The following is a 70,479-nucleotide window of genomic DNA, read 5'->3' on the forward strand; positions in this document are numbered from 1 at the left end:
GATTTACTGGAAGGAACACACAGCCACTTTCATCAACTGAAATTCAACTCCAGCGTCTGTATTTCTTGAACCAGCTGAGAAAGCAGCATTGACCAATGTTTGCTAAGGACAACGTTTGTCCTTAGCATGTTTTGCACGTAACCTGCCTACATTGTGCAACACAACCTACTCCCAGAATATCCTTCCTTTGCTTCACTAGCACTGAAATCACAAAACCCTTTAAGATAGATGTGGAAACACGGAAGAAAAGTTGCTTCTCTACTCAAAAGTTTTTTGTTCTTTATCAGATCTGTGTCCTTGAATCCTCCTGGGCTTCTGTGATATGTGGCTCAGAGCAAGATTAGAAAATAGTTTACAAGTTATGATAGTTGTATAAAATATTCTATTAGGAAATCATAAACAAGCATAGCAGAAATACAGGTATATTTAAGTATCTATTTTAGCTTGCTCCATGTTATTAATATGCTGATGAAAATCCAGAGAAGGAGAGTTTATAATTTATCAAAACTACGGCAGTTTTTCTCAGGAGTCTATCACAAGAAAAATTCTGTCTCCCTCCAGGTTTCCCAGGCCATGAGTCAGCATGGGAAACCCACTAATGCAGGCCAAACCTCATCCTCTTCTCACATTTACCTAATCTGTTGTTTCTTCCAGGTGCAGTTGAAATGCTAAGGTTGTTCTCACCACGGATGCAAAGGCCAAGGTTCTGCCAGTGACCTTGCTCATTTGGAACCCAGGTAATGGCTTGTCTCATGTTCTTTCTTTGGCTTTGGTGGGGTTTTTTCAAAAAAAAAACAATTAGAAAACCTCTGCCAGAAGGTTATTAAAAGCATTACATCGAGCACTCAAAAGCTAAGAAACTTGAAATTTAACAAGAAACTTTAAACAAAGGTTACGCATGCAAATTTAAAACAGCCCTCTTCTGTCGAGATACATACAACTGAGTACTGCTTATTTATTTTTCACAGGACTGGTGCCTTTTCTAGGGCACTCAATAAACAATGCTGCAGGAACTAGTCAGTCATCTGTGGGCACACCACCAAGGACAAAGGACTCTACATCTGTTGTTGAAGTAAGTATGAACGTGCAGGGCACAGAGCAGAGTGCCTGTGGAGGTGATCCAGTAGCATCTCAGACCAATATGGATACTGCTCACATTCCCCCTCTAGTCTCAAAGCACTTTATTCCTCAACTGTCTTGGCTGTTAGCCTTGCTGCAACATCAGGATGCTGGCCTGACACCACAAGGATGATGCGACCACATCTTACTTGTTTGAACTGGAGCACAGCCTCAAACAGCTTTCCTGAAAGTCCCCATTAAATAGAACCAACTCTCAGCTGGGAATAACTTTAAAATGCTTGGCAAGGCACCAGTGATGTTCCTCATCTTGAGGCCTCTGTACTCACAAGACTGCTGTAGAGCAGCTTTTTCCTTCACTGAAAGGTCATTGTTCTGTTGGAGAAAACTGTTATTTATGATCTATAAACTTCCCCTGGAGTATTCTGTAAGATATTTAAGTATGTGCTTCTGTAGCTGTCTCCTTTATGCCTTGGTCTGTAATGAGAATGATGATTCATGTTTCATTCCAGGTGAATTTGTTTTGGCTTATCTTCAGTGACATTTCCAATTTAACATTTACACAGCCATTCTGTGGAAACACCAGGTATTTCAAATATGTATTGAGAAATTGCTTTGTTCTGCTTTAGGTTTGGTGTTTTAAAACGTGTGAAAGTGTTTCTACAAATTAAAAAAGTACCTTCAAGTATTTTGCTCACATTTTAAGTATGTTTGCCTCTTGAAGAAAATCATATGCAAATTCATATCAGATGACATGTTCTTTGTATTTCCTGTAAGTAAGAAGATGAATCTCAAGTTACATGCCCTATAAATTAGACCATTTATTAAGCCTTTCTTAATTCGTATTGGAGCTGCTAGGTAAGTTGAACATCTTTTAATAAGTTTTTGCTTAAATTTTGTTGAATCTATTAAACTATTACAAAATTCTCCATTTCTGATTTGTGTCTCAACATTTTTATTATCACTTTCACCTATTTTTATAGACCATGTCACCTGCTGTGAAGATATATTAAAAATGGATGCTGCAACGGAAGAATGAGCTTTAAAAATTGTTTTGTTCTTAAACCAATTGATAAAGACAGCTTGACCCAGTTTGTCCTAAACCAACTTTCTCTTGCTAAAGCAACCATGTGTCTGTTGCTCTCCTGTAAAATTAAAATTGAAACTATAGCTTTTTCCATGGGGCAAAATGGCATATAATGATATCTGTTGTACAAAGAAGAGCTCTGAAAGGGATGTTTTGGGTTTTTGCTCTGTGGACTTTTGTAGAGTAGCAGACTGTCTTTTGGAAAAATATTTTAATGATTTGAAATAAGCTAATTTTGTAACTACATTAATGGCATTCATGTCACTGTAAGCAAAGCTTAACATACAGAAAACTTCACACCCAGACAGCAAAATTCTGAAACATTTCCCCCCCCCTTTTTTTTTTTTAATACAGGACTCTACACTGGAGAGACAACCAGTCTGTTTTACCTTTGGCTTTAAATGATGCTGTCTCCACAGCTGTTCCACAAAATCTTAGGAGTAACTTTTTTCCTGCTCCCATTATGTGCCCAAGGTACACCTGCAGGATTTCTTTCATATATTTTCAAGCATTTGACTGGAGGTGGAACAGATGAAGAACTAAGTACGTGAAGTTACCATCTCTATTTTTATCTGCTCTGTTCCATTTTTATGCTTGGTAAACTCAGTGCTATCTTGCATAATCTGATGTGGGTTCTACTTGAGAGAAAATAATCAGATCTTTATTAATTCTTTGTATGAAGTAAGATGTCTAAATCTCTCCTATTGAATGATGCAGTGGTTCAATCCACAAAGAAAAGGTTATAATTTTCCATAGCAGAAGGAACTTGCTGCAAAGTGCTTAGGCTGGAGCTGCAAGAAAGTGCTTGAACAGCTTAAAGAATTCTATGAAGGATTCAGTCCCTAGACACAGTTAAAAATCAGCTAAACCTACGGCACAAATGCCAGTGTTTTGAGTGGAGTGGCTCAATCACTTAGAGGGAAGACTAACTCAGTTTACCAATTCCAGTTTTCCATAAACAGGTAATTTCTAGGAATGTATCCCCTATCCTTACAAAGATCAATGTCCAAAGATATCCCCTATTTAAAACACAGCAGTAAACTAAACTATGTCAAACATTTTAAAAGTTCACATTCATTTTCCGTGATTAACCCGTGCTTTTATCTTGAAAGCCAAGACTCAAACTATAACACAAAGCATATAATAGCTGCTTTTGTTCATAGCTTCCAAACCGGTGGCTGATGGTGAAATGGGAGACATTAATCATCAATTGGAACGTCGGATTTCCAGACTGGAAGGAGGTATTTTATCTGCCTTTACTTTCTGCTGTAACTTGATTAGTGGGGATAGACAGGATGAGCAAAAATGGCTTCTTAGGAAAAAGGCAGTATTTTCTCCAGTTTTGTTGCATTCTATTTATATCCTGTTTATATCATGCATGATAACTCTCAAATGGGGGGGTGGGGGATTAGATTTTCATAGTTAGTGGGGGATGCCTGGGTACCAGTTCTGAAGTAGGAGTGCAAGCAAGTCAGAAATGAAACAGATTAAAACCCCTTGCCTATGCTGAACTGCTCCATGGGCACCTCATTCTCCCAATAGACAAATAAACCTGAAAACATACCAAAACAGTCACAATTAGATCACATCTAAGATCCTACTCACTCAAGCACATAACACCAAATGTCAAGGACATCTGTATACTGCAAACCATCTCAGTCTTAGAGAGAGTCTCAAAGTCATATACTTCTTCCAAATGTAGAATTCCTCACTTCCTTCCCTCCTTCTCCAACCTGTTTTGTGCTTCTCCTGTTTCACTGACTATGTATTTATGTGCTTCTTCCCTTTTTCCCTTCTCCTCATTTTCAGATTTCTTCTGGCTTTTGGGGGTTAAATTTTTTCCTTCCTTTTTTTTAGCTTTGATTTCAAGTTCACCTTTCCTTTATCTTTTCCTGAGTTTAATCTAAAGTTATGGAGGAAAATAGCAGGAGTTAAAATTGGCAGTGAAGTCACCACAAAACAATGCACAGCAGTTTAACAGCTTTCACCTCATCTTGCAGTCCTCCGCTTGGAAAAGATGATAACGGAGTCTGGAGGAAAAATATTTGCTATCAGTGGGGAAAGGGCTGATTTCAATACTACGCTGCAAAAATGCAAAGAAGCTGGAGGGTCTATTGCTGCTCCGAGGAACCCGGGCGAGAACGATGCCATTCGGTACTTTGTGAAAACTTTTAATACCTACGCCTACCTAGGGCTAAAGGAATCTCTTATTCCAGGCAAATTCCAGTTTTTGAATGGTACAAAGCTGAGCTATACTAACTGGCATTTAAATGAACCTTCTGGCAAAGGGGAGGAGGGATGTGTGGAGATGTACACTGATGGCACTTGGAATGACAAAAGGTGCAACCAGAATCGCCTTATTGTCTGCCAGTTCTAGTGCTTCCCTTGCTGCTCTCTGGCAGGCTTTCTGGAATATGCTTCTCTCTTGGTTGTCTCTTCATTTGTAGCTAGTGAACTCAGACAATGCAGCATGAAAAAATAAAATTCACTCTTTCCCAGCCTGATTTATCTTTTAAACAAATGCCAGCTATAAAGAGGAAATTGTTTATAACAAAACCAGTGACCGTTTTGCCTGTTTTGTTATTCATTGCCCACTGAGTCTCTTAATACTACTGCCTATGGGTTTCTGCTGCTGTTAGACTGATAATTTATTACAAGACCAAAAAGTAGATTTCTTGAGCACATACCTAAAGTGGCTTGCAGCCATAAGATCTTCCAGCACCCCTTGACCCATAAGCCTCAAAGTCATGTGTATTTTGATCCCTTTCTGTAAGTTTCCCTTACCAAAACTACCTGTACAGACACTCCTGCTACCACTATTGTTGCTCAGCCTGTTTCCTTGGCCACTCTCACCCACAACAGGTCCCTTGAAGGAAGACATGAGCACTGCTGAGAGGGTGACACAGAGCCATGAGCACACAGGGGACTCACCCACCTTACATTTCCCATGGGAAACTTTGGAGTCAGCAGGTCTTTAGCCTTCATATACCTCAAAAATGGTGGCCAGAAGCCACCAGTCCTGAGCCCCTTCAGCAACTCCTAATCCCTTTCTGACTCAAAGGAGTGAACCCAAGGTTCCATGCCACATGGGATGTGTGTGGAAGAAAACGCACAGGAGCTAACAGGAGTTACCATGTGGTTTAGGTCAGTAGAGCCATGACAAAGCCGATTTTTTTAAGCTAGATTATACCAAGATTCAGGGACAACTAATTTTGGGCACCACAGTGCTGTTTGTCAGGCCCTCACTGAGATGCCCACAGGGCTAAGCTTGGTGGATACCTACCCTGCTGAAGCAGCCAATACTCCACACTCCTTGCAGAAGCTGCTCAGAGCCTGCACTTTCCAGCTCAGGCTAAAGGCTCTGCATAAGCTCCATGACATGGCACAAAGGCTGGTTGAGTGTCTGGGCATGTCTCCATACACGTAAATCCAAGTGCCTGGCCATCAGTCACACTCACTCGCACTGTGTTAGTTCCAGCTTGGTCATGGACAGCTGAGCAAGGAAACATTGCCCTCTGTGTGACAGGGAGACAGAACAGTCAAAGTATGAAGGTAACTGGGGAGGGAAGGCATGCTCACAGCTGGTGTGAACCCAGGGGCCAGCAAAGGGGTTGCTTGAGCCTCGTAGCTCTGCACATCACTGTAATTCCAGAGCAGCAACTTGCCATGCACAACATTCCTGCACTGGCTTAAATTCAATTACTAAATTATTTTGAGCACAAGGTCTCTCCACCTGCTCTGTGACAAGGCATGGCTCTTCCTGGCCACAATTCAGCCCTGTGTTTGATGTCAGGGCCTGCAAATCATTCTTGCTGTTATTCTCTGCAAGCTAAGCAATTTATCTTACAGGTATTTACTTAGGATGATTAATGCAACAGGGCTAACTTCAAACCAAGACACCTTTCTGCTTGAACAGTTTGGTGCCTGCAGGTGGTCTACCTCCACAGGTTACTTAATTATTCACTCCAGCAGTATTCAAATCCTTCATCACAATGCATACTAAATAGGACCATGTTTCCAAGAGCTGTAAAGTTATCTCAACACATGCAAAGATAAAACTTACGTGAGCAAAGTCCTCAGTTTATCCATGCATGTGTTTAGTATGTAAGGAGATCTGCAAGATGTTAACTAATGCCTTGTTTCTGGACAACATAGCCAAAATATAAACTACTGAACCCCATATCATCTGAGGTGTAGGTATGCTGCTGTATTAATCCAGCTGAAAGGTACATAGAGGGGAAGCGAGGACTCAGGAGTCCACAGGCACTGTGGCACTTTCTAACTCTGTTCTCACTCACGAATGTTTTACAGCTCACCAGTACCTGCCTGCACCCACCAGCTCACCTGTCCACGTCCTCAGCCTTGCGTGACTCCTGTTGTGAAACCAGCTCTGCCATGAGCACAAGGAAACAGGATCGTGAGCATCGCCTCGTATAGTAGTTTTCCACTCATATTCCAGTGAAGCTTAGGAAGTTTACAATGATTAACATCATCCTGGGAATGAATTTGGACACACACCCCACCACCACCAAACATTTAAAGCCAAGGTAAGTTTTTTTTTATTTTATCCTTCTTATCTCCAGAGAGTTACAGAGTTATCTCAAAATTAGAGAGGTGTCTGAAAAAGTGGCTGCCTTCAGTGTTAGTCTAATGAATATGTGCCACAGAAGAAATGTTCCATCACCACGCCAGCTTTGGTCATTTCCCCCATGGGTTCCCAGGGAAGAGGGTAAAGGACTTTGTGTGTTACTGCACAGCTACAGATGCTGAGCCTGTTCAGACACCGTAGCTACTTGTGGTTCTAAGTGAGGACATAAAAAACCTCAAAGCAAATATTTGTCATCCTGCCTGACACTGTCACCTCCAGCAACCCTGCTGGCAGCAGGCAGGACTGGAAACAGCAGTCTTGGCCTGAAAAACAAATTGGTTCAAGATTTGGGCACTGAATTTATTTCCTAAATCTGAATGAGAGGGAAGTATAGCATCCTCTGATTTGTGAAAAGACCCAGACTGCAGTTTGTCCTTCACACCTTCCCTTGTCAACAGACAAGGGCCAGATGCAGTACTGTGCTCAGGCAGGAGGGCCAGTTCTCAGGGACTGTGTAATGCCACCTCCACAACAGCATGGACCAGAGCCAGAGCTGGCTTAGCAAAGCCTCTGAAAACGTTTCTACATGCTCTTTACTCTGTACAGTAGATACTGCAGCAGCCTGAGCATAGCTGTGATTTCTCAGATATGTAAATAAAGCTAAGCCTGTAAGTAGCAAAGTAGGTTGTAGAACATGCATAGTTGGAAGAGATGTGGGTGTATGAACCCCTTGAATTTGCAGTGACCTTCATCTCTGAAGCTGCATGTGCTATTCATAATAATAATAATAATAATCAGTCAGAATATGAATTAATCAGATTACTCACTTCTGAGTAAATAAAATGATTTACACGGAAAGCCCAAGTGGCCATCAGTTTACACTACAAGTGACTGTCTCCTAAAGCAGCTTGTGCATGTGGAAACAGCCAGCTATTGTTTTGCTGATTCCAAGCAAACTGCAGTCAAGGCAGGCCAGCTTTCATCAGTTGTTTGGAAAGGATTGTGCCACTTTAAGAACACCAAGTGGGAGGCAACACAAGTACCACTGAACAAACAAGTACCTGTGTACACTGCTGTGCTCACCTGAGCCTCACACAGGTGAGGGGACGCTGCCCTCACCCTCCCTCCTTCATTCTGCAGGTTGAACACCTCTAACACAGGCTCCTGCTGCCTGAGGGTGGAGGATGGACACCCAAACGAAGCAACACGATTTTTTGTGCAAGACACCTTGAGGACACTGAGAAGGTAAGAGCAGATAGAAAAGATCTGAATACCTACAGGGCCACACAAGTTTTAGAGAAAGCCAGAACTTATTTCAGGTAGTCAAGCTGAGAAAGGTGAAAAAATTCAACACAAATTCAACTGCTTCATGGCATTCCTGCAAAAATAAAGGGATAGTTAAATTATTTCTCATTTGGTTAAAAGGTTGTCAGCAGGGAAGATATGAAGAAGAAACTGTAGAGTTGCTATTCATATAATTTATTTTAAGTTCACTAATATCAAAATAGTTTGCTAAATAGTTAGAATTATGTCTGCAAGTAAATTGCATAGGGCAATGCTTTTTTCTCCTTTTAAACTTAGATCAGTTTGCATAAGTAATTCAAATGTGTTTAAAGTCTAAATATTTCAGAACAAGAAATGTCTGTTTGACTCAGATGTAGGTAACTCATCTCTGCTACACATTCAATAATCAGGAAAATAATAGACATATGTCAGAATGTGTTATCTGACATTAAACAAAATATAAAAGTCAAAATCTTTGTGTCCAGAAAGTGTGATTGATGATTCCTTTAAATAACATCTGAGAAAATTCTCTTGCATTTTAACTTTTATTGTAATCACATGCTTCCTTTGGAAGTGAGGTGAAACTAAAGGCATGATCAGCATAATGCCAATAGTGTGCTATACTATTTTTACCTTATTAAATATTCTCTGTCTTCATCATAACTTTCTTTTTCAAAATCTTCTCCCAGGTTTCACATATTTAATTTCTTCACCCAAATTTCATATTTTTTTTTAAGTATTTTAAGCTAGATTTTTGTCCTGCTGTGACTTTACTCACAGGAAGCTAAATATATGCACATTTTACTTAATCAGACTAAACTACAGCATGCTTTATAAATACTGAAATCCTGCATAAATGAATACTGAACTATTACAATTAGCACTGAATTCAAGTGTTATTTGTAGAGGGAGATATTTATAACAAACAAGTTCAATGAAATTTCTTTTAATATTTAATGATTCTGAGAATTTTCATACACTCTTGGTTTGAAAGGTTTAGCCCTCTAGAGATCAAAGCAGCATCATTAGATCTTTCTAAGGTTTTATATAGTTGAAATGCAGCCTTTTCTCTTAGGTACCAAACTCATTAATTTGATTTCTGGCTCCTATAGGAAGGAGTTTTAAGTGATGCTTTTAACTTGCAGTATAGTTATCTCTTGATCATCCCCCTCATTTCAAGTCCATGATTGTGCCAGACATCCACGTTTCAAAACTTTTCATGTTCTTACCATTTCCTACCTCTGCTTGTAACACAAGAAGTGGCAGAGAAATTCACCTTTCTGCAGGTGCACAAGATTACAAGGCACACTATGGGCATTGCAGCAGCAATGACCTCCCTCTTCAGAAAACAAATCATGTGTAATTATCTCTAACTATTAATAGGAAGTTGGCAGTTAAGTTAGAGAACAAGTACACAGTAGCACTTGCTTTCCCCCACTTGAAGGCTAAATATTTAAATCACTGACTGCATGGAAAATGAAGCAGAACAAGTCATCACTGTTGCTGGTTTATGCCTCTTGACTTGCTTTTCCATTAATATAATTATGTGCCTGGGAGAAGAATGTTCACACCTCTGCAAAACAAGAAGTGTTCTGCAGCTCCAGTTGTGCTAAAGCACCTGGGAGTTCATCTTTGTATCTCACTGAGCAGCTCTCATATGCAGACAATATGGGAGCTGTAAGCCCTGTTTGTAGAAGATACTGGAATTTCAATAGTAAATGTCTGGTTTTATTTAGCATACTTAATTAGCATAATTTAGTGGAATTGGTGACCTACTAAAATATCAAAGATTGTAGAATCAGTTGAAGGAAAGGAAAGGGAAAGGAAAAAGGAAAGGGAAAGGAAAAAGGAAAGGGAAAGGAAAAGGAAAAAAGGAAAAGGAAAAGGAAAAGGAAAAGGAAAAGGAAAAAGCCATCCCGGACCAGCAGCCAAGGAAAGGGAATCGTTCCCAAGGCCAGAAGGAAAACCCGCCGGGAGGGCAAGAGCCCAGGCTGGCTAAAGCAAACACATGTACACAGATCGTAAGTCCCATTTGAAAGAAAATAATGCAGTGTCCCTCTTTGCTTTACAGCCTCGGACTCTTGCAATGGAGGAAATAACGGTGGAAACAGTCCTGGCCCCGTGGCAAATCCTGCTGGTGATCCTCGCCGCAGTGCTGGCCATGAGTCTGCTCATGCTCCTGCCCCCCGCTGCCGTGGTGCTCTGGAGGATGAAGCGTGTGCCGCAGGTCTCCCTGCAGGGCTCGGTGTGAGCCAGCCCTGCAAACAGCCGCCACACCACCCTTCCCTGCAGAGCATGGTTCGGAACGATCGCATCTCTCAGGATCGCTCTTTCTGCCCAAGATCCACCCAAAAGCAGCGGGTTTACCAGTCTATTGCTGCTTAGTTCCTGTGAGTAGAGAATGGGTGTGATTTTGTCGTCGTGAACTACAGTTCTGAGCACTTTGCCTTTCATTTTTTGGCTATATTTTAATTACTGTTATTGGCTCAGTTCCTAGACTGAGTTCTTCTCTTGTGTTATAATGGCCTGAAAGAGAAGCAAGCATAATGCAGCATTGTATTTCCTTAATTAATATCAGGAAAGCCTCCCTGTTTATAGTTACACTGTAAATATTACCAAAGCCTTCTAGCTGAGATGACTGACAGTTATGCAAGTGAACTTATCAGAAGCATGCAGGATACTCTAGGGAGGTAGTACTTTAGTCTGGTTGTATTGCAGAACCTAAAAAAATAAATAATCAGAGAATGGTGCAATAAATAAGCATATTGTGCTTCTTTTGTCTGATCTGAAAACTTACTCACCTAAAATGTTCTTAATGTCTTTCCTTCCATATGAGTTTTCTTCTCTCTGCAACATCCAAGTGCCAGAACACAAAGCCCCCCACCATCCTGGAGCAGGAGCATGAGGGATGGCCCAATGCTCAGACATGCCCAGCCAGACACCAACGTGAGGTTAATGCAAACATACAGCAACTGTTTGCCTGAAATAAATTCTGCAAATTTACTTTGGGAAATAATATTATTAAGTTGACTTTACTTTTTAACTGTCTTGTAGAGGCTTATTGGGTCAACCTCCCTTTCTAATATATAAATAATAACTTGGATGGTGGGCATAGAACAAAACTGTTTCTCTGCAAGTTTTTGGAAAAAAAAACAAAAACAAAACCACCCAGCAACCCAATCTCCAGCTTAATATCAAATTTATGACACATCATATTAAAGCTTTCCAGCCTAATTCTTCCACATTATGTGATGCTCATTATCAGGATTCCTGACACACAGAATTAATTTAATTAAACAGATTTAATAGTTTCTGTTCATTTACAAGAGCAATGGATTTGATTTCCTTACGAAATACAATATTAGTTTTCTTTTTTTGGTTGGTTTAGGAAGTCACCAAATAGATTAATATAATTGAGAGAAAAAATGTTTTTTAACACCAGTAGAAAAAATATACTGGAAACTGCTCCAGATATTTTAGCTGAACATCAGCTTTAATGAACTGGCTGAAAAGACTCAAACCCATTACAATTTCATTTGATAGAGATCATTTGTTTGACAGAAATAAACAAACTCACAAGTGACTCAAAAGCCATTGCTTTTCTTTAAGACTACAGCACTTTTGTCTCCAACACAATGACTTAAGTTACTGCTGCATGGTTTATAAGCAGCCAAAGCAGCCAAATCATCCCTTTGCTGGTGTAATTATCTGCTCTATTCATTGTCATATGACTGTCTGCTCCTGGGCCCAAAAGCAGCTGCTGTTTTCTTTTGCTTGTAATGACTGGATTTTAAGTCTGAAATATGAGATGTAAATATATATCTGAATCATTTATCCAATTAATGATGTAAAGGTCAATTATACATCATCTAGCACAAAACTATGCTGTCTGTGGCTGAGAGATTGACAGGAATAGGAAAAAGGTAAAGAAGGGAAAGGAAACACAAACAGATGAGCTGTCTGTCTTCAGACCTACAGCTTCAGTGTTTGCTCAACAGAAGAAAATGAAAATATAACTACAAGCACAGATTCCACTGAAAACCAAGCAATAACTAAGCTTCTTGTTTACATTTCATAATAATTCACATGCACATCTCTTTGGTAGCTACAGCTCCACAAATTAACTGGATTACCAGGGCTAAGCTGTCTTTGGTCTTCACTTGCCCCAAGTGCCAGGTGGACAATGGACAGGTTTTCTGCTGATGTTCTAAACCCCGGTCAAGCAGGCACATGAATAAAGAATTACATCCCTACAACCAGTAACTGTTATGACATTCATTGTTTTAATGTTCATCAGAGCAACAATAGTGATTAATTGGCAACTATAAAGGTAAGTAGAACTATGGCCCTTTCTCATCAAAGATGACCCCTGACAGAGAACGATTTCTGATAACAATTAGTGTGTTTAAATAATGACTGCATCCATTAAAAAACTGTAATTCTTATTTAATTCCAGCTAGACAAATTTAAGCCATAAAAGTGAACTTCTTTCTTTGAAACACTTCCACCATGAGCGATGTCATTCGATTTAATCTATATCTCTGTACGCCAAAGCTGAGGTCATATTATGACTATGGTCTCTAGTCCTTTAACTAAACAAAAGCTGTATGCTTACATGTCTTAGAAATGATTTCACTGCTCTGCTTCTCTTGTCAAAATACCCATGTCAGACTGCAGGCAGCTGGCTGGTCTGTGGCACAAGCTTTTTGGTGCTAGTAACCGCAGATGATACAATCAGCCTCCTCATCCCGTTTGGAGCTGTCAATGCCTTGCTCAGCAAGCTCTTTCAGGAAGATGTTTAGCTGCTCTCTCTGAGTTTCAGGGAAGGCTACTGTGTGCAGACAGGTGCTGTTGCTGGGGAAATAGGCAGATTTAGCTCCACCGATGGCCATCTCAGAGGCTGGAAAGATCAAAGATGACCAAAAGGAAAATTAAAAAAAAAAAAAAGGCAGCTGAATTACTTAGCTTAGACTTGTCCTGGTCTTTAAACAAGTGCTAGACTAGTCTTCAACTTGGAATAAAAGTGCCTAGATGATTGCTTTTGTTAAGCCTTAGAAAACAACTGCTTTAGCAACAAGGCACTGTCAACAGTAAAATATTTTTCCACTAACCATAGGAGGGATAGGGTAGCCTGTTTGTGTATTTATGTGCACCTTTATTTTTAAATTAAGGCAATAACAACAGAGTCAGACAGCCTGCTTAGGGTCACAGATTGCTCAATGGGCACAAAGGGAGCAGACTTAAAACCCTTGGGCTGCTGCATGAAGACGCTGGCTGGGGACCAGCTGCTGGGGTTTATTGTGTACACACAGGGAATAGTGCAGGTGCTGGCCAATTTTACTGAGATTCTTCAAGTACTGCTGCAAGATAAACAGTTTTATACTCTACTGCTGTCTGTCCAGTGGGTCACACAGACTTTGTGCAACAGGGGGTTTGTGTCAAGGTGATACCAATTTCCTGTTTAAAAAAAAAAAAAAAAAGGTGCATCTTCCCACAAATATTGCATATGTGTCATATTTGCTACCCCACGCTGAAATGGCAGTGCTCAGGCCTTTGTGATAGTTTTAAAGCTAACGTGATTTCTCATTCAGCAATTTGCCAGCCCAGAGCTAGCTCTCAAAATGTCACACATGCCTAGGTTGTCACACGTGCCAAGAAAGAAAACCTTTTCTTTCCTCCTTTTTTTTTAAACAAAAGAGCCAGAGCCTCCTGTCCTCAGGAACAGATATGTCTGAGGAATACTTACGGTTGCAAACAGCCAGTTCCTTTCCCCCAACAAACTGCGTGGTCCAGGAAAACCCAGTGGTATTACCACATGCTTCATACAGTCTGCTGCTTCTGAGGAACTGAAAGTCATAACCCTTGGGAAACAATGACAGGGAGCAAATAAACAAACAGTGTCTTAGGATAGGTCATGGTAACTGTAAGACGAAGAAACATTCAGCCAGCGAAGATCAATACAAACACTACAACCAATCCTTCTAAGGAACACAAATGGTATAGCAAGGAAAATTATGCATTACACAATAAACAGCTGTAAATTACTGCGTGGATGCAGCAATATAGCAGCAGTAAGCCACGGATGTTACCTTGTTGCACATGGGTTTGCAGTACTGAGCGCTGTCGGTGGTGACACACACCAGCCCACCGTTCCTTGGGGCCAGTGGGAGAGGGCATGGAGGCAGCTGCTTGCAAACTTTTGAGTGGATTAAAAACAAAAACCAAACCAAACCAAAACAAAAAAAACCACAAAAAACCAAAACAAAACAAAACAAACAGACAAACAAACAAAAGAGCAAGAAAACTATGTATCAGAGTGAAAGTGATTATAAAAGTCTCCCCTTCCCAAGCAAACTCTTGGGTATGGTTGATAACTGCCCCCACTAGCTGACTGTCAAAGTAAGCATTTTCGCTTGTTTGAAGATTTTTTTCCCCTTTTTATTTTTTTGGCAACACCCAACTTTCCCATCACTTTCCCACCACAACAGTGTCAGCACCAGTTACACTTTGGTGGTAAGGTGGCTCAAAGGGGTATTCACGTTCACAGCACTGACATTCAGTACTATTATGGCCAAAACTATCCAAATATTTCTTGGAAAAATATGACTAGCATACTCTGTTCTGCAGGAACAGAGGGACTGCTCGTATTTGTGCTGCTGTGCCTCCCCAGCCCCTGCCAGCCCAGTGGTTAAGCACCTGTACCTCCTGCTGCTTATTTCCCCCAAAGAAATGCAGATATTTGGCTTACTATGAGTACAGGGAGAACAAATTTTCTTAGTGCTTCTCCACTGCCACTTAACCAGCAAAGGGGAGTGTTGGTACAGGAGGGGACTCACATTTCTCTTGAACAGGGCGCAGGAGATCAAGTGTTTCTTGCAGTGTCCAGACAAGGGAATTGATTGAAGCTTTCTTACCCTTGGCAATCATTTCAGGAAGGCATTTTGAATATTTCTATTGGGATAAGGGAGAAAATGTCTAAGTTTAAGAGGAAAAACATTGGAGCCTTGGAGTTAATTAATTAATGTGGTCAGATAATTTTCCTTTTCTTTTTTTCCTTAATACATAACAAGAACCATCTGGAAAATTGTATAGCTTTCAGTAATCCTAATCTCCCTACAGTGTTTTGGAAGAAATCTGGCTTTCTTTTAAAACTGTGACTAGATAGGATTTTTCCATCATATCGAGCTCAAGAAGAGGACTGGTGGTTTGGTGGTTTTCTTCCTATATATGAAAAGATGCCTTTGTAAATAACTGTATGTACTTTATTTCTATATAAAACACTGGTTTGTTACACTTATCTTCTGAATGCTGACACCTTACAGACTCTGTATGTTTGTGTGTGTAAAAAAAAAAAATCTGTTTGTGAATGTGTGCAAACAAAGAAGTTAACGAATTCTTAGCTAGCTGTTGTTATTTATATAGCTATACTGTTTATGTTAAAGCCACTTTATATATATCCAGAGCAAAGCAAAACTGGAAAATAAATCCACAAGGACATTTTTTGGTCTAGCAGTAGCAGGACCAAAGACATGGCAAGGCAAATGACACTGATATTTTTCTGCTCCTGTATGTCCTCCCCTCCCTCCCCAGCACGTTCTTTGCACGTTGCCAAAGCAGTACATGAGTCCTGCTGGCCCAGCCAGCCCAGGCAGAGGTGGCAGGAGCCCACCAGCACAGGAGGGGGGTGCAGAGCAGGCCCTGGGGTGGCCAGTGCAGCCAAGCTCTTACCTCAAGACTCTCATTCACATCATCTATGGTTGCACTTTCGCATTCACTTGGACTGGCAAAAGCTCCGATTTCAGTAAAATCTAAAAGACAAGCAGAAGCAGGTACTTAGCAATGTAATAATCCTTCCTGACACATCAACAAAGCCCAAATACCACATCATAGTGCTTATTTAGAGGAATTGTGCCACTATCCTGCAGTCCTAGTCCTGCCTTGTATACCTGAGGTGATCAAGGCTCAAATGTGAATAAGCTGTACAAATACTGATTTATTTGAAGCAGTTAGCAATCTGAACATCGTTTGTGGCCTCTTGGGGCTGGGTTCCTGAGCAGGGTCCTTCACTTCTGTAAGACAGCCACTAATAATTATTATTAATACTAATTTTTATAAAATTAATTTATAATTTATAATACTAATTATTAATAATACTAATAATTGTTAACCATATTCAAGAATGGCAATAACTTACCTGCAAGAAGCAGTGCTGAACTTAGGAAAACCAGTGTTTTCCAGAGTGGGCAGGAGCAGAACAACATTTTTTTCCTACAGGAGACCAGGGGCTAATTACCTGTTGCTTGTGGTGCCCAGGAGCAAAAGCACTGGAGTCAGGCACAAAGCTGCCTGTCTCTGGGTCACTGGTTGTTTACAGTGGGCCTGGCTCCAAGGCAGAGCTGTGATAAGGGATTAGGGGGATGAACATGCTGCCCTACTTGCCAGGAAGCCCAAGGAGAGCTTGCCAGCAGGGTTTACAGAGGGCAAGGGCCGTTCTCTTTAGGGTACTGAGCCGGATCGGCTTCTCTGCTGCTGCCAACTCCACTGGGAAATTTTCAGATTAACTGGTTTACTGTAAACATGTTTAGTGTATGCACATTCTTGTGTGCTCTTGCTCTCTATCTACCTTCCCATCTGTCTCTGTTTGTCTGTCTCTCTCACACACATACTCTCATAGAAGACATAAGAATGCCTTACCTACAGGGCTCCACCTCATATCTTATGGTCCAAGAGAAAGCTCAGAACATGAAATGACAACTGATTTGAACCAAGGGGTTATACCCTGTATCCTGTAGCATCCAGAATTTAGCTACTTTTTTTTTTTTTCATGGAGCCATGAACCTCATATGCTCATATCCACTAATGGGAAAAGCTGAATAACTAGTAGAATTGCCACAGAAGTTTGATCATTTACCCTACACATTTACTAGCAGATTAATCCAATTATCCAGCTACTGCTAACATGATAGGGGTGTGCTGACCCCATCTGTAAAATCCAGGGTTCACAGTCATAGCCTTTCATCTGACAGCCTGTCACCCCAACACACACACACACTGCCAAGCCTTGCCTGGCCATCACCCAGCTACAGACACAACCCCCACCCACCCCTCCTCTCCAACAAACCTTTAATGGTTGTTGCTGTCACTACCAGAGCAGAACTGTTCATTTTGTCCGCAGGTGGGTTTTTTTGTTGAGACATGGACATGCTGCTTCTGCGCTGTGTTACGCACCACATTTATCTATAAGGTACTTACTTTCTCAGGTTTCTTTTTTTTAAAATTTTTCATTCATTTGCTTCTGTTGGTTGTAGTCTGATGTATTACGACCAGGTGATCCTGAAGAAGTTAAGCCAACAGCAAGACATCCAGCACATTCACAAAGAAGTGTCTTCTTATGCCATCTCAGGAACATTAGTGTAATCAATAAAGTGGAACAACCTCTGGCTTGACCAGATAGACTTTGTGTTTATGACATACTTGACAGGAATAAATGGCAGCTTTTCCTTTAGCATTCATCACGGTCAGCCACTCTCCACCACATCTATTTGGGAGGCACTGTACAAAGACATTTAGTTAGGAGATAAACACGGGGTGGCAGCATTTCTCCAGCGTAGAAGATTTAACAGAAAGCTGGGTAAACCACGAAGTCCCTCTTGGGGGCCATACACAGATAACCCTTGTATTTCAGAATTAAGTTCCCCTTGTTGCCTACTGACAAACAAAGCTGATCACAGAAGATCTCACAGCCTTCAAATTTAAACAAACCTTTGATTAATCCACAGTCCTTTGCGAAAAGTAGTTCACCACAATCTAGGAGAACACAGCACATGGGCACAAAAACGTCCTTGCCCTCAGCCTGGACCAACCCAGCCCACGTGCACAGCAGCAACCCTGACCTGTCAGGAGCAGAGGTTGTCCCCGGCTCCAGCAGGAGTAACGGGGCACACCACCCAGCAGTACCCAAACCCCACAGCCAAGGATGTTTTTCTGTGCCCCTGGGGCACACACAGCCAGCTAGGGCCCAGCTCTCTGGCCAAATTTTAACCTCATGCTTTGTGTTATGTTGCAGTTATTTCTCTGTGCTTTACTATATTCCCAAATTACATCCAATACAGAAAGCCATGCAATAAACCTAAAATTTGGGAGCAAAAATTATGAAAGAATACTGTATAACACCAACCTAAGAGTCACAAATAAGAATACTTATTCACCAAGGTTCTACTAATCACAAGGACTAAAGAGCAATCACACATGTATTATAAGGCAAATTTGTATCACAATTCCAAAATCTAATAAAAAAATTCAATTATGTTGGTAAACTAAAATCCTACAAGAGTATAAGAGGCTGAGTTGAGATGAACCATTACACTGCAATATTAAAAAAACCCAAAACACAGAAAAAGAGACCCCTTTACATTCAGGGTAGGAAAAAGCTTTTTATTCTATGATTGTTGTTTCATAGGAGACCACTTATGTTTCAAAAACACAGGTAATTGAAACACAACAATAACAGCACATATACAGTGACAGTGATTTAAATATTACATATAGGATAACATCTTTTACAAAAGAGGCCAAGATAGGGTTGTGTGATATTCAGCCTTCTCCCATCAAAGCAACCCCCAACTGTATGCAATGCTAACTCCAGTAAGGAAATTGGACCCCAGAATTTCCCATCATCTAATTAGAAGCAAGAGATCTGCTGATCCTTAGTCAGAGTTGGGAAAGTTGTCTTCACCTTTGCCCATCAAAGGTTTGAGGTTCAGCTATTGGTTTGAGTACCTGAGTCACACTTTGTCTTTATGAAAAGAACCAACAGAGCAGCAGCTAAGAGTAAACTGTATTTTGTTGTCTTATGCTGATTGAAAAAACAGACTCTGTCCATTATATCTTGGATAATAAAAGACACTGAGGGTTAAAAAAAAATCAATTTCCAAGAAAATATCCTTTTCTTTCTTTCCATTTAAAATCTAAAATTCCTTTTGTTGAATGCAAAGCTGTCAAATTTGATTTTCAGAAGCACCCTCATCATTAGTGGACTTCCTTTCTGTTTTTAAGAGGTGACAGCTAATGTCAAAAGACAAGTTTTTTAGGCATTTCCCAAGGGAATTCCTTTCTTCCAAAGTGACCATAACAAGCAGTCTTCTGGTAAATGGGTTTTTTCAGATCCAAATCCCTGTGTATATAATAAAAAGAAGAGAAAATTTGTCATATTAAGATACTTCATGATAACTACTATTAAAATCCTGATGTTGAAAGCCATTTCACACCCTTAGTCGAACAAGCATATTCTGGAGATGCAAGCACACCAGTGAACGTGTCCAATGGGGACAATAAAAGTGACAACACAAATTAAATGTCGAGTACTTTAGGACTGCAGGTCTTATTATTGTGAGTTATTAATTGTAGGTGAAAACATGAAATAATCTTCAATTAATTTTGTAAAACAAAATATATTCACAGCAAAGTAATATAAAATTCTTGGAATACAGAAGTTGTTTTATTTAAATTCCATATATTATTGAAGGTCAATTGCTGAAAGTATATGTTGCATATGAAACTTGAAAAATATATCTGTAATCTTAAAATATATGGCACACGGGGAGAACCATAAAAACTGTCAACTGTAAATACTGACAAAATGACAGAATGAGAGAAAGTCCTCCTGTACTGCATGGAACAATCCCCTGCTGGTTCAAGAGGCTGCCTCTTACAGTATAACAGCTAAAGATTTTGGAAGAAGCCACTTCTAGGACGTGACCACCAGGATATTTTCCTTTTTGTGTGTTTCTATACCTGACAATGACTCCAGGCCGAAGATCAAAGTTTTTGTGTACGATGTCCAGCAGCTCTTTCTCTGTTTTTTGGGAAGTTCCATAAGTGAACAATGAAATGGACAGTGGATGAGCAACCCCAATGGCATAAGAAACCTGGGTGAAAAAAGGCACCACAGTTAGCCAATAAACACAGCACCTCAGGGAACAACAGTATGCAGCAGAGGAAAGCATTCATTTTTGAATCTCCTTATGCAGACTAAGGCCTCTCCTTTACTTCTCATATTTGCACAATCTATATTCGTAGAAAAAAAGAATGCTTTGAAAATGCTGAGGTCTCTGGATGACTTTCTTCCCATTATCCAGTCATCCCATGCTCATTTCCATAACAGTAAGTGTCAGAGGGTTGAGGGCTCAATAAAAGTCCAGAAAAATGGCCCATAAAACAAAAGTTAAATGAACAGTTCCAGCTTCAAGGAGCTGATATCGGTGACATTAGAGTGGTTTTGAACCAAGCACATCAAATTTTCCTTTCTTCAACCCCAAAACCATCACCAAAACCACTTCACAGAATCATAGAATCGATTGGGTTGGAAAAGACCTCCGAGATCATCGAGTCCAACCCTTGGTCCAAATCCAGTCCATTTACTAGATCATGGCACTCAGTGCCACGTCCAATCTGCGTTTAAAAATCTCCAGGGACGGTGAATCCACCACCTCCCTGGGCAGCCCACTACAGGGTCTTGTACAATGTGTATTCCAAGTAAATCTGAAAAGGAAACACCTCTTTGAGAAAAGCAACGTTCTTGGCAAAGCCCACCTGGACCAGGACCCGGCGGCAGAGCCCAGCTTTCACCAGAGACTTGGCCACCCAGCGGGCTGCGTAGGCGGCCGAGCGATCCACCTTGGTGTAGTCCTTGCCCGAAAAGGCACCGCCTCCGTGGGCTCCCCAGCCACCGTAAGTGTCCACTATGATCTTCCGCCCAGTGACACCAGCATCACCCTAAACCAGCAAAAGAATTGGTCCATTTTACAGTCTGTCCTATTGTAAGTCTCGAACAAGGCTATGCATTCCTTCAGAAGGCTACAACAACGTGTAAGGTAGGTCACCACCTATGCTGTGGGGTAGCTGAAGGAATGAACTCGTCTCACCAAGCTACAACAGTGGCTATAACTGTTCTTTAAAGCCAGATTCACAAGACAAGCCATTCATCAATTTGTCTGGTAATCAAGCAAACAGGTTTACACACAGATAGCTAGAGCATGCACTGCCTGTTTTAAAAGTGGATATTCCTGGCAATATGGAAACTTTAGTTTAGAAATTATGTACCTATGATACCCAAATCAATTACAGAATATTGCTAAAAAACTATGTGTCATATAGGAACCACTGAGAGATTTCACACTCTTTAAAAAAAAATCCCACAAAAAAAGCCCCACAACAAAAAAATCAGGCTTTCATATCTTTTGGTCAAAATCTGAAGTTGTGTAAATATTAAATAGTAAATGTTTGGGTTTTTTTATTTACCATCAAGGTACCAGTGGTACCTTATATATCATTATATGGATGCTGGCACCCAGCACTTCTAGTGCAGTGTCAGAGACTGTCATATAAATATGTACTAAAAAACACATTTCCAACCTCAAAGTATTTATAGTATAATTTAAACTGTACACAACAGCTATGGAGTACTAGGCAGTAATAAGTAACTGAGAAGGAAGGATTACTTCTTTCTAAGAACAGATACTTATAGATGAATTTTCTAAAATATTAAATAAGGAAGTGCAGGTAACTTTCTAGCTGCCTACACAGCTATCCTGACTGCTCCTTACAAGAACTTCATATTTTCATTTGATCTGGGTTAGCTGATCAACAGCTGACTAATTGTCTGACCCCTACAGTTTACTAAATCCTTAAGCTTTTGGTGTGAATGGAAATGTGTCCAAATTTGAAATTCAGTTGCCACCTGTGCAGGCAGATTTGAAATTCTTTGTCTCAAAACATCATGTCACTAAAATTCGACTGCTGGAATGTTTGCACGGCAAACACAAGTGGAGAGTCAACATTTTTCTTAGGAAGACTATGCATATGCACAGAGGAAAAACTTTGGCACTGTTTGTTTCATTCTGCTAAGAAAGAAGCAAGATGTAAATTTTCAGATAATTTAGGCTGCCTAAAGGAACCTGTCCTCAGGTTCTTCTGCTTGGCTTGTCCTTAATTTTTGATGGCACAGACAGTTGCAATGAGAACACCTTGTGTGCCTTCATGACTTGACAGCAGAACAGAGTGAGAGGGAAAGAAATAAATGGACATGTGAAAGGGTGTTTCAAAGGTGCTGAACAAGCACAAATGCATCTGTAAAGCATGTGGAAGTCATTATTGTGATGAGCTGTAATGTCCTCACCACACCAGAGGGTTTTGCTGTTGGGAAAACAGTGACAGCAGCAAAACTAATGATTTTGCCATAGCCAGAACTCAAGGCACCACTGCACTCAAAAACATAAGTGAAATACATATGCCTTTCTTAGATGAACTGAGCTGGAGGTTAAGGCAGCTTTCTACAGCTAGCCTTGTTAAAAATATAACTGAGTAACCAGAAGGTACAAGATATTCAAGGCAAGAAAAGAAATAGTTATTTTCTGGTTGCTGCAATGCTATTGTAAATTGCACAAGTGCTGATAGCAGTTGTAAGGTCATGGACACATAGGTTGGTTGACCCATACTAAGTAAACTTAGCCCAGGTTTAAAAAGCTGTAAACAGACACTTTGACATGCCTCTGTTTGTATGTGCAAACATATGCAATAGAGCTCTAGCACAGGAGTAGAAAGGGTATTCCCGGGTGGGTTATCATATCTAATTATATTACATTTTTAAATGGATGCAGTTCAGTACACATCTGAAAGATTTACATTTTTAATGGGTGCAGCTTACTGCACACATAAAAATTTTCATATATGTAGCCTTCTTTTTGTATGTAGCTGTGATTGCTGCATTGGTTCCTTCACTTCAAGTTATGGTTCAAGTTTGACTCTCCATTTGTTCATAGTCTAGGATGTCAATGATACACAAAACTACAGTGATACAACCAATTCAACTGCACAAAAATACATTTTTTTATAGGAACATTATTATAATGATTAGTCTCAACCCCCTCCTACCTGTTACGTGACCCTAAGGTAAAAAAGACACAGCACCTTAGAAATAATTCTGGCAAATTCCAGTAAATGCATGAATTTAAACAACAAAGGAAAAACGGTGTCTACTTGGATTTATTGTGAAATTGTACCTAATCTCAGGAAGGAGCTCTGAAATTTTGCTATCGTTGTTCTGAAAGGATCTGAAGACTAAAACATTGGTAATGGTGAATTTGTTTTCAAAAACTAAATCTCAGAGAGTGGAAGTTCTGCCTGACTTCTGTGAGTGCAGGATCAAATTATAAATCCCAGCTCCTGCGTTGCCTAAATAAAGTAAAATGAACATTTATTTTCTCACCAGAAGAAGCCTATTGGGGCTGATTTTCAGGACAGATGAACACCTTCAGCTCTTACTGGTGTCAGGTAGAAGAGTGAGAGCTATGCAGATCTGAAAATCAGGTTCACTGTAAGACAAGCAAACTTTCTCTTGTCCATCTCTCTGCAAGAAATGCTTTCAATGAGAAAGGACTGCATGTCTCAGTGATGGTCTCAAGGGGGTTTGAGGAAACTCAGAACTGGGCTGTACATTCCATATGCAATGTAAGATTCAGCTCAATCTGCCTGCCTAGTCACAGCACATGTACAATATAATCATGCTGTCAAAGGTTATTTTGGCATGAAATCCTGAGCCCTTCTCCCACATACAACTGCAGGGAAAACTTGCATTAAGCAGCTTTCACCTTATGCCTAAGGACAGACATGCCAAAAACCTGAGTATTGAAGACACACACACAGAGTGAAAGGCAAGCTCACAAGAGCACCAAAACAACACAAGACAAACCTGAGGCCCTCCAATAACAAAACGCCCACTAGGTTGAAGGTGATAAACAGTATTCTCATCCAAGTATTTTGCAGGGACAACATCTTGGATCACACGTTCCTTCAGGGTTCTGCGCATGTTCTCCAGCGAAATGGTTTCATCGTGCTGCACAGATATCACAATGGTGTGCACACGCACGGGGATCACTGCTCCATTCTTCTGGGTATACTGAACTGTGACCTGGATGCAACAGGGAGAAGGAGGAAGAAAACACCAAAGTTGCCATCAAAGGTATGACTGGTGTTCATCAAATGCCATGCACGCTATTACAAAAGTAAAACTGTAGCAAAACGTCAGTGCTGTCATGCATTATATTGATCACTGTTCAAATTGTTGCCAGGGCATGGGAAATAAAGCCTATTTTCTCACCTCATATTTTCTATGCTAAGGAAGAAAATAGAAAATAAAAAAAACAAAACAAAACAAAAAACAAACAAACAAAAACCCAAAAACAAACAAACAAACAACCCAAAAAACCACAAAAAAACCCAAACAAACAAAAAAACAAAACTAAACAAAAAACCAAACCAAACCAAAACAAAAAAACAAAACAAACAAAAAAAACCCCCAAACTCATCTGGTAGACCATCTGATTCTCTATGAAATCATCCAAAACATGTCTTTTAGTTGGGATTTCCATCAAAGCTTCCAAGCCTCAGAAATTTACGTTCTTGTTGCATCTTGAAAATGTCACCCCAAATCCCTAAATGCAAATAAATCCTTTGGATGTCCTGTCACTTTTTCAATGAGCACAAACCACTGAAGTCTGAGGGGTTAAATGTCTCTTCACTGTTAGGTGCTTAAGGGCTCTGATACAAGTTAACCACTTTCCAACAGTCAAGGAGACAGTATCATAAGCAGTGGAAAAGCTTTATCTCTTACTTGTAGGTTATCCTGATAGGCTTAACACCTTTTCTTTCCAGAAATATTAAATAGTTTTGAAGACAACAATTGATGTGCTCAGTTTTCAACTATCTAGACAACCATAGCAGTATTTACCTGTGTCTTAGAGTCAGGTCTCAGCCAAGGAAGTTCTCCACTACGCCTCAGCTCTGCTAACCTGGCATTCAGTTTATGAGCTAGAATAATTGTTAGAGGCATACATTCTTCTGTTTCATCAGTTGCATAACCAAACATCAAACCCTACAGGGGGAGAAAATACACTTCAATTACTGTTAATGGCACCACAACCAAAGAAAATGAGATTTCATCTGAAGCAAAGAGTAAACAGCACCCTCAGGTTTACTTTCTACTGTTTTACATTACAGACAAGAAGCCTAAACTTGGGTCAGGCTCCAACATGTTACAGTGTAATGAGAAACAAACCATGTTCCTAGATTTTTCGACTGAAAGCCTGAAGGTTTACATGTTGAACTGGAAACCTGGACAAAAAAGGAGATGCTTCTGTGAAAAAAACCCCCCACCAGATTCTTTCACAGAAAAAAAAAATCCGCTGGAGAAAAAGGTTAAGGACTATTTTGTCTTAAAAAAGATGCTATCAGTAGTCTGAAAAGGTTGCAGAGTATGAGTTTTGTGTATGAGTACAGACACACACACTGCAGGTTGCACCTGAAATGACAGTGGAATGGGATGCCAGCACTCCATGAAGGACACACCATTCATCAGTTTAAGGCCCCTGCCTCAGATTTTTCAATGCCATATGCTTCTAGTCACAGCTTCTACCAGTATTCACTCATGTTTCCTGCACCAGATTATAATTTGTTAAATAGAGTTAGGAGCATTTCCTTTTATCTCATCCAGTGTATGTTGTGGGGGAAAAAAATAAAAAGAAAGACAGGAATGTACTTTGATGGGAATGGGAAGGGAGGCTACCAAAGTGCCAAAGGAAGTCAAAGTGCCCAAGAAGATATCTTTTCATCTTATGTAGTGTTATGACTCCATGACAGTATAGAAGCATTTTAATTTAGCCCTTAAGGGATTTTTTGAACAATATTGCTTTGTGTCCTGTACTCTGATACCTTTACTTACAGTTTTCAACAGCACTGTTATAAACTAGATATTACTTCTAATGATAACTACTGTAAATGCTGAACTCACTCATACTGGCATCAGTCAGATTATGGAGTTTTTGTGTTGGTATCTCTCTCTTGGGAATATACCATAATTACCTATATTACCTATTTAGCTCATAGAAAGGCAGTTCGGAGAGCCTTAATTATGTGGAACACCTATTACAATTACTGCCTCTGGGAAATAAGTGAAAATTAAAAGCACTCTGGCACTCTTTGTACTAATGCTGAGGACAGTTGAAACATCACCTAATTTTTGGATGTGCAAAATCTCAAGAACTCTGTGAAAGTGAAAAGATCTTTTGTTTATTCCACCTTACATGACAAGCCTGGCTGCAAGATGAATGGACTGATGAACCTAAATCTACCCAGCAAAAACATGAAATATGTAAGCAAAAAAAACTTTTGCTAGGTTCTATAGGGCACCTCCTCAGCTACTACCAGATGCCAGAGCTCTCCTCACTTGAATGGAGTGCTAAAACAAGCACCAGGAAAAGTCTGCTCTCAAAGAACTTTCAACTGTTTAGTAAAAATGGTTTTTATTCCGGGGTAGCCCAAGATAGAAGTGTGGAAATATTTTGACAAGGGGTTTGACACAGAAAATAGGGTAGTAAGATGGGGTAAATTTTTTCTATTAAAACATCTTTGATGTTTTAGATGTGATGCCACATCTACCTGATCTCCAGCACCAACATCCTCTTCATTCCTGTGTAAATGAACACCTTGGGCAATATCAGGTGACTGTTGTTCCAGTGCCACTAAAACGTTGCAAGTCTTGTAGTCAAAGCCTATTTGGAAAAAAAGAATAGCACTGAATTAGCTTTTTCTGTCACAATTAGGGAAAGTAACATGGAACCATATGACAAAATTTTCATTTTATATAGGATACCACGTTCAAAACTCAAAATCTTTCCACTGTTTTTAGTAATTATTTTGTAAATATCACACTTGAAACCTTTTTTAGGATGGTGTGGGGTATACAGGGTTGCCTTTATTGCTTGTTACTGCTTATTTTCTCCTGCACTGGCTCCCTGTGCCAAGCCAATTCTGATTATGAATTGTCAACTTAGAAAATTAGACAAAAAGGTAAATAATGAGCCTCTCCCAAATAAATAGTAATAAAACCTTCTACATAAATTCCTAGAGGCTGATGTTTTCAGCAACTGAAGGCTCTGCTCTCTAACACATTGTTTGTAACACATGTAAGGCAGTGTTGGTACCTAAATCTCTCACAGGACTTTGTGTGAACCACAAACAGAGAAAAAAAACACATTCAAGTGTCACAGCAAATCTTGAAGTGGGAATTTACATGACTTTCAAAGACCAAAAGTAAGGTTTTAAAAAGAAATTGAAAGAAGATTGTGCCAAAATTTTCCACCTGTTCCTAGGTATATAAACAATAACTTGTTTCTCTCCAAATTCAACCTTTCCTAGAACTGTAGCCACTGACAGCTGCTGACCAAACTCATGTTCAGTGAGTACAACATATATACATGCCCATATGCATATGATTCACTTGAATGCTCTTCACCCTATTTTAAGTAGGCTATGTAGAGAAGAAAATTGTATCTTCGTATACCATTGTTTGGTTTAGGTTTTGTTTTACTTCTATAAATTGTTTTTTATTTGGTCACTGCATCTCCCTTCATAATTTTGGGCAGTTAGGATAAACAGGAGATTTATGACCTACTATATTTGCCAGTGTTCTCTGTAAGCACTGCTGAAACATGACAGTGGAGGCAACCTGCAGATGTGCTGCTATAATATTCTCCCACCACAATCTCCCTGCAAATTCAGTAGCAATTAAAGGACTGCAGTAAACAACTTTTTAACCAAAAGCTCTTAAAAGATACGCTTCACTGTAACAGACCACTTGGAATATTTCTACTGTATAAACAGACACATGCAAATCAGAAAGTGAAATGTGTTTGGTACATAGAGTATTTTGTCTTTTTAATCATTTGCACATCACACAAGCCAGGTCTGCATTGCACCCTCCTCATTGTAGAAGTAGTTATTCAGAGCACCCTCCACACTGAGAACCAGCTTTACACCTGGAATTCCAGATGGTACCACAGTACAAAAATATAAAGGTACAATGAAATGAGTTAGGTTTCTTCTCTCTCTTTCAAAACAAGATGCATCAATCTGCTTGGCAAATGAAAAACCAAGAGTCAAGTTCTTGCAAGTTTGGAGGAGTAGTAAGTTCTGTGCCTCAAGCTGCAGTTAACTATTCTGGCCTAATACCACAGTTCAAAGTATAGTCTGTCTATTCCCAATTCAGTTTGGACTAATAAGTGGCAGTTTCTTTCTTACTGGGATAAAGCCAGAAAGTGTATCATGTAGCACCATGTAAGCAACTGTCAAACAGTATACTGTGTTTTTATCAGGCTTGCAAAAGCCCATGTATGGAATTGGTGACAGACCTGTTTTGCAGTTGCCTATTGCTTGCTCTTCCAGGATTTCATGAGTTTTTCCACCAACCTTTAGCTGAATCATCATAGCCAATATGTCTAATTGCATCTCGGACGACTCGCTGATAATCCACGATAGCACGAGATGTGATCTCCCCACAGAGCAACACCATTCCTGTCTTACATACTGTCTCTGAAAAGAGAGATGAAAACAGGATTACAATAGCAGAATAAGTCAGCCTACTAAAACAAATAACTGTATTTGCAACAATGGTGATTTTGGGTGTATACAGTGCAAATCCTTTCTACCCATATTTTTAGCATTATTATCTCCTATAACAAGTTCATTTCATATTCACTATATGCCTGAAAGTAAGGAAAAGACTAACATGTCCTATTTACAAATGGGAAAGTCAAAACACTGAGCATGATTCAGTGATATGCATCAACTTAAGAGAAATTTAACATTAAACCATGATTTTTAAATCCACACAAACAGTCTAAGGTATATAGTGAGGCTAAATAAAACTAATCAGTGATCAACTATTTTGAAAACTTGCCTCCAGTCCCAGAAGGAAGAATCTGAAGATGGGATTTAGTTACACGATAAATTAACTGTAGTAATAACCGGAAATTTGATGGTACAACTTCTAAGTAGATTTCAAAAAACAAGTAGGAACTGGGACTGAAAAAATAGTACTTCATTAAATACAGTAAATGAACTTTTCAACAAAACATTCAAATATTCTTTCAAAAATCCACTGTAGTCAATCCAAATCTGTTTCTCCCAGGACAATTCAGTCCACACACAAAATCAACAGCCCTATTCTTCTACAGCCCACTTAGGTTTCAGCCTTTATAAAAACCTTTACTGTTTCTCCTCATCTCTCCTTCTCTTCAAGACTGAAATTCTTATGTCATTTTTTGAGAGTGAAATGAGCTAGCTCTTTTCAACATCCTAAAAGAAGAATGTGTGATGACTTAAAAGCAAAGTAGCAAACAACTTACCACAGGCAACCTTGGCATTTGGGTCCTGTCTGAGGTGGGCGTCTAGTACAGCATCGCTGATTTGATCACAGATTTTATCTGCAAGACATCAAAGCTGTGATGCAAAACCACAGCGCTCAATAGAAACCATGGACTGCTTGCCCCACTTAGAGTAGGTATTTCAGAAAGGAATTCTTTTATTGCTTTTTTTTTTGCTATATTTGGCCTATTTAATCCAGCTAAATAGAAAGACATATGAAACATCCTGCAAACAAACTCTGTAGGTACAGTGGGGAATTTACTTACTGGTGTAAACTAACAGTGACTATAACTTTACCTGTAGTTTTTTGCACTTAGGTGTGAAACAATGAACAGAGAATGAGGTTTTCCTCCCAGCCTTCTCCTTCTCTAACACCACAAGCCAGTACAGCATGCCCTCCACACCAGGGATATTCTAACAGTGATGTTTCACCACCAACTTCCATTGCCCTAGCAGAAAGTTAGAATGTACCTGACCAACCCTGTGGGTAAAGCCTAAGAAAGTATTTAGATTAATACACATAATGCACAGGTCAGTGGAGAGCCTGTTTCAGGTTTGCTTTTTGTCACTGCTTCCTACCTAAGGTTGCTCCCTAAAAATGCCTGCACCCAAAGCAGTGGAGGGACCACACACAAAAGCAAGAAGGGTTTATCAACTGTAGTTTGCCTGAGGTAAATCTTTAGTTACCTGCCAAGTACAAAGGTTTCAATTGAGGTTTATCATAATAATCTTTTATCTTTTTCTTTCTTTGAATCTTATTTAAATAATGTAGCTAATCTAATGAACACAAAAGGGCAGCACCCACAGCAATGCCTTCTACAAGAAAATAGTAAATTTTCTCATATAATTTAATTGTATAATTCTTTAAAAAAAAAAGCCCAGTATTGTATACTGTGTTTAGACTTTGCCATAACATGCTGTGTGGCAAAATAAATTAATCTCCTGTGCAACACAGTCTGTTGGAAAGCAACGTTTTGTAAGAGTCTGTCATTGGAGGCCTTTAATACATTTAACCTCAAATCAAAACAAAATCTCATTTATTTTCAGGAAGATGGTATACATTTAGCTAAGAGGGACAAATCAAAGACTGGAGAACTAATGTGATTCTTGCACTCTTGTCTCCCATATTAACTACTTCAACACAAAAAGAAGGAACATGAAAGACATTTAACAGATGTCAGCTGCATTGGAACTTTCAGCCTTACAAGAACTGTACATGGATTACTAAATTTGGGACAATTATTACCAAACAGGAATCAGATACCGTTCTTGCAGTTTAATCAGATGTCCAATTGAACCTTGTTTAGCAAACCTGGGGACAAAGGTGGCAGGAGTGATTTAAATATATCTCTGCCTGTCTCTTCAAATTTCTCAGATTTATAAGGAAATAGAGCCATATTTTGAAGCGTAAAAGCAAAAATTATTGATGAAAATATGTAATTTTTGATTACCCAGGTAAGACAACAAAACAAATGGGGTTAGAATGGCCCTCCTAGTGCAGGTCCACTGCCCTGTAGTAAAGTCTGAGTGGCTGGGACTGTTTTTTAGTCTTTTTTTCACCACCCAGAGTTCCTATGCCATGAACACCTTTATCCCTGTCCTCGCTCCACATGAAGCATGCCAGCTGGTACAAAGAACATTATGTTGGTTTTGCATGCTGTGGTTGAAATTAATTAATGAACTATAACTACCATGAAACATCTGAAGGGACCACGAGCCACAGCAGCCAGTGAAATCAGTAAGTGAAGATTTAACAGAATGCTTTCATGAGGTTGGTTGTTGGTTTTTTTTTAAAAAATTAACTGTATCATTAGTATCTACAGTATTCCATGCATATTGAAAGCAGCTCTTTTGCTTCCTTCTCAGAGAAATAGACCAGGAAACACTCCTGAACAAAAAGTATAGTCCACATTTACAGAAGGAGAGAGATTGTCTTACAAAACTGCTGCTGTAAAAAGATTGTGAAAGAACCCAGAGGGACAGTCATCCATAGAAATGACATTATATCCATACAACAGCATTAGACTGCTACAGAAATACTAAATTTTGGTGCTGGTATTCCAAAGATGAAGTTAAGAAGCTGTGGGAAGGTTTAAGCCAGACTGAGAAGGATGCCCTAAATCAGAAAAGTCTACCTTACAGGATTATATCAATCAAACTCAATCTAGTTTTGAAAGACTGAAGGAGAGGCAACCTACCAGAGGAAATCCCTACAGGCACCGGGATCACAGTCTCTAAGAACCCAAAAATACTATGCTGAGAGAAAAGCTTTTTTCTGATGGGCAAGAATATAACTACAGATGATAAATGAAAATAAAAAAAGACAGATAAAGATTCAAAAAGCAAAATCTTAGAAGGGTGAGCGCCACTGAAACCATTCATCTAGAGGCACTCAGGATTCCTTGTTCTTCAAATCACCACATGAAAATTGGATATAATTTTAAAAGGTATAAATGAAATTCAACCATCATTTACTAGCTTGTCTGATGAATTCTTGCATGAAACAATATTACCTGTGTATGAAGGTCAGACCAGACTATATATTGGAGGTCACTTCTGGCCTTTAAAATCTATGTGAGAATCTAATCAATGAAAAGAATAAATTAGAATAATTCAGTGTACCATGCTGAGAATGTACCTTTAGATTAAAATAGTCTGAGGCACATCAGTTTGATAACTCATGACATATCTGATTGTTGGTGCAACAACCAGCAGATGTAGTGCAACTAGATCTCCAAATACAGATACAGACATATCTATCAAGACTGGAAAGAGAAATCTAACTGGATGATTGGCTGATTAATGCATTAAATTAAAGGTATGTCTATTAGCAAAGGTCTCAGGTGTAAAACAAAACCAGGCATTCTATTTTTAGTAATGCTTAGCAGGCTTTGTGCACCTTTCATTCTGTTATTCAAATTTCTCATCTCAACCATCTCATTTCTCTTATCAGCTGCTAAATATGAGAGGATATGCTTCTTTCTTTCTTTTTTTTTCCCCTTTCCTTTTGGAAACAGGGAAAGCATAATGGACCACCTCTGGTGAGACATTATCATTTTTAAAAGATGCTTTCAGAGGTCAGAATTCAGTTCATGTATCCTTCCATGTAGTGAATTACTATCCAATAGGGTAACTATTGCAAAAGAGATGTCTAAGCTAAGGATTTCTTGACTGAGTACAAAAGTATTAGATGACCATGAGTTCTTTTCATGAAATCAAATCATCCCACAGACTAATCCTTATGGCAGAGAGGCCAAATAGCCATGAAACAACTCTTGCTAACTAAAAAATTAGTCTAGGGAGACCAATGATAAGACCAGCCCTCAAAAGTCCAGTTGTCATATTATGAAGTAAAGGAGTAAACAGCAAAAGTGATCTCCAATAAATAGAAGGAGCTTCACAGGTTCCAGATAGTAAGATATAGGTTTTTTACATGAATCTAGAATATTTAAGAGCCTAACACAGTTCTCAGGACCTTCCCAGGAAGTTTCTCAAACTCATCACGCACAGACAAAACCTACGAACAGCAGTAAAACCTGAATATTTAATTTTAAAAAGCTCCATTTTTTGAAGTTCAACAAACAGGTGCAACCACACTTCTGACTTCGATGGTGTAGTAAATATAATAAACACTGAACATCTGAAATGGCAAGGTTGATTTTCTTCAAATCCTGTGATCGTTAAAATAAAATTCAGTATTTTTAATGGTATTTTATTTATATCAACAGAAAAAAAAAGATAATTTTAAACTAGAATGTGAAATTTTATATTCAAAATATGGAAAACTGAGCAATTCTCAGTTTTCTGGTAAAAAAAAACAGTGAAGAAATGCAGATACTTATCACGAGCATTTCATCCAAAAATGAGCTTTCCACCAAAAAAGTTTCACTAGAAAGACTTCAAACAGCTTAAATATGCAGTACTTTTTTCCTATTTAAAAGACTCTTGAGGAGTGCTAGTTGATAGCTGTAGTGATATTGCACTATTAACACTGTTTAAAGATCTCATACATCTGTTCTCTGTTCAATGTGCAGTTTACTGAAGTATTATGTGTATCATTAGGTATATATAATCTTAGATATAAGACAAGCAAGAATCAACTTGCTGGAAAGATCTGTATTTTCTGGTTTGTTGGTTTTTTTTTTTTCTTTTGTGATTTTTTTTTCCCCCTGTGAATATCTAAGAGATAAACAGATGCTTTTAATATAGTTGAAAATCTGAGGGTGCTTTTAGCAGATGTTTGCTCTTATATTTTTAAAGATTCCTTGATACTTTCTGGAAAACTGAACGACATTTAGTTTGCAGGAAATTCCACCTGAAGTCACACCAAATAGGGGAAGGAATCATTCCTAAGTGGTTTGACATCTGTAAGACATTGTGGGGTAGAGAAACACTCAATGCCTTTCAAAGCATCATGAAACTCTCATGCAGCACAGACACGACTGGACTAAGCAAAATGGAGCAGTGACAAAAACCAGCTAACTAAAGACAGAATCTTTCTCTTGCTCATGCTACTGTCTGTGTGCTTTTATTATTCTATTGAAATGCAGATCTCTTCAGAAAATTTGGAATTTACCCCACTAAATGACTAAACGATTAAAGATCTGAAAGGGATTCCCAAATGTTACACCCAAGAATCTGGACTGAGAAGATGGGATAAACAGTCTCCTAAAATATCTCTGGGGAGCAGAGGTAATACCTGTGTGTCAATTACTGGCAGCTATTACTTGCTTCCATGGAATTTGGGCTTCTCAGTGACACCCAGCTCCAGGCATTGTACAGGTATAAAATAAATAAGCACATAATTTCTCCTGCTTTGTGCATTAAGGAGGAGGTCTCCATTAATGTGCTCAGTCCTCAGCTAATATAATCAGAACAATTCAAATTTCCACCAGACAAAGATGCAGTTCAGGATCTTTACTTCACATAATGCCCTCTAGCAAAATTATGCTATCAGATACGGAAGAGAAATAATCAAGAACACGCAAATTATCCATTTTGTATAAACAGAGGAAATCAAAACTCACAATAAAATCCTATTGCTACAGATAATGTCAGAAGCCCAACTACAGCCCCGGGCACTGGGCCCCATTTTAAGAAATAGCCAAGATTTTCCTGGGTGATAAAACCCTAGCGGCATGTCTACACCTCTTGTACAGAACCAGAGAAGGAAAAGGGGGAGTTGGCCAGGATGTAAGGGAGATCAATTTGCTGTCAGGAACAGCTGAGACAATTAGGCTCCCTTGCTGGGCTATGTTCAGGAACAAGAATTTGCTGGACCACCCAGAGTTACTTACTGCCAACCTGCCTGCCTTTGATCTGGAAAATCTGTATCTTCCCTTTGCCATAGGGTTTGGGTTTTCAGTACCCTACATGGAGATCTAGGCTGTTTAAGAAAGTACAGGCATCACAGTCTTGAAAACATCCAAGTAATTTTCCATTTTCTACTCACTCCACAAGGAACCTCCAAGTGGTCACTTTGCATCTCAGAGTACCCAGAGACCCACCAGGGTAAGGGGCTGTACACACATCAGACAAGTGGTAACAGTGTTTCCCAATGTTTAACACAGGAGAAAAATAATGTTCATGGGCCTTAAAAGAAAGTTACTGAGGGCCTATAGAGTGTTTGGAAATAAAGAAGAGAATGTGAAGAAGAACTGAAAAATAGGCCAAATTCTAAAACAAGAAACAAGATAAAAAGAGAACCAGTAAAGGAAAGAAATCAAGGGACAAAGCTAAACCTGGGGACTCAGTTGCACTCTTTCTGCTCTGAGACTTCCCTATTATTGCCCCAAGAGGATTAAAAATAATGATTAGAGTAGCATAAATTGTGACCTGTCATCTTTGGAAATACCATCATCCATTTAAAATTACCATATTGTATAATGTTATTTTTTTTCTATGAAACTACATAGCACTACAAATGCTGCATGTAATTATACATAAATGTGAGATGGGACCTACGTCCCAAGGACAAAACCTGGCTGTCATTTTCTGATTGTGTTACATCAGAAAGAACCCCAACTGGTTCAACCTGATGTAGCTGCCTCCCCATTGATGGAGACATACTCAATTGCATCAGCCATGGATTTCATCTGCAGTAATAAGTTTATATCATAGGAGTATCAGAACTATAGACACAAATTCTCATTGCCGACCTTTTTATCCTCTACTATGTCATTCCACCCATTTATGAGTTACTCACATAACATAAAACACAGACCTGAAAAAGCCTTATTATAGCAAAAAGTACAGGCCACCAAATTGGCTTCTAAAACAAATACACTTTTCAGGACATCAAATAGCCTATTGTCCCCTGGCCTCACTTGAGGGAACAGTTGCTGTTGACATAAGGTACATGTTTATGGTGGATGAATATTTGTTTTCAATAAAATTGAACTAATCTCTGCTGACCATACATAAAGTTTAGCAAATAACTGTCCACTATTTGCTTAAGCAATTCCATATATTGCATCAGATGATGGAAAGGGGTGGGAGGCAGTGGGGTTGGAAATCAGCAGTTTTGCCCTGTACAGCTGCTGGGACCACTAAAAAAAGGCTTTAAAACAGACTGCTTAGGGATATTCCAGTCGTGGGGTGACAGTTTTAGAGCATTGCATATGTGGAGGACAGTTTCACAGGGCCCATAAAGATATAGAACTTGAGAAGTAAGCTATGCATTCTTATCCATATGTGAAACTTGAGTCTGTCAGAGACACAGTAGTGTCTCCACAGGAATACTGAAAGAAATTCAGATGAAAAGGAAGGAGCAGCAACATAAAACTCAGTGCCCTCCTCAGTTTAACACACACCCTGCAAAAGCACGTAAACTGTTGGAAGCACACTAGTTAGAGCAGTTCTGTAGTCCAGTAAGTAGAAAAGAAGTAAAAAGCACCCCGCTACATATAACTTCTATAATAAAATTAATAGCAGATAAATTCTTCTTCAGACTTTTTAAAAAGATCCATCTTAAATGAAAATATTATTCTTTTTACACTTTTACCAGAGCTGGTTTCTTACCTGGATGTCCTTCTCCCACTGACTCCGATGTGAACATGAAAGCCCCTTCATCGTCCAGCGTGTAATCACATAAACCATCCACTGGTCCATTCATGGCTGTGATGCTTTTCCTGATGAGTTACTATAAACAGTGGTCGAAGAGTTCTACCTTTAGTGCCTTCTCTTTAAGGAGAAGGTTCTTTATCAGCAGGACTATCAGTGTCTTCACTTGTCACCTCTTTGGCTAACTTGAATTTCAGTGTGTGAAAGCAGCATATGCTTGCATCTGTGCATGCACACAAGGAGAACGCATGTGCCTGAAGTCTGTATCCCTACCTAGCCTGATCTGTCAGTCCCTGAGCTGCTCCTATATATGGAAAAGTGAAAGTGCCTAGATAATCATGTGAGGAAAATGGAAGAGCCCATTTCTTGGCAGGGGAGTTAGTTAACTTTAGGGTATTTCACTAATTAACTCAGTTCTTGGAAACTTTCTGGATTCAACCTGTGCAAGATTGGTTATCTTAGCAATTCAACTGAGTACGAAGTAGTGCAGGAGTACTAGTGACAGCTCAGGGCAGCTGCTTCTTCAGTTTGTCTCTCCCCTAATTCTGGGACCTATGTTGTGCTTCCAGCTGTGTGTTGAGGTTTTACAGGATAGATACAAACTCTGTAAATACATGTCTTTCCTAACAAAAGACTGGAAGAACTTTGCTCTGTGTCATGTAACTATTTTCTTTTGACTTTTACAGCTCTAGAAAAGTAGAATTCTCTCCTTAAATATTTCTTTTTCATTTTCATTCATTCTTCATGCACATTTGAGAGACAAAACATCTGATAAGATCTAGCACGCCGGCTGCTTCTCATTTACGCAGACCTCTGCCTTCAGCCTTTGTTTTTCTTTTCCCATCCTCTATTAATCCAGATCCATTTCAATTACATTTTTATATCATATTCTCATACTATATTCCATCACCCTTAGAAATATAGTAACTGCCACATCTGAGCACTCAGTGATCAGTTCTGCTATGGAAAATTACTTGTCAGATGGCTCGTGTCTGGAATATGCTGATGGTATGCCAGGTATGAAGACAGATGGCATTTTGTGGGTATTTGTGTCTTAAAGTTACTATATAACAAACAAGTAAACATAACCATGAGGCAGATCCACAAAATGCCCAGCACTAGTGCACCACTACAAATAAGTGTAATTACCCTTAGTTCTTTTAGAAGAACCATTATAATCTCAATTTCAGACCAAAGCACAGGTCTATCAAAATAAAAATTTCTCTTTACTTCAGTGAACTCTGAATCATACTGTCTTAATCAATCAAAGTGTACCTGGTACTTGGATTGCAATGTGTTCCACAGCCTTTGCCATTTTGACAGCAATGAAACCCTTATCACTCTTCAGTTTAAAAACCTACTTAGTTTACTTCAAACTAAGTAAACTTGATTGTTTTCAAAAATCCCTTTATGTGGTTCCTTGGATTCAAATTTCTGCATTGTTACATAGTTATGTAAGAATTCATTAGAATTTTCACTTTCTGCCTACATTCCTGAAAACAATAACCAGTGCCTGTGAATGTTCACCAGTAATCTGCTGCAGCATTGGCCCCTCTCTAATTATCATTGACATGAAATCGTTCCTTTCAAATATTTTTTCTTGGTTTTCCATTGTAGACAATTTGTCTCATGGAATGATGAGCACTGGTTGCACTTAAAAACATGGACAATGCACACATCAGATACACATTATGAGGGACAGCTTTCCCTTCAGTACACTGTCATCACTTCACTGACATGAAGATACTATCCCAGCCTGAATAAATTACGCATTAACACACCCAGAAAAAGAATAACTAACTATATTAACCCTAGTTAATGGGTAACATTCAAAGACTATATTACCTTTTGAAGTGATAAACATTCATTCTTAAATACAAATGTTTTGTTGTTTGGGGTTTTTTTCTTGTGGAAGCACCAAAAGACAATGCAAATGGATGAAACAACACTAACAAAAACCCTTTTTGTACACAAAAAGTTTCTTAGAAAGAAATAGAAAGAGTTTTCTTTCTAATTCTACAAGCAATCATCCAGTAAAGGCAGACAAGATCAAATATTGTCAGTCTGTGAGTTCCACTCTCTCTTGCTTCTGGTTTTGCTCTTCCTTGGTTTTTCAATGCCACTTAAGGAAAGAAACTGTAGTTTGGGAATCAGCATTCATGTTTTGAAGGTAACACTCAAGCAGAATGCAGAAGCAGGCCTCTCTCATCACATAGAAAAATAAAAAACCCCACAAGCTCCTAAAATGATGAAGAGCATAAGTAATTTGACATATACAAGGAATGAATTTGCAGGACCACTGTTTATTTTCCTTTTACAGTTCCTCTTTCTGGACACACTTCTGTCTAGTTAAATGCATTGGTCCTTGAGACCTTTGGAGGTCACCCCTTCATTGAAACATCCTCTCTGGTACTAGTATTCTAGAAATGTTGCACAGCTGCATTTCACATTAACTTGTGTATTAACTTCAAACTCCAGTTTGAACTTCTTCCTGCTGTGGTTTTACTATCAAGTGGAACACATTTGCTTTATGGCCATGAAGCACCTCAGCATGTTCTCTTCTAGGACATCTGTGACCAATGCTAAAGCACTGGAGGGTTAGGTAATGTTTAATTTGGCTTCTCTTCCCAGACAACATGACGTTTTAAATATTTGTAAAAAGGTAAGATAGTGCTCTACCATCATGTCTTTTTGGCACAGCACTTCTGCCTATGAAAAAGGAAAAAAAAAAAAGATGATAAAAGAATGATTGATATCAGCATTTTTCCCTATTCCATTTTATTGATAATGACTCATCACTCCATGTAAAAGGCTTCCAAATTTTCTACTAAATTTCTTGCCATAATCAACAGCTTTGTAGACTGAGCCCTAATAAAGTTTCTCTGTAAATCTCTTTATGGTTCATATATTGCCCATTGCATTGTATTATGTTTTGACCACATTCTATGACCTTTACTCAGAAGATACCCAATGGTAAAATCTAAATCAATATGACTCCTGTGCTTTGAAATGAGGCTAAAGACAGGAAAACAATGATGTGAAAACAACACTGCCCTTCCATATTGTTCCATATCGAATATAATATCGATTGCAACCACTGGAATAGCAACGTGAATCTTTCTGTTAACTAAAAGAGTCTTCTTATTTGGAATCATCCCATGATTTTGCTACTTTTACTCACAGCAGTCCTGCAAAACAATCCCTCTTCTAGTCCATATAACAAACACTTAACACCTGCCAGAAGGCATGGGTTTACTGGAGTCCTGAGGAAACCTTGAAAGTAATGAACAAGATAAAACTGACAAAAAAATGTTATCAATGATGGCTATTGATGCTGCTGATTGTCTAGACAGATAGGATTGATAATTGCCTTGGCTCTAGACCTCATGATGTTCTCATCAGATCATTTAACTTCTCCTTTTCTCTTTTTCTGCCCATATTTGCTTTTGTCCCTTTCCCTCATTTTTTCTTGCTTATATCCATTTGGTTAAAACAGATTTCCCTTCCTTCTTGGTTTCTTCCTTTTACTTACTCCTTTCCACCTCCCTATCTGTCACTACTGAGGTCCCTTTTAGGTTATAAATCACTGAATATGGAGTCTGTGCGGACGAATTATGTTTGTAGAAATGAAAAAACAGGTTTGAGCCAATAGATTAGAGATAAAACACTATCACAGCAGAAGGGGAAGGAAGAAAGTAGGGTTCTTTAAGATTTGATTATCCTCACTTCAGCTACAGAAGAATCATGTTTTCCCTGGAAGCAGTACAGGTTTACACTCCACTCCTACTGTTTTGCCATCATGGTAACTCTTAGGTAGCTTCTTTTTAGTGAGGAGGAAATTGTATCAAGAGCTCTGAAGAAATTCCACTTTACTAGAATCGGTCAAGGGAAAACCATTTCTTAAGCTATGTAATTTGTCTCTCTCATCACAGCTTTCAAATGTTGAGGACAATGACTTGATCTGTAGAGAGCACACACTTCACAGTAACTCAAAGTTACAATTGCACTATTGTTAAAGACCCCAAACATGCTTAAGTTTAGCATTATACAGAAATACTTCATGCACACAAATAATGTCAGAAAGTGTTTTCCTAAAAAACTCTGTTTTGTTCTCTCATCTTTATCTTCAGATAAGACATTATTTACCAAAGTTAACTGTTTCACAGTCTAGCAGTCTAAGTTTCTTATTTTGCTATTCTATTCTCACTTCATGAAAGGAATTTACCCCTAAGTAATGCTTGTGGAAAGAAAACAATTTTGCAGGTGTTTACAAAAACAACTTTAACATTAGTTTCATTTGTACTGTTTACTATTAGTACTTCGTATAATACAAATAATGTGTTTTCAAGGAGTTACTGCAGTCCATCTTTTTTCCTATTGAAAATTATGCCAGCTTCGTGGGAATGTCTTTGAGGGCTTTTCAGTTTGTTGATGAAAAGCCTTGTCTTAGCCTGTACATTTTGGTTTAGAGGAGGTAGATGTTTTGCTTCAGTTTTGAAGTTAACATAGGGAAGATTTTTCAAGTTGTGTTTATTTCCTTTGCACGAAGAATGACAAGAGCAAAAGAGTTTGAACATCGGGAACTCATGACCTGCTTCCCACCTGCTCCAAAACTCTCACCTCTATCTATTGTTACCTGAGAGTGGCTCAAGGCCTCTCAGATGTGCAGGTGTAGAATTTCACTGGCCCATAAGCATTCAGGGTAAAACACATACTGTGGAGCAGAAAAAAAGAGCTGTGATTGTAGAAGGAAAGAAAGTAGTATGTGCCCTGAGATGGGTGTTCATCACCAGCATTTATTCTTTCATATCACCTTTCACCTTCTCAGGATGGGAGTATGGGACCTCCTGCAACCCCTGCACAAGACCATAAGCAATTCAGCTCTTCCATTCTGGAGGGTTTTTATGACTTTTTGAATGAATACCAATTTCAGCCAGAGTAATTTATTGATGTGCATTCTATGTAACTCATTCCACAGTTACTTCAGCTTTAGAGAAATCCTCTGCTGTATCTCCCGTTTGCCTTCCCTTCCGCTCCCTAAGAAGTCTTTCCAGGTTCTTCCACTACTAATATCAAAGAAAATAATTACTTTTGCTTCTCTCCCATATGCTTGTCTTCTTTGTATCTGTTTGACCTCAAATTCTCTATTCTAACATATCCCTGAATCACAGAATATTTGAGGCTGGACAGTCTCAAGTCCAACCCTCTGCTTAAAGCAGGACCAACTTGAACAGGTTGCTCATGGCCATGCCATGAAGTAACATGTGCCAGGGCTTTATACATGAATGGCAACTTTTAATTTGCTTCTTAGGAAATAATTAAAGCTATACTGGGAGCTAAATTCTGATTTAATTAAAATCAGCTGTACGCTGGTATTAATTTCATTGGGTGCATTTGTTCCTTAGACCTGGAACATTAAGTAGAAGTGAATACAACTTAATTTTCTGTTTATTCACTTAATAAAAGTCCTAGCTGTTCATGTCTCAACACTAAGATAATGATAAATTAAAAAGTCTGTTTCCTAATCTGTCTTCATAAATAAGCACTGTTGTACCACAAATGGTGAAAAAATAGCAAGATTAGTTAAAGTTTAAAGTTTTCCATTCACTGATTGGTTTCTATTGCTTCATTTAAACAGCATTAAACCATATTGGTATATAAATAGTTCTGCCCTTAGTCTTTCACAGTATTCCTCTTTAAGGTATAAGCTCTACAGAGCAATGCAAAACCATTTGTTTGTGTTACATCCTTATGTGAAGACCTATTACAAGAGAGTCACAAATTCTGTGTTCTTCATAATTGATGAGAGGGTAGAAGAAAAAGAATAGAGCCCTGTTCCATATTCACCTCACACAGCTAAAACTGTTTCAGTTTGCAAATGTAGCAATGTACAACCTACAGATTTAGGAGTTTGCTTATAATCTATTTTAGTAAATTTAGTGAATTAACCCATTCGTTATTAAAGTTATGCCTTGGACAGGTATGGAAAAGTCTTCAGTTAGAAATGGTCTCCCTCTAACCTTACAAAAAGCCACCTATATATTTTCACTGGATGTTTTCCCCAGTTGCTATGGTCAGTTGTTTGGCATGGGAAAGATTATCATCTGAAATGTAACAAAGCATAACACTTAATTTCACTCACGTGGGGTCTGACCACACATCAGATACACACAGCCACAGTTCCTTAGGACTCCTTGTTGTTAGTGACAGGTCTGATCACCTGCCCAGACTAAACCCTATTTCAGCCATAGATGTGTATCTCAAAAACAATTTGGCTACGGAACTTCGGCTGTCTTCCATCAGCTTGGGATCTGTACAATCTTCTGCTTTCCCATGTCTTGTGACATAATTAGTGTATATATGTAAACCATTAGGATTTCCTCAGTACCTTAGGAGACAGACAGATGCATTTAAACAGCTATTACCCAAGAGCTTTTGCCGCAGTGTTTCACAGATGTTTACAGTACAGGTGGTCTTTGGACTTTGAAACAAATATTGACTCTAGTACATGAAGTCAGGTTTCAGAAACCTACCTGCAAGAAGTGTTCTGGAATTTGTAAATTCTGGCTTCCTGACAAGGAACATAAGGTTAAATTCAGGCATTTCGGACTTTTTCTAGATATAATGCCAGAAGATCCTTTTCTTTCATGTGGTATAGGACTGTAGTTACTCCTCTGGACCAAAAATCGTCTTCCCTATGTGCACAATCTGTGTGAACAATAACCAATATTTGCAGATGTACCTCTTTCATGCTTGCAATGAAAATATTTACATACTTGAACTGTTTGATACAGGCCAACACATCTACTTAAACACTCAGTACTAATCTACTAAATAATAAATAGGAGAATTTTACATGCATTTTGCATGACTGAAAATGACTGCACAATGTTGTGATCTCCAGAATTAGGCTTGTATGGTTATCTGGATGAAAAGATACAACATGCATCCAGCAACCAATTTAGTCATGATTCCTATCCATAGGTTATTCACAGCCTTTTCAGAAATTCTGCCACTGTCATTGCTACAGAGCTCAAATGCACTACTGGTGCTCTGAGGTCTGCAGGAAACTCTCAATCATCTGATTGGTCACATCTTTCAGAAATCCTCCAACCTGACCTTGTTACCACAGTTGACTTAGACAAGGAATTGACACTCAGGTAGCAATTCCACATACTTCATCTGGGCAAATATATGAGCAAACAGCAAACATCATTATCTTTCATCTGTGTCTGAAAGATTTCACTGCAGCTAGTCACTTAGCAGTCTCAGATAAACAAGTCTGACATAAAACATAGCCAAAAATATTCTTAGATATCTGTCTAAATGGGGGACATTAGATAATGGATGAAGGACATGCAGCATAAACCAACACAAGTATAATAAATGGTACTATACAAAAATTCATACAGCAACCAGAACACACCAGCATTTTTAGACTCCCATTCATAGATGAAATATGGAATAGAAAATGGATCTCACCAAATGATCTTCAGGCTTATAGACACAGTTGCCATCTCACAGCTTCATTATGATACTCTTCTCTTTTTTTCCCCCCAAGTCCTTTGCCTTGAAACAAACTAAAAAGCTCAGCACTTGTGAAGTGTAATGATCTTGCTTCAACCCTTAGCAAGAAGAACAGTTTTAGCAATGAGAAATGTCAGGACCAAGGATGTCACACCTTACCTGTTGCACTGAAACATGTAAAAGTGATACAAACTAACAAAAAAAAACCCCTCAAAAACAAACAGTGGAAAAAAACCCCAAACAAATAAACAAACAAAGCCAACAAAAAACGAAAGCAAACAAACCCTCCTGAATATGACCTAGTACCAGTGAATTATGACTATAAATTTCAAAATTTTGTTCTTAAAGTTTAAGAGCACTAATTTTTTTTTCATTTTTGCAATGCAGAGTATTCAAGTTACACAGAAATCACAGTACTCTAGAGAATGAACCAGCAACACTAGATCATGTCAAGGAAGCAAACCCAGTTTTAGTCCTTTAAGAGGAAACTGAAGCCTGCAGCTCCCTCTACTAGGCAGGCAAAGAGAAGGCCAGAACTATTAACTATTCTCTTTACCATCTTAAACCCCACCCTACATAGGTATACAGGCTACCCACAGGTAGCACATAGCAAAACACGTGCAAGAGCTGCTCTTAAGGTTTATCTTTCTTCTACTACTTCAATATTTTCTCACCCATTTTTGGTTCTTTTTCTTTTTTCCCCTCTTCCAGGTTTTCCAACTAATCAATTTGAGGAGCACCTTAGTTTCCTACATTCATATCAATCATCAGGTCTGTTTCTAGGCAGAAGATTCTTTCCTGTTTCTGAGGTTGACAGCTTACAGGCTTCCTGCTACTGCTGCTTTCTTATGTCCACAATCCATGTTGCTTGTAATTAAACACCAGTTTAATTAAACACCTTTGGCCTCTCAACGGTTTGATAAGAAGTCAGTCAGAAAACAGAGAACAGAGCAGACCTGTCAGAACCAAAAATCTATCAACTATTCCTACCAACTCTAAGAAAAAAGCATTTGACTCACAGATATTAGAAGGTTTGGACAGTGAAGTGAAAGATCCCATTTTCTGCTTTTGAAAATTAGTATTGAAATTGGCACCTAGAACACATTAGCTCCTCTAAGACAACCTCTTTTCTGTATCTTCAGAAATCTTGGCTAATGAGAAAAGTAATGGAAAGTTTATGATGCAATTTATTGTTAAATTCTTCCCAAATGCTACCAGTGTCTTAGCATCCCAACAGAAACAGTCAGAGAACTGAGGTTTTGGGTAATCAGTTCTATGTTGTTAGCTCTCCACCTCTGCAGTACCATAAAACATGTCACTAGGATTCTGTAAGCCTTAAGAAGCAAGGTCAAAGTTATTTCAATGTGTAATTATTTTTAAGACACATATAGATATTCCCATGTGGTTGGCATGAATGTTTTACCATTCCTGCCAGCATGTTCAGTTAGCACGGACCTGATCTCCTTAGAAACTAAAACAATTTCTACACAGACAGAAAACTAGAATATCAAATTCATTTCTAGATTTTGATTTCACAAATATCTGAATCTATCCAAAGCTGCAGGTCTCATTTTTACAGTGTGCATAACATTGAAATATTGTAAGCAATAAAAATTTATCTTACTTAACCCTAGGAATTTACTTATCCTACCAAAAAAAGCAAAATTCAAACAAGTCAATCGATCTTTTTTTAAAGGTTAGATGGTTCTTTGATTTAAGGAAGTGTGAAGAATATTGGTGTATTGCTGTCAGCTACATGGGCTTACCACACATACAACTGGAAACTTTCTTGCAGTCACAAAATAGTGAGAGAGTTGTAGCTGCTGGAGAGACATTTCAAGAAACTGTACCAAAAAAAAAAAAAAAAAGAAACCTGCCTTTACAGTACTCTGTGTCAAGAGACAGGACAAATACATAGAAATATATAGATCTGGCTGTATTGTCCTGATTTTTTGTGCCAAGCAAAGCCTGGGCAAATTCTAAGACAGATCTGCATCTCATAACTATGCTGCGTTTCCAAGTGATAGCTTAAAAAAAAGCTAGAAAAGTCACATAGGAGTAAGGGGAAAATGTGCATGAGTTAACAATGGCCTATATCTGAGCAGTGGCAAAAATATTTATCCTAAAGATATTAAGAGTTCAGTGTCTATAAAAACATGATGTTTTGAGATAAGAGAATAGTTGGTGTCTCAGTATAGTGTTCTAGCATATGATCGGTGACAGTTCTTGTACAGTTCAAACCTGACTGAATAGGTTTCAAATACAAGTAAATATAATAAAACTTAACCCAAGTTCAAATGAGAAAAAAAATAGTGGTGCATTTTTACTATAGGCTCCACTTAGATACATGTGCCCACTGAAAAAAATGTTGAAGAACAGCTGTCTCAGAACTTCACCCCAGTCCCAGCCCTAGAAATTTTCAGCTGCCAGGCCTCAGGGTAACTTTTCAGTGCAGCTAAGCTTACAATGAAACAAACAACAGATCCTGTTTCCAGGATTACAATTATCGGCTAAATAAATAGCATTTTTTAAACTTATCTACTAAACACATCAGTGGCAAAACCACAATTGCTTAAGATAATAATGAACCAAATACAGGTGTGTCCACATGCAGCCAGTCATTTCTGGAAGAAAGTACATCCAAGAGGTGGAGTAGAAATTAAGCAGAATGATTGGAGAAACCCAACACACTCCCAGGAATGTGACTTGAACCTGAGCAAAAGGGAGCTGCAGTGCCCCTTTGCTGGAATTGGAGTGATACATTATATGAACATTTCTTCTCTCCAATCCTCCCTACAACAATTCATCTCTATTTCTGCAGTGTCTTCCCTGCATGTAATTTGAGTCAATCAATTATCTCATGTTTTACTATTAAGTATATTAAAAGTTTAATAACTAGGAGACGGCTTCTCAAAGGCAGAACTCATGTTCATGTTAGCTGAGAGCTCAATCCTCTTATAATTTCAACTACAGTTTTTTCAGTAACTTCAATGAGAAGACTGGAGTCCTTGGAAGACTAGTTCCTCAGTACAACAAAAATGGTTTACCTCAGTTTTATTTTTTTAAAAACAAAACAACAACAACAATTGGCTTTATAATAGAGTTGAAAATATGATTCAGTTCATTACAAAAAACAGACTAATCAAAATACTGATCAAGTTTAAACATATTTCATCCTCCTCCCACAGGAAAAGCCAATTTCTTTATCTGGAATCTGCTAGACAACGTCTAAATTATAGAGGAACCACTGAATAAAATAATGTCTTTTGTCCAAAAACCAATTTGCTCAACTCAAACACCAATGGGTTCTTGCATGAAACTAAAGTCACATTTTTCACACTTACTTTCCCAAGATTGTGGAAAAAAAAAACAAACAACCAAAATTTTTATGATAGCAACTTCTGTTGAGATCCATTAATGACTACATGCAGGAAGTAGCAGAATCTCCTTGGAGAGTTCATTAAAAGATTCCTAAACCTTTTAAATACTCCTTAGAGAGGCTAAGATCATCCAGATAACTTTGGCATGATATGCCTAAATATCAATTTTTTTTTCCTGAATCAATCACAAGCTTCAAAGAATCATTTAAAGTACATTGAAATTTTAAATTACACCAGATGCAAACTAATGGGGAAAATCTGGATATTTAGTGAGGTATATATTTCTTATCAGTACAGAGACATCAATACAGCCTTTGTGACAGATAACTCAAGCAAGATTAATCAACAAGAAGCAAATGGCAACTTCTCTGCTTGACTGTATGCCTTGGATTTGTTTTCAGGAGATAATACAAATATGCCTGGTATTAATAATAAAATCATTTTAATTTCTGGCCATTGATTCTGGATGACCTAAAGATAAAATGGAAGCACTCAGTATCTTCACACAGGCCCTAATGAACCTAGTTTTCCATGATGTAACACCTTCTAATTTATTTCAAATCCAAAATAGCATAGATTACAAAAAGTCTGATCTCTGATCTAAGTTAAACACTGATTTTGGTTCAATAGAATGATTCTATGAGGTGCAGATTAACAGGGAAGACCCACAGCATTTCAGTTATATATACACATCTGAGAACTCTCAAATTCTGGCAATGAGTCTTCTGCTTAACTTCTTAAAAAGTTTGCTACACTGTGACAACTCAATTAAATGGCACTGTCCTCTACCTGGCCTTTATCCCTTTCACTATTAGACCAATAAATTTTGGTCTATATGCACGTTTATATAAATGTTTATAATAGTATAACTTCTTCCATTATATTAGTTATAACAAATACACAAGTATAAAGTACAATGACTGCATGAAGGATTATAATGGTAATGCCAGAAAACAAACAAAAGTTTTAGAAAACCCCCCAAAGCCAAACAAAAATCCACCAAAACAACACAAAAGCCAAAAAAAAAAAACCAACAACAAAAAAACCCCACACAAACAAAAAACCAAACCAAACAACAAAACCCTCCACAACAAAACAACAACAAAAACCTGAAACCACCAAAAACCCCATCACAAATACAAAACCAAAAAAGCAAACAAGTGTACTGGTAAGATATTTTAAAAAGTACATCAGTCCTTATCAGCAAGCAACAGGTTTAGTCTCTCTTTTCTGGCTCTAGTCAATAGACAACACTGTTCTTTTTCTAACCTAAGTACAGGAAAAACTCCACAAAATAGAAGTAAAGCATTTAATAGTTGACTTCAAATGTGAGTAAACTGTATTAGCAAAGTTCAGAGGAACTCTATTTTACATTTAAACCAGACCAATTCACCTTTCTCCCATTCCCATTAGCAAATTATTGTATAAGGCTTTTGCTTACAAAAAGATAAGTTAGTTCCTTTAGACTATGAAAACCATCCATCATAAGAAAGGGGACTGCAAACTTAATAAAGCCTATTCTGTTAACAGATAACATTAATATGTGCTTGCTGCAACATGCATTTCTCCTTTCTTACATTGCAGAGCTGAGTTACCATGTTTGTGAGCAGACTGATAGTTAATCTGAATCATTTTGTCCTATTCTGGGCTTCATATCTGTTTTCATCCTTATGCTTCAGTATTGTTGGAATGAGAACAGCTGTGAATGGGCACACCACTATCAGCACTTTCTGTGAGGGATCTGCACATGGTCTGATAGCAGCTTGAATAAGACTGCTCTTATTCTGAAGAAAGGAAAAATGACAATTTCATAAATCTTCTTTCAGTATTTAACACCTTATTTTCAGTGACAATTTCTACATTCTGCCTCTGAATACCATCTCCTTCATTCCACAAAAATGTATTCAAAGGAAGTGTAAGCTATAGAAGTTGTTACATTAGGTAATTGCCTTTTTCTTATTCAATATACAACTTTAGATTTTATAGAGGTAAAACTCTATTAATACCTGTGAAATCACATTATGTGCAGTAACTAGAATAGTTATCTTCTCACTTATTCTCGTCCTGTTCCAGGCTCTAGCTTGCTATACTCCAAAGAAGGTGAAAGTTTAGAACGAGAAGGCAAAAATTATTTTAAGCTGCCTTAATTTCTCCTTCAGGTTTAGACACCCAAGCAGAAGTCATCTTTGTCATGAACTAAAATTCCAAGTTACCTACAGGCTGGTTTGCACCTCAAGAAAGCACTGAGCCAAGAACTGTTCACCCTCTTGTCCCATATCCAACAAAAAAATTCCTATAAAGCTGTAGAAGGTGCATAATGCACTACATCTACACACATAAAATCTTGAAGAAAGAGGAATTTCTACATATAACATTTGAACAATACCTTCTGTACATAACAGCAAAGGAACAATTTTATTTTGACCCTTTGACCATAAGCCATTTTCTCATAGAGTTTCCATCCAAAAATTCAATTCCTATTTTTAGAGAAAAATGGGGAATATGTCCTGCAGGATTATAAAAAAAAAGCCAGTTAAAAATAAACTGAAACAAAATGACAAACACTTGCTGCAGTTTTCATGGGCTCTAACTGACAGAGCCCCCAGTGTGCTTATTTAGGATGCACTCTAGTGGACACACATATAACAGAATCAAACAAAGATACAAAAAACTATGAAAAGAGATTAAAAAGCAAAGGCCACGTGTTATTACAGTTACTTCGTAGCATGTTCTAAAACACTGTCTTGAATTTGAAGGCTGTATGAAGGTTGAAACTTTTGTAGTCAACACGATTGGACATAAAATGTAAATGGACGTGAGTTACTTATCAAATTTTAAAACTTTTACTCCAAAGAACAAGATTCAGTTATACTTACTGGTTCATCAGAGAACTCCATCTATTTATCCAATTACTCCATTCCTCTGAAATTGGCACAGGAAGCTGCTGTGCTTACAGTGTTAACAGGTGTAATTAGAACTGCAGTGTCTTAAAGTATGTCCTTAAAATTATATTTTTTAGTAACAGTTAAAATAGTGTAATCATAAACTGTGACAAAATCAGTTTACTGCAATGTCAACCATAAGGGCATATTCATGCCACCAAAAAGGTTCTTGACTATCATAGAAATTGCAAACCCATACCAATGCAAATTAAATGTACATAGAAAGCCTGACCACCTCGTCACAAAAGTAGTTCCATTTTTCATTACTTCAAAGGTTACATAAACATTTCTAAGTATTTATACCTGGTAGAGTGACATTTTTCTCTTTTGATTTTAAGGTTATTCATGTAAGATATGCTAGTGAAAAGCACTCAAAAAGCAATGAAGCAATAAAAAAGGGCACAGGAAATTTTAAAAAATGTATACTTTATTTTTAGGGGAAAAATAATATACTACAATACTAAAAATCATTAGTGCTTACATTTTTAAAAATTGATAGTATTATGCTTAGTACGAGCTACATGAACAAATGTTATGCAGAGCAAAAAAATATTTATTATGCAATTGACCTTTGCCTGTGTAGGCAAAGGTATTGTTCTTAATTTTTTTAGAAGTGAAGTTTTGAGAAATAATAATGGTATTTAGTAAAGACAATGTAGATTTAACCTGTTGATTTACAAATTCAAGACAAATGCAGAAAAGACTTAAAAACTTGACTAATCAAAACTGATATGCGGACTTGCAGCTCACTTAGTATCACACAATACTCAGAAAAGGTTATTTTAAAGTCTAGATCAAACACCCAGAGCTACAAAAATAACCTAATGATTTCTAAGAGACAAGGTCTTCTAGTACATCTGTCAATTGAGTCAGAGTTAAATTCATCTCTTCCAAATACATTGGAAAAATATTCTGATTGGATTTTTGCACCTAGTTTGATGTGCAGAACTCTCTCCTCATCTTCTAACCTGTGGAGCATTCCCTTTTTCTATCAGAAACCATACAAATTCTTGAAAAATCTTTTCTCAAAAATATCTCTTTTAATATAGATTCAAATTATCATACTGTAGCATCTACCCTCAAATAATACCAACACATTAATTTTATCTGTATTTATTATGGTTACAATTCAAGTATCATGTGGAATAAGCAGAAAATCTATTTGCTTCTCTCATTTCAGTTGCAGTTGTCTTCCTCCAAGTCAGCCATGCTAGCTACAACTGTTTAAGAACAAAAAAGAAGAATCAGTGCCAGAATTAACAGACTTTATACAAACACCCTGAAAACAAACACACTGAAACAGCAGTATGTAAATCAGTTCTTTATATAAAATACATAAATCAAGATACTACACTTCAGGATAAGCAAGTAATGAGAAGAAAATATATTTACTGCTTTCAGGTCTGTTCGGAACTTTCTTCTGCTTCTGCTGTGAGATCTGTTTTACTCTAAAAAAACAACAAAAAAATTCTATCACTTACCAGAATTCACTGAACTTTGTAAAAAGGAAAACAGGAAAAAACTGCACATGACAGACAAGTTGGTACTCATCAGTTTAATCATCTACTCTTTCATTCAGTGGAATACAATGAATGTTATCATCAGACTTTTATTATTTTAAATTTCAGGAAATCTGGATGAAGCATTGTGATTCTGAGGGCAGAATTATTTCAAAAGTAAAGGCCTATATATTTTACTTTATTGACTGTTCTTAATTTGTAGCTTAATTCAACAAATATATAACTGTAAAACCTCAACATTACCAAAGGCCAATGTAATCTAACTTTAAACAACTTTATGCATAAAAACTTGAAAGATGGCACATGTAAGAAGCAGCAGGTATGTTTATTAGTTTTTTTAACTTTTTGTGATTTACTTATTTAAGAATTCATAAAATATGCCTGAAGTCTCAAGAATAATTTTTCATACATAATTATCAGAAAATTATAAAAATTGGGGCTATATGAGATATTGAGAATTCATCTGATTTACCTTAGTGGGAAAAACATCTGTGAAAACCTGACCATAAGAATAGTCATAAGTATGTTAATAATATATTTAGAGAACACTCAAAAAATAGGCTGTTATTAAAGTAGATTTAAGCATAAAGCACATTAATATCACAATATAAATTCTGAGCTAGAATTACACTACTGATACCAGAAATAAAGTGAGTAAACTATTAAAGTCAATAAAGGAAAAAGCTTTCTGCTAATGATGTACTAAAACTAGTATATCAAAATCTCAAGTTATCACACTTGGAATACTCTAACTGGAAAATGTCAGACAGGACCCTTAATGACCAATGAATACTCAGAAAACTGAGTGATTTTGCAGGAGTTGGCATCATCTGTTAAAAGCACTGCCTTGCCTTGCTTTAAATGAAGGCTGATTCATGTTCTCTCATTTCCTTGGACTGTCAAGTGTAAAAGGAATTAAAAAATTAGAATGGCTTAACTTGCACTAGAGAACAGGCTATGAGCAGTTTGGAGGTTGGGGCCAAAATGCCATCCCTTAAAGCCATAGGAGAGAACCAGAAACAGTTTAAACCTTTGATAGGTCAGCACAGAAAAGCAAATCTGTGAGAATCATTCATTTGTAATCTCTTTCTAAACACTTACCTCGGGCTGTCCACTCTGATCTAGCTCCTCCTCAGCTTTGGTCAAATCAGGTGTTCCAGGTCTATCTGTAAGTTCAGATACTGTCTTTTCATCTTCCTATGGTAATGAAAACCAGTTTTCTGTTAAAAATACTTACTCCATGTCATGAAATCCACAGAAAATATTTTAAGTATGTTAAAAAGACATTATATATCAATATAAGGAGAACACTTAAGGTAAGTACTATAAAATTTGTTAGTATCTGAATACAGTCTTTGCATGCTTAAAACTATTTTTTTAATAACAGTAATTTCAGTTTTAATTTCTACATATTCATTTTTTCTGACACTTTCATACTCTCATCTTTCTACAATTATGTTCTGTCAGTATATTAACAGAGAGTTCTAAAAACTTATGTATTTCTCAAACATTATGTGCTCCACATAAATTTAAGAGGTATTCATATTTAAAGGCTTTATTGAGATAAACAATTAGCAGTCTATGTTTTTACTGAAGTAGCATTAAAAGACCATATTAAAAGACTCAGACATCTGTTTACACACTCTTTTGTTAGTATAAATTCCCATGTGCCAGGAAGATCTCAGAATCAAGAGGCATCACAATTCAAAACCACAGTTCCTTTTCCAGGTACAGCAAAGGACTTTACACTCACACTCTGTAAAACATTACTGTCTCAATACTTAAGCTAGACATGCTTATATTGTTATAACTTTCTCATAAATGCCATGAAGGAATGTGGAAGCATCAGCTAAAATAGCCCTATACTACATTTTGCAATAAATATATGCTCTGTTCTGAATATATACTAATTAAACCTAATAGAACAGACCAAAGTCCAGGCAAAAAATTCAGGTTGCAAAACCAAGGTATTAGACATTTTTTCTCCCATTTACATTTTTTTAAAAAATTATATGTTAATTCAAAGCTCGTGGGTTTCTGCCTTGTGTTTCAGAATTGATGCCTGCATTCAGAAAAGATGGTTTATTCATGGTATTTTCAAACTACCAACTAAGTTTCGGCTTAAACCTTTTGATCTTCCTGCTGCAACTGCACGTTGTCTTCTTCACTCTGCAGTTCCAGCTTCTCGTGTTCTTGCTCCAGCTCAGCCTTCTGATGCTCTTGTTCCAACTCAGCCTTCTGACGTTCCTGCTCCAGCTCAGCCTGCAATCAGTTTAAGAAAGGACAAATCAGAAAGAAAAAAAAAACACGTTCATATTTCCACCGCGTTGCTTACAATGCATTTCATAACTGAAATCACAAATAGAACAAGGAGGAAGCATAAAACCTAACTGCAGTGCTAGTAACAAAGTCCTTTCAGTATCATCTGGCTCAACATTTTCAAAGGTTTTAGACTCTCATGGATAACAAGGCTTTACTACCAAGGGGAAGGAGAAGCAGTTGACTGAAGTTAGTGTACACACTTTGGATACTGTCTCATTCCACATGCTCTTTAACAGTCTATATTAGTTATCTCCTATACCTTGGATTAAGCTCTTTGGTACTTTGTACAGTATCTAGCACAAACAGATGAACCAATATAGTATCAAATCTATCGAAAGGACTGGTAAGCAATATCATTAACATTAATCATGTCCATCAGCAACCTTTAGTATTCCCAATTGGAAATATCTAATAGAAAGTGTCTATTATTTGTAAGCATTAAGTCCTATTGCATCAAAACTTCAGAAACTTCATAATCTAAGTATTTACGTTCAACAGCACTAGAGAATACTGTTAGCTCTTGCATTTTGTGAGCAGTTTTAACAAATATGGTCATATTGTTGTAACTAGTTTTCACGTTCCTTTTTGGTACATATAATCAAAATTTGCCTAAATATTTGACTACAGACAAAACTGTTAGGTTAAAAAATGCATCTAACGTAAGTATTATTCAATATTTTTCCCATAGTTTATATGAAGTGATTTATTTAATTCTCTGTGAATTATCTCCAAACACAATTCTTATTTCTATTTACTATCCAAAATCACTCATGAAATCCTTCAGCACATAACTTATGGTCTGCAAATTAGGAAATTCCAAATTTAAAAATTGCAAGTGAAATAGAAGGAATGCATCTTACACTAGAACTGGGCTTAACGTGAGCAGCACGAATTCAAAATTACACTTTTAACATTGTGAATGCTAGCCATGCAAAAAAATCCAGTCACATCACATCAACATCACCACAGCAACACTGAGGTTCTTACAAGTTATCAAGTTCACATGCCTCCTTTCTAAAGAATAGCTACAAACAGAGACATTATATTTATTTCTCAGAAGACCAAACAGTACAGGATTCTAACTGCTTTATGCCAACAGAAAGCTCAGGCAGCTAAGGAAAGAAGAAGGCACCTCTCTGCATCAGGCTAAACATAACTGCTTAAATAAGCAATCTTCATTCATTGGTTCCCAACCATTTTCAGGACTCTCTAATTGTGTATACATTCTCATTACCTTTTTTGGCATTACTGATATTATGCTGAAGCAGCTTGAGATAATGGTGGGTTATTACTCTCAGATCTCCTAGCATTTTTGCAATGATTTCTAGCTTTATTTGCACCAGCTCCTGCTCCTAAATAACTACAGAGGATAGTCTACTTATTTTCAGCTGCTTCTCATATAAGTCTTATGTTGGTTTCTTTTCAACTTAAGTGCCTTCATTTTTAATAACATTGTACTGCATAGTAAGCTTTCCTACCCATGTGATGATTAACAGTTTCAGTTATTCAGAAAAGTGAGATTAAAATACTTCTTTCATGCCAACTTTATCGAAACCATTACAGATTGGAAGTACAGAAAGAGCTACAGGATGCCACAGCACCATACACTATTATGTATTACTAAGTATTATTAACCTGACGTTGTTCTTCGAGTTTCTGCTGGATCATCCGCTCTTCTTCCTCCCTTTTTCTTAATATTTCAAGCTCTGCTAGTGCTGCCTCCCGTTCTCGTTCCAGCTCAGCCCTCTCCAACATTCTCTATTTCAGAGGTTACACAGAACCAATTAAAAAAAACGGAGATATATACCATCAATTATATTGTAATAATTTTCTTTTTTGCCTAAGTTGGATCCACCTTTTCTCCTTCATCTAAGTTTCTTCTGTAACGGTAAATCCAATGTGCAAGATACTCTATTGGATCTGCTGGCCGATGCTCTACAACCTCTGCCAGTCCCTTTTTCAAGCAATCTCCCAGGCATTGCTTCAGATACTGAGACTCCATCCAAATCTATCAACAAGAAACAAACAGGTATTAACTATGAATGACAGAATTAAATTAGGGGGGTTAAAAATTGTTGCCTCGGGCAGTTAACTCTGAATATGACATTACTTTTTATGAACCTTGCAATATATACAGGAAAGTTACTTCAATTGTTTGTTGCATTGGTTTAGTTCTTATAAGCTCCAGTGATAGGTCAGTTATACCAATCACTGCAGAAAAAAAACGCTCAACTCCTCCTCCCCTTATTGTTTAGATATGTGTATTTCACAAACTACCTGGAAATACACTGGTAATTCTAGGTCTACATGAGAGAAAAAAAACCCTTAAAAACACAACAGGACACTGAGTATCTGTATATAAGTCTTCTAAGAACGGTGAAGTACTGTGAACGATCAAGGGCAGATTTTAGTTTGAACTAACATAACTATCTTTAAGATAGGTTTGCGACACCAAGGCCTGAAGGAGCCACTCTATACAGTCACGAAAGGCACAAATCTCTGAGCACACACGAGGTTTTACTCGCCCTATTTCAGCAAACACGACCTTTCCTTTACTGCCAAGGGCGCTCAATCCCTTTGGCGCAGCCCTGGCGGGGCAGAAAATCCAGGCTCTTGGCACTGCCCTGGGCGCGGTGGCCGGGGTATGAATCCTGTGCCACCCTCTGCCTTCACGGCGGCTCCTGACGCGGCGAGTCGGAGGTGAGCTGTGCGGGCCTGCGGGCACGAACAGACCTGGATTACCCCGGCCCTTTTCACCTGCATCGCCACCCCCGCCCTCCGCCCCCGGGCTCTATTTAAGCACAGGCGGGGCCTCCACCCCTCCCCTGGGCTACACGCGGGGCGGGCCCGTCCTTATCCATGTTCCTGGTGCGCGGAGTTCCCGGGAGGACCTGGCGCGTCGCCCCTAGAAAGTTACTCGGACACGGTACTAGCACCTCTTTGCTTCTAGCGCCGCCCTGTAGCTGCTCGCCTTCCCTCGGAGAGCAGGTGCCAGAGCCCCGGTACAGCAGCCCCAGCCTGGTCCGCTCCCACCCTCTGCCCAGCCCGGCCCAGCCGCTGCCGGCGCCGCCCCGGACGCGCGGGGTTGCCCCGCAACAGGGCTGCGAACCCCGCAGCACCGCCTCCACCGCTCCCCGGAGGGTGTCTCCTAGGGAAAAAAACAGTTTAAATGCGATTGATGCTCTCTCCGCCCTCTCCGTGACCGGTTTCCACTCACAACAGAAAGGGGTGTCCATCCACATCTTCAGCCAGCCCTGTCTGCAATTAACTGGCAACGCACCGATGCCTCTCCGTTAATTTAGGGGATTATACACATCTGTATGAATGCATGCGGACACGTAGATAAAGACTGGAAAGCAGTTCAGGAAAGAAAATACTCTTGGGATTTTAGCAAAAGGAACCTGAGCTAGCATAGAATAAGAACTTTATAGCCAAGTACAGGGTGCGTTTTTCAATAAATACTTTATTATGGAATTTGAATTTCCAGCTTTAAGGCAGAGTTGTATTTTCTCCTTGGCTGACATTCACCTCCAATTTGACCAGCTGTTTGCTTTACTGGCAAACTTCTAACCAGGTATTTAAAAACCCCTGCATATAACTACAGCTGGAAGAATTAATTCAGCGCGGATGTTAATCCCGAAGTTTAACGGCGCTCACGTTACCCTAGCAGTTCCCAGGCACAAATGGAAGGCTGCAGAAGGACTGCTTCCCGTGAAGTGAACACGGGAGCGCTGGAGTTCCGTGAGAGTGAGAGCGGGAGGCCGGCGTTCCAGGGTCGCTCGGGACCGGGATGTGGTGGGAAGGCGCCCGGCGGGGGGTTGTTCGCTGTGCCGCCCCGCGGCACACAGAGCGCACCGCCCGGCCGGCCCAGGCGGCCCCGCGGCCATGGACGGCGGAGAGGCGGGCGAGGGGGCGGGGCCGGGAGGGCCCTTGGCGTGGGGCAGAACGGTGCTTTCCCGTGTGGAACCCTGCTTTACCTGCTTTGCCAGCGCACGATACGACGAGAACGCGAGGGCGAGCGGCTGCGGCTGAAGCGCGGGCGGCGGCGGCCGCGGGGCGGTCTGCTGTGCGGGCCGGGGCTGCGGCGCGAGCGGGGCCGGGCCCTGCTGGTCACCAAGTGCGGGCTCCTGCGGCATCCGGCCGCGGCCCCGGCGGCGTTACTGGGTGGACTCGCAGCAGAAGCGGGTAAGGGCGCGGGGGGACCGGGGCACGTGTATCTGTGTGTGTGTGTGAACCCCCTGACCCGTGTGTGCCCCTGTCCCGCTCCAGTACGTGCCAGTGAAGGGTGACCACGTCATTGGGATCGTGACGGCCAAGGCGGGGGACGTGTTCAAGCTGGACGTGGGCGGCAGCGAGCTGGCGTCCCTGTCCTACCTGGCCTTCGAGGGCGCCACGAAGAGGAACAGGCCGAACGTGCATGTGAGTGCGCTGGCGGTGATGCTGTAGCCGTCCCGTTTGGGGGCGCTTCGGATGCGTTTTGGTAGCTTCTCCTAGTTAGAAGCGTTTTTTGTAAGCCGCCTATAAAAGGGAGAGTGCCGGTCTGCTTGCAGGGATTTCTCCTGGGCCCTCCTCGGAGGTTTTTGCAAGATTAGACTGCGGCCTTTCAGAGGTTCCCTAAGAGCACTGTAACTAGTGTAGTTTGGTCTCTGTCAGGTCGTAGGCTTCCTCACTCTCTCATTTTAATTTTCCCATAATACTGCCAGCAGCAGATGCAGTTCACGAGTAGTGTGCATGCAGAGGGACAGTATGAAGTTAAGGTTTTAAAGCAAGCTTTTATGCTGCGTGATGCTGGTGTAAAATATTTGTGTCTGTTTTGCTTTTTTTTAACGACACTGTTATAAACAGTTGTATGGCACGTGCATGCCACACTTTCTGCACTCTGATGAAATATCATCACCAGAATGTAAAAAGGGAAGAAAAATATAAAGAGAAGTAAAATAGCTTTATGTGATTTTTTTTGTTGTTGTTGTTGTTGTTCTGATAACTGATTACAAGAGCAGATTGCTTAGGCTTTAAATATCATTAGAGTGTGAAGAAAGAGGAATTCATATATGGTATTTAAAAAGACTGGAGCTATTTAACTCCTTTAAATAAAATTCTGTCCTTTTATCTTACAAATTCTAGTAGCAGTGCAAGATAATTCTTTGTGGAGGATGCTGTCTTTAGTAAAAGAAGAGAAAATTAAAATTATTTTTCTATCATCGCTGTTTTAAATCTATTTTGTTGCCTCACTAGAGGATCTTTATCAATAATCAGCATTTGTTACAAATGTACAGTATGATCTTCTCTTTTACTTTTGCTTTTTGACACTGTTTTGTTTAGGTGGGAGATCTTATTTATGGTCAGTTCCTTGTAGCAAATAAAGACATGGAACCAGAGATGGTCTGTATAGACAGCAGTGGAAAATCAAGTGGAATGGGAATAATTGGACAAGATGGCTTCCTCTTTAAAGTTTCCTTAGGTCTAATAAGAAAGTAAGTACTAAGAAACGTAAGTAGTTGCTCTAATATGTAATATGGTAGGTAGGATTTGCCAGTTGTTCCCTCCGAGCAGCATGGGCAATTTGGTAATTGGTGTGTGTAGTTCTTGTGGTGTATTTGTACCAGTTGTGCTGAATGGAGTATGAATATTGACCTAGAAGCAGCATTTATTTTTTCTTTTAAGGGATTTAGATGCTTTTCTATATGGTGTTGCATGACTTGTTTAAAAAAAAAAGTGATGTGGTTGCCAAGGGAATATGGAAAATAAAGCTAGTGTCCTAGCTAGCTTTATTTTCCAATATCAAACATTCAGGATAGTGTTTCAGGTAGGTACAGACTACCTTGGAGTTTAAAAAATGGAGATGCTTACTGTTCTTTTTCTGCTAAATGGAATAGTGGGGATGTACGTTTGGCTGACAGCTGACTAAAGAGGTTTGGAGTTTCTTATGCTGATGTAAAGACAAGATTTTTTGTGACTATCAAGGAATACCAGATTATATGGATAAATGATAGTCAAGCTTTGTTGTTGCCTTTTGGGTGTTTTTCTTTTGTTTGGTTTTGTTCTTTGGATAAGCAATCTGGAGATGTAGAGCCACTATTTCCCACCTGTAATTATTTGTTTGATTTATATGTCCCATCAGAAGTCAGTGTGAACTGCTACAAAGACTTTTTGCAGCCATTCTGTTTGTTTTCCAAATTTTGTCTGTATGCAAGTAAAGCAATAACAGTATATTACAAGTAAACTGCTAAGTCCTGATATGTTTTTCTTCTTTGTGAAGCTGTTCAAGCTTGATTTAATCCTAGACATATTACAGTATTATTGAGAACTTTACTTTTCAGTATGCTACCAGCTAATAAAAATAAAGTAGTCTGTTTACTGCTACTAATTTGGAAGTAATACTATTTGGTATTACTTCCAAGTCTTAATTAGGAAAAAACCCTGCTAAATTCACAACTCTTGTATTTTTTTTTAGGTGGCTATATTGATATTGTGTTACTATTTTGGATGTATATTCAACTTTCTGGTGTTACTTTAGTAGCTACCATAACAGCAGTGCTGCTGGTGTTACTGATGATAACCATGTGGTGTCTGTAAATGTAAGCACTTCTTTTTCTGATTTTTTTTTTTTTGATCTTATTTACAGACTCTTGGCTCCCAAATGTGAAATAATTCAGGAGTTGTCACAGTTATACCCATTTGAGCTGGTGCTGGGAATGAATGGAAGAATATGGGTAAAAGCAAAAACAGTTCAACAGACTTTAATTATAGTAAATATTTTGGAAGCCTGTGAGTATATGACTGCAGAACAGAGAAGACAAGCACTTGCCAAATTGTCAGGGAACTGATGAGAGAAGACTTTGAGGATTTGTTTGCAATGACTGTAGAGTGTTTTTGTTATTTTTGTATTCAGATTTATATTAAAAGCTATTTTTTAAATGAAGTATTGTGCTTTGGTTGTTCTTCATTTCCCTTCTTTATCCACTCAGCTTGTTCTTTTACTCATTGTTGTGATTATGAAACCCTGTTTATGTTCACGTTTCTGAATTTTCTGATTGATATGGAGATGGTCTTTAGAAGCTTTCATTAGCTGTGAGTTTTGCAGTGTAACTAACTACTTAAGTCTTCTTTAAGAAAACTGATCATTTTGTAAACAGAATATATTTGCTTTTTTAGTTGTATTAAAACTTCAAACAGTACATCTTTACTTAGGGGGCTCATTCATCCTGGTCAGATGCTCTTATTTATACAGTCACATGAAGTGGTTATTTAGTATTTTACAAAATTTGGGAATAGAAGTGCAGGTAGAGATTACCAGAAAATAATTACAGGGCATAGCATAAAAACATCACAGGGTGATTAAGGCAAATGATCAGATAAGACCAAACATACACTCACATCAGCCTTACAACTTTCACTAAAAGATAACTGGCGTAGTGGTATTAAGGAGATAGTGATTAGGACATAATAATAGCCATGTGTTTTTTGATTCTAGGCACTGGATCACTGGATTTATTTTCTTTAGTTCCAGCATGAAAATACCATACAGCTTTGCTTAATGTTTAACAAAATCAGCATTTCAGAAAAAAGCTATATTAGGCTTATTTGTGTAGTAGTTCCTCACATGCATATAGAGAAGATGCTGTTCTAGGAGACAAGAGTTCTCAGCGTGTTTTAGTATGTGAATAGTTTGCTACTGTTCCTCTGAAAGAGACCCCTGAATTAAAGAAAGGGTAATTACTGGTGCCTGCTTCCTGTGGGAGAAGAGCTTGACTGTACCTAATGAAGTGCATTGTAGCTGTTAGGCAGTTACTTACATCTGTGATCTTCTGTGGTTCTTAATAAGCTAAATAGTTTGATAGCAATAGTTAAAGGAAATTAGAAAAAATGGATTAATTAGAGTAAGCCTGAATACCATCTTAATTGAAGTGGAAACAAAGTTTTTCCTATTTTGTATTTCATCCAAAGTTTGATGATAAGGTTGTCTTTGGCATCTCTGTCAGTTAGAAATTGCTTCAATTCAGAGCCACTCCTCTGAGTCATCTGTAAAAGGCTTACCTGGGGCTTCCCCTGATTCAACAAAAGCACAGCTCTAATGGTTTCCAGGTGAGTAATGGCTACAAGTCAGAATTTGAGTGGGTTTCACTGGCCTCCCTGTTTAGCATTTAGGGCATTGCTCATCTGGCTTGGTAGACCTTTAGTCATCTCGTTTTCACCTGTCATCTCCCAGGTGAAGTGACTTTCATTCATATCCCATAAACCTTTTAGGTCTATAATCTCTCTTACTACACATGAAAAGCTGTAAATTAATAAGGATTTCACCAACTGCTCTTCTCCAGAGCTTTTTCCCATTTCAGCTATCCAGGGCCTCTGCAGGTTGTCTGTTACTGGAACAATAGCTGGCATGGGCAGAAAAGCATTTGCCAAATGATCTCAGGGTGCTAACATGGTTTTCTGTGAATGTTCTTGGATCAAAATAGTAAAACCACAGGAATGGGGAATGATGGATCATTTCCTGAAGAGTTGTGGCTTGAAATTAAATTAGCCTCACCACTCCCCTTTACCTAAGCAACCTCCTTTCTCTCCCAGAAGTCTGAGTTTCAAGCCTAACCTGCAAGACACGGGAACAATCCCTGTATTTAAAAATGCTGTTGTGATAGGGCAGCAGAGCAAATGGTGACCTTGAAAGTTCTTAACATAATCAGCACACTGTTTTGTACAACACGTTATTCTGTTCCATTGTCAACTGCTGATCACCCAAATAGAAATTCAGTTAAATTAAGAACAGGATACAAAATGCAATAAAATTATGGTTGTTTTTAATTTAGCACAATGGTGTAACCATTAATTTCTTAGGTTTCAGCCCCTATACAATCATTTTAAGCATGTGCTACAGTTAAGTTTGTTTTTGACAGTTTATGCAATGTAAGAAAATGATAGTGGATGTGAACAAAATGGGTGTGGGGAAAAATACTTGAAAGTAAGTACACTTAAACACATTACTAACAGAAGGCAATATTCATTTTTTGGTTTTGTGGGGGTTTCTTTGTTGGTTTTTTTACTTGGACAGACAAAAACATTCCTCAAACAAATTACTGCCTTTGACAAGCTTTACCTAATGAACAAAATACTCAGGCAAAATCTAAACGATATCTTTGTGAACTTTTAGTTCTGTGTTGGTGACTGGTGTAAAAAGTATATGTGATGGAGTATAACTTAGTTCTAGGAAGAAAGACTGGTCATGATTTAATTATGTTTTCTGCTGGAAGTCTTTCACATGCCCAGTAAGGCACATAAACTCATATGCTTCAGGAAATAGGACTTACAGAAGGGTTACTGTGGACTTGAAATGTACCTTACTAAGTAAGTATAATGTCTTTCTGTTGCATTTCTCTGTATGATGATAAACATTGTCAATGTTCAACATTTAAGTCATTATTTAGAGTCATTCAGATACTCTGTGATTGTGCACTGGGTGCTTTGTTACATTATTTTTCTTTCAGGGTGTTGCGATGAAGGTTAAGTAAAAACAGTTGATGTCAACATGAACACAGTCCATATTCCCAGAGATAAGCACAGCCTCTTAAAAAGAAAGTTCACAGAGAATTAAATAGAAACTATACATATGAAATACATAGTTTGTGGCCTTTCCTACCTTGGTGTTTTTTAATGACCAAGAATGAACGCTAACAGAAAGTACAGATACATGGTGTTGAAATTAAGTGTGATAGTAACACACTTGTATTTTGCTCTAGCAGAAGAAAGTTGCTCAGACAAATAGTTCAGTGTAATAAAAGGACTAAGAGCTTAACTCTAAGGTTGTGGTTAGAGTGTGGCTGTAGCTCTGCTAGATTAGAAGTTTACTGTGCCTAACTACTCATTACAACCTTACCAGTAGGAGTTGGAACTGAGGCTTGCTGGCATGTGTATTTGATTCCTAGCCAAGGTCTGTCAAAATGACCCAAATTGGCATCAACACTTCTAATACCAGGGTTATTCTGGTTTTATAAAATGAATATTCTTTTAGCAAAAGAGGCTGAGGAATTTTCCTCTCAAATTTTAAATATTAAGAGCAGCTCACCTTCTACTGGAGAAGGTTAAATTTGTTAGAGAAAGCCCAGTTTTCTCCCTTGGAGCTTGAACAAATACTTCTGAGTAACAGCTAAATCAACAAACATAGAACTTGGATAGAAAATATTTACACTGGATTTTCTAGCTACATACAACTGACTTGGTGAGATACATTATTTGATGGAGTATAGAAACTCAGTCTTAAGGACAATGTAGGGCACTTTATTTGGCTATATTAGTAACACAAGCAGTCTTGTCCTTACTAATGACTTCTGTAGATTGTAAGATGCATGACTAGTATTGAAGTCTGTAGAGGGAATTAAACATGTCAGTTTTGCCCCAACAATTTGAAAGAGAAATAGCCTAGAAACATGTTGAGTGCCTGAATTTTAATAGAAACTAGCAGTTGCAGGCAATTAACCTGGACTGCTGCAGATTGACTGTTTTCCTCTGATGTCCTGATCTTGCAGAAGTGCAGGTACTGCCTTTTGAGTGCTATCTTTGTGGGTATTTTAGGATATTTGGGAGCTTGGTTTTGCTTATAGAGCCTGAAGCTTGATCACTATTCTAGTGGCTTGAGCAGTCATTAAAATAGCTGTTTTTTACTAGGCCTCAGTGTCCTAGTGGACAATGGAGAATACTAAAAAAGCAGAATAACATTATAGGTAGCACTGCAGTAAATCAGAGAAAGACAAACTAGAGATTCTATTTTGCTTACACTTACTTGACAAAGATATTAAAGACTGAAGGACAGTCAGAGAACTAATGACTTCATCTGCTGTTTCCAAAGGCTTTGGTTATCTTTTGTCTTGTAAATGGTAGGCTTTTCAGTGATTCAGTGTTTGCATTTGCTATTGCAAAAGAGATTTGTTACAAGAATCTGTATACCCACTAAAAAGATTTACTGATTGTTTCTTCCTGTTCTTGTCCAGATGGGGGGTGTTGCACCAATCTCTTCTTGGTGTTCCTATGCAAACTGCTCATGGGGGTGAAACTAATTTCAAAAGACCTGTAGTGTGACTACTGCACCCTAATCTTACTTAAAATAAATCTGAGTTCCTGTGTCTAGGCTGGCTGTAAACAGACTGGTACTGTTATTTCCTAAGAATCAGAATGACATTGAGAACTCCACCACATGAGCACATCACTGTAGAGCTCCAAAGAAGAGATGGCTTTTGCCTGGCCTAGTGGAGACCTATGTCAGCCTGCATCTGTGTGGATTTGCCTTTTCTAGCATACAGGTGAGAAGTTCAAGCTGTATTTTTTATATCTATATCCAATCTTATCAGCTTTGTATCAAAAGTCTTAAATTAGCCTGGAAATCCTTCTACAGACACAAGACCTAGATCCTGTCTTAGTCCATCACTGTCTTTCCTTGTTGCTTTTGAGATGTTCTGTTTCCTGGTAGAAAAGGCAGTTTGTTTAACATTTATCTAACAGTGCCCTTGGTCTAAAGTTGATCTCTAGAAGCATGATCCAACAAGAAAAAGAAATAACTTCTGAAATAACACACAGCTTTGTCATTCTGTACATGAATTGAAAGTTTTGTAATGCTAGATCATGTTTTAGCATAGGTACTGATACAGTGCATTCTGGGTGACTTATGCACAGGCATGCCAGAGAAATTTAATTAACTGATGTACAAACACTTTACAGACTGATAGTCTTTGTTCAGTTTAACTATTATAAAACCGAATTATGAAGGCAGGAATAGAAGGGCTCTATGCTTTTTAAGAATGCTGCTCAAAACTGAGAACTTGAAGGTTACATGCTGGTGTCTGTTCCTCTGTGAAATATTCTTCTGTGTGTGTTTGTTAGAGAATTTATTATTGTCTTTTTTTTTAACAGGAAAAATGTGTGAATAACATCTGAATAGGTGTATGGGAAAACTAAACTAGATCAATCATAATATGAGTTTATCAAGAGGGAAAAACAGACAACCAAAGAAGTCAAATTCCCATTCAACTTTCCTGCCAAAATTTCATTATCTTTCTGATGCCATGAAGGGAAAGATAGTCTAATAAAGATAAAGAAATCGTTGTTGCAACTCCACTTAATGCAACACAGTAGCCTTTCTGGAGGTGTAGGTAGAGAAGGTTATATTCCAGTATTTTTATGACACCATATTTCTTTGAGTTCTGTGTCTGCTAGATGTGTGCATGCATTCAAAGGATTTCACTGCTTTGTAAAGTAGGAAGATATTCTTGGATGGAATCCAGATGTGTGAGCTCAGATTTTTCTGCTTTTTTCAGAACCTTTTTACAATAGGGACAAATGGAGTCAGAGTCACTTCTGTGATTAACTGCTTATTTTTCTTGCCTGGTGCCTTGTCATGGACTCCTACTCAGAGCAAAGAATAAATAAAAAGATGATCTATTTTGTGATAGGTGGTTCCTCCCCTCCCCCCCCAGCAATACTGGCTACCTGGGAATTGTGAAGGCCAGCTGCCAGGTTTGCTAGAGGTGTAATGTGCAGAAGTATCATTAAGAAAAAAGTTTGGTTTGTGTGCTTACCATGGCAACAAACATAATGGAGCTGCTGTTCTATTGACAAATGTTGACAGCTGGATCCACAGCCATTATAAAATTCAGAAGAAAGGAACGTTGACAGCCTGCAGAAATTAGGGTTTTAATTACATGGTGATGGCTGACAAAATTTACTGATTGCTTTTTTGGTCAGAGCTTTTTTCCAAAAATTGCTATGTCACCATGCAAAGATACATATATTCTAATCCTGATTGCATTTAGGAAACATAAGGCCACTTCAGCATATGTTTAGTGTTGACAGAGAATCTTCCCAACTGTTTAAGAAGAAAAAGAAGAGGTACTGTTTCATGTCTTTCCAAAGAAAAATGGCAGCCCTGAACTCTCAATCTTTTCAAGTTCCTCAGCTCTTTCAAGTAGTCTGGTAATGCTGATTCTACCATGGAGTTTGCTTAGGTAGAAACAACATAAGCAGCAACCACACAGGTTATTTTTAATTGCTGCTAAGACTGAGTGACTTCAGTGCTTTTTACAATCCATTTGACTTAAAAAGAAAAAGTGTGTAGATAAAAGCGTGACTACCACAATTTTGGGCACAAAGACCCAAAGCCTTCTCCCTGGAACTGCCTGGGCCCATGCCACTCAGACATGTACATCCCAACATGTTGCAATGGGGCTCTGTCCTGCAGAACTGCTGTTCCATGTGGCTTTCTGGCAACACAAGGCTGCTGTGCCCCTCTTGTAGGGACAGGGCAGTGTGGTCGTGGAGGATGGTCCTGTGTTCAAAGCAGTCTGCTGGGGCGCCTGGGCAAGCTCCCAGGTGACTTCTGGCACATCCAAGCACATGTGGCTTGCTGCCTCCAGTTTGATCTGTGCTAGATCAGAATGGCAACGTGGCTGTTGCTTCTAATTAGCAGGGAACTTGTTTTGTGGTGAGATTGCTCGGAAAAACAAATTCTGCACTAAAGATAAACAGAAATGCAAAGAAGGGATAAACCGAGCAGGTCTAACCAGAGTGACCGGTGACTCCCATTTAAGAGAGAGAGATAAGAAAAGGACATTTGGTCCAGGTAAGTTTGGGTCATGATGAAAAACAGTGGCTCTGGTTACTTGTTGGAATGTAGACTCTGTAGTACCATCAGAGGGGTTACATTCATTCTCCTGAGCTGCTTTTGTGTTACTGACCAGACCGTTCTGTCATTGCTACTTTTTTTTTTTTTTTTTTTTTTTTTTTTAACTGCCACATTAACAGGTGACCTCCAGACAGAGTCCCAAGGTATTGTGGACGAGTACCCTGAATTTCTGGCTGGAGTGGTGCCTAATGACCACAAGCATCTCAAGAGCATGTTTGTTCAAGGATGTTGTGACATGTTACTGGCTGGCTTATCTGAACAAGTATATTCTTGAATGCAATATATATGTAAACGTTTCAAGTGCCCCATTAATCAGATTACTTGAATGATAAACTCACTGCATTCTTGGACTCGAGTCGTTAGGGCTTTTTTTTTTTTTTCCCCCCTCCTCCTTGCGTATTTAAGCACTGTATCCCATAATGTATTTCGTTCCTTTATTTGCTTAGCCAGAAGCTGAAAAAACCCCAGCGAGGGGACAATGGGTTCCGGGAAGGAACGGGAGGCTTTTATCCGCTCCAGCCGCTAGCGCGGGGAAATAAACCCTGCGGCTCCGAGCCGGCGGGGCGCTTCAGCGGGGCAGGAGTGCGCTCAACGGGCCGCAGGGAGCGGAGCAGCCGGGGAGCACAGGCCGCCGGGGCTTCGCGCCACGCGCACGGGCGGTCCGCGGCGCGAGCCAGACGAGCGGCGGCGCCTGTGAGTGCGGGGCTGCCGGCGTGAGGAGCCGGGGCCGGAGGCGCACCCACCGCCACCAGCCGGGGAGCACGGGGAGACGCACACGGCCGCTGCTCCAAGTCACAACACGGCTGTCCCTGGTCGGCGGCTGTCCCTGTCGCGGGCTGTCCCCGCGGCTGCTCGCCCCGCCCCGGCCCGCCGTGTGCGGTCCAGCCGCGGGTGCGCCGCCGCGGTAGGCGGCGGCACGATTGCGGCGTGCTGCTGAGCGGAGAGGGTCGGGCCGGGCCGGGCCGGGCCCTCCTTTGGTCCGCGGCTCTGGCCATAGGAGCTCTGCGGCCCCCCCGCGGTGTTGAGCTCTGAAAGGGCTCAAAGGCTTATGCCTGCCCTTGAGGTTTGACGTTTTGAAAGATCCCTGCTTGCTCGGGTAACTTAACCCGTGTGTAGGGTAGGCACAGTAAAGTTGCTGAAGGACGAAGAGACTGCTTCGTTTCTCGTGTTTTTCCCGATGCGTTGGTTGGGTCTTGGGTGCAATTGCGTGACTCCAGAAATCCGCTGAACGCACCTTCGGGCTGCTCCAAGTACCAGCTTAGAGCCCTCCAAACCTTTTCCTCTAGAACCACAGGGACAGTGTGCCCCATCGGAGCTGGGTCATAGCAGGAGATGGGCAAGGGAAACGAGCTTGCGGGGGAAATTGTTCTCTGCTGGATGTGTGGCAACGTGTTACTGTCTCACTTATGCACAGAGCCCCCCTGCCCTATGGGGTGGAGTTGAAATGTGTGTCCATTTTCTTGCATTTTTGCTTTTAGAAACAAATAATTTTGCCGTTACGAATTATGTAGTGTGAGGAACATGAAAGTTAAAATACAAGTAAGGCCTAAGAACCTAAAAAAATGGGAAAATAATTTTTAATTCAAGCTTGAATCTGCAGCAGTTGGAATTCTTGAATCTGCTAGGTTGGAACAGGAGGGATCACTTGCTGCCTAGTATCTGCTATGTTTTCAGTGAATGCTGATTTGCATTATAAGTGGGTCTGTTAGTATTCCCCTTGTTCCCTCACCTCTGCAGACTGACAGAGTGCAACTTTCCTGCTCTGGATCACCATCAGACCAAGCAGTGAGTTTAGCCTGTATTATCTTCTGGTAAAGTACTTGCAGTTCTGTGCTCCAGGTACTGTCTCTTATCTCCATGGTATCTCCATTTGCTGATTTGATCAGAGATCTCCCTACCCAGTGTCTAGCTGCTGTTCCCTCTGAATATGCCAGGAGAGTTGAAAGATTTCCAAAGTGGCGTGCCAGAGCTCTTTGCTCTCCCTTGCTCAAAAAAAAACGGTTTGTTGAGATGTTGGGTTTCTTAAAAACAGTCTGAGAACGGGGGAGATAATTTGGTCTAGCAACTAACTTGATTTCAAAGGAAGGAGTATGGTTTCCTTGCTTGACACAGCAACTTTCTCTTCACCTAGAGCCAAGAGCAGTGTTGTATACAATTCAGTAATGAACCCTCTGCAGACCAGGAAGAAACCTAGAGAGATGACTGTTACTCTTGACACAAGGGATGGTTTGTTAGGCCTTTACAATGGCAAAAAGAAAAGAAAAAAAAATACCTCGTTTCATGAAAATTACTTACATTTGTGCCATTCACAGAAACGTTAGGAGGCTTCTCTGCCCATTGATTTTGGCATTTAAAGGACAATTCTGGTTAGAAGGGACCTCCTAAGCTTCTCCAGTCGGATCTCCCCTTAAAGCAAGGCTAAGTTTGAAGGTCTGTCAGGATGCTGTATTGTGTAATCCTTAATGGTATTTAAAAGCTCATGAAATCTTGATGAGCATGTTACTGGGTTATTGTGAATTGTAAATTTTCTTTATAGGAGTCAGTTACAAAAATATTTGCAATCATGACTCATTTATGGGGGGGAATGTCTCATAAAAAAATCAGCTCAACTTGTTTGGGATACACAAGTTCTGACAGAGCTCTGAAACATTTTTAGGCTTGATATAGAATGTCTTGAGGAAGTTGGGAGTGGGAGAGAAGGAAAAGACAAGCAGTGGTCAAAGCCATTTTAGGCTAGAGAGTATTTGCTAGTGTGATCCAACTTGT

The 70,479-nt window shown here is 39.0% G+C and overlaps 5 protein-coding genes and 2 long non-coding RNA genes across 9 annotated transcripts; 3 read left to right on the top strand and 4 right to left on the bottom strand.

The window, feature by feature from the left end:
• Window positions 1–1,821: 1,821 nt before the first annotated feature.
• On the top strand, window positions 1,822–4,723 carry LOC103762952 (pulmonary surfactant-associated protein A). 2 transcript variants are annotated; one of them, XM_018081562.2, is made up of 4 exons: window positions 1,822–1,935; window positions 2,519–2,707; window positions 3,328–3,405; window positions 4,165–4,723. In XM_018081562.2, exons 2-4 carry the CDS (start codon window positions 2,566–2,568, stop codon window positions 4,539–4,541), a joined length of 597 nt encoding a protein of 198 aa, XP_017937051.1. In that variant the 5' UTR covers window positions 1,822–1,935; window positions 2,519–2,565; the 3' UTR covers window positions 4,542–4,723. The 2 variants fall into 2 exon arrangements, with proteins under 2 accessions (XP_017937051.1, XP_017937052.1); XM_018081563.2 differs by having other exon boundaries at window positions 2,519–2,638.
• Window positions 4,724–7,781: 3,058 nt separating this feature from the next.
• On the top strand, window positions 7,782–10,793 carry LOC115307802. The gene is made up of 2 exons (XR_003916162.1): window positions 7,782–7,997; window positions 10,108–10,793. It is a non-coding gene; the product is annotated as an uncharacterized LOC115307802 (long non-coding RNA).
• A 1,503-nt stretch (window positions 10,794–12,296) lies between these two features.
• LOC108641188 lies at window positions 12,297–16,424 on the bottom strand. Its single transcript, XM_018081607.2, has 6 exons — window positions 16,231–16,424; window positions 15,765–15,844; window positions 14,873–14,987; window positions 14,126–14,232; window positions 13,783–13,897; window positions 12,297–12,936 (listed from the first exon to the last, which is right to left on the bottom strand). Exons 1-6 carry the CDS (start codon window positions 16,295–16,297, stop codon window positions 12,749–12,751), a joined length of 672 nt encoding a protein of 223 aa, XP_017937096.2. The 5' UTR covers window positions 16,298–16,424; the 3' UTR covers window positions 12,297–12,748.
• A 2,019-nt stretch (window positions 16,425–18,443) lies between these two features.
• On the bottom strand, window positions 18,444–36,682 carry MAT1A (methionine adenosyltransferase 1A). Its single transcript, XM_018081591.2, has 9 exons — window positions 36,315–36,682; window positions 29,276–29,353; window positions 28,338–28,460; window positions 26,529–26,641; window positions 24,823–24,966; window positions 23,785–24,003; window positions 20,628–20,810; window positions 19,830–19,963; window positions 18,444–19,209 (listed from the first exon to the last, which is right to left on the bottom strand). The coding sequence occupies exons 1-9, from the start codon at window positions 36,406–36,408 to the stop codon at window positions 19,107–19,109; spliced, it is 1,191 nt and encodes a 396-aa protein (XP_017937080.1). The 5' UTR covers window positions 36,409–36,682; the 3' UTR covers window positions 18,444–19,106.
• A 1,728-nt stretch (window positions 36,683–38,410) lies between these two features.
• Window positions 38,411–44,757, bottom strand: LOC108643766. Its single transcript, XR_003916161.1, has 3 exons — window positions 44,624–44,757; window positions 40,977–41,070; window positions 38,411–39,065 (listed from the first exon to the last, which is right to left on the bottom strand). It is a non-coding gene; the product is annotated as an uncharacterized LOC108643766 (long non-coding RNA).
• A 6,091-nt stretch (window positions 44,758–50,848) lies between these two features.
• Window positions 50,849–56,741, bottom strand: LOC103765278 (DPY30 domain-containing protein 1). Of its 2 annotated transcripts, none has more exons than XM_029963185.1 (7): window positions 56,593–56,741; window positions 55,903–56,055; window positions 55,683–55,805; window positions 53,853–53,987; window positions 52,827–52,922; window positions 51,598–51,653; window positions 50,849–51,425 (listed from the first exon to the last, which is right to left on the bottom strand). In XM_029963185.1, exons 2-6 carry the CDS (start codon window positions 56,047–56,049, stop codon window positions 51,603–51,605), a joined length of 552 nt encoding a protein of 183 aa, XP_029819045.1. In that variant the 5' UTR covers window positions 56,050–56,055; window positions 56,593–56,741; the 3' UTR covers window positions 50,849–51,425; window positions 51,598–51,602. The 2 variants fall into 2 exon arrangements, with proteins under 2 accessions (XP_029819045.1, XP_029819046.1); XM_029963186.1 differs by having other exon boundaries at window positions 56,573–56,741.
• A 989-nt stretch (window positions 56,742–57,730) lies between these two features.
• Window positions 57,731–60,969, top strand: EXOSC3 (exosome component 3). Its single transcript, XM_008929646.3, is given in 5 exon segments — window positions 57,731–58,204; window positions 58,206–58,232; window positions 58,317–58,466; window positions 59,370–59,521; window positions 60,673–60,969. Coding segments are annotated over 5 exon segments (1,005 nt in total). The 3' UTR covers window positions 60,875–60,969.
• Window positions 60,970–70,479: the final 9,510 nt, after the last annotated feature.

Source organism: Manacus vitellinus, unplaced genomic scaffold, assembly GCF_001715985.3.
Source record: "Manacus vitellinus isolate BGI_N305 unplaced genomic scaffold, ASM171598v3 scaffold_54_pilon, whole genome shotgun sequence".
Taxonomy (NCBI): Eukaryota; Metazoa; Chordata; class Aves; order Passeriformes; family Pipridae; genus Manacus; species Manacus vitellinus.

Excerpts from the sequence above, each read along its gene's own strand:
- MAT1A (XM_018081591.2), bottom strand. The coding sequence starts at position 36,408 with ATGAATGGACCAGTGGATGGTTTATGTGATTACACGCTGGACGATGAA. Across the intron at positions 26,642-28,337 it reads CTATGATGATTCAGCTAAAG|GCTTTGACTACAAGACTTGC; the intron begins GTTGGTGGAAAA and ends TTTTCCAAATAG. Across the intron at positions 24,004-24,822 it reads GACCTGACTCTAAGACACAG|GTCACAGTTCAGTATACCCA; the intron begins GTAAATACTGCT and ends TGTTGCATCCAG.
- LOC108641188 (XM_018081607.2), bottom strand. The coding sequence starts at position 16,297 with ATGTTGTTCTGCTCCTGCCCACTCTGGAAAACACTGGTTTTCCTAAGT. Across the intron at positions 15,845-16,230 it reads TTCAGCACTGCTTCTTGCAG|ATTTTACTGAAATCGGAGCT; the intron begins GTAAGTTATTGC and ends CTTGTCTTTTAG. Across the intron at positions 14,233-14,872 it reads GCGCCCTGTTCAAGAGAAAT|TTTGCAAGCAGCTGCCTCCA; the intron begins GTGAGTCCCCTC and ends TCCACTCAAAAG.
- LOC103765278 (XM_029963185.1), bottom strand. The coding sequence starts at position 56,049 with ATGGAGTCTCAGTATCTGAAGCAATGCCTGGGAGATTGCTTGAAAAAG. Across the intron at positions 55,806-55,902 it reads ACTTAGATGAAGGAGAAAAG|AGAATGTTGGAGAGGGCTGA; the intron begins GTGGATCCAACT and ends CCTCTGAAATAG. Across the intron at positions 51,654-52,826 it reads ATCAGAGTGGACAGCCCGAG|AGTAAAACAGATCTCACAGC; the intron begins GTAAGTGTTTAG and ends TTGTTTTTTTAG.
- LOC103762952 (XM_018081562.2), top strand. The coding sequence starts at position 2,566 with ATGATGCTGTCTCCACAGCTGTTCCACAAAATCTTAGGAGTAACTTTT. Across the intron at positions 2,708-3,327 it reads TGGAACAGATGAAGAACTAA|CTTCCAAACCGGTGGCTGAT; the intron begins GTACGTGAAGTT and ends TTTTGTTCATAG. Across the intron at positions 3,406-4,164 it reads GATTTCCAGACTGGAAGGAG|TCCTCCGCTTGGAAAAGATG; the intron begins GTATTTTATCTG and ends CTCATCTTGCAG.